This window comes from Megalobrama amblycephala, linkage group LG16, assembly GCF_018812025.1.
Source record: "Megalobrama amblycephala isolate DHTTF-2021 linkage group LG16, ASM1881202v1, whole genome shotgun sequence".
Classification (NCBI taxonomy): Eukaryota; Metazoa; Chordata; class Actinopteri; order Cypriniformes; family Xenocyprididae; genus Megalobrama; species Megalobrama amblycephala.
The window spans coordinates 5,067,769-5,139,857 of record NC_063059.1 but is presented as its reverse complement, the minus strand read 5'-3'; the positions used below and the strand labels follow the sequence as shown (position 1 = coordinate 5,139,857).

At 40.4% G+C, this 72,089-nt stretch overlaps 3 protein-coding genes across 3 annotated transcripts in view; 2 read left to right on the top strand and 1 right to left on the bottom strand.

Moving 5' to 3' along the window:
• The window catches only part of LOC125249539 (interferon-induced GTP-binding protein Mx-like), a 31,585-nt gene extending 16,506 nt beyond the window's left edge, over positions 1 to 15,079 (bottom strand). Inside the window, exons 1-6 of the mRNA XM_048161848.1 lie at positions 14,972 to 15,079; positions 13,196 to 13,343; positions 10,779 to 10,913; positions 9,059 to 9,213; positions 8,483 to 8,621; positions 8,166 to 8,364 (exon numbers count right to left, since the gene is read on the bottom strand). Of these exons, the coding sequence (XP_048017805.1) occupies positions 8,166 to 8,364; positions 8,483 to 8,621; positions 9,059 to 9,213; positions 10,779 to 10,913; positions 13,196 to 13,343; positions 14,972 to 15,079 (884 nt within the window). The remainder of the gene's footprint in view (positions 1 to 8,165; positions 8,365 to 8,482; positions 8,622 to 9,058; positions 9,214 to 10,778; positions 10,914 to 13,195; positions 13,344 to 14,971) is intronic.
• A 19,670-nt stretch (positions 15,080 to 34,749) lies between these two features.
• On the top strand, positions 34,750 to 51,344 carry LOC125249449 (interferon-induced GTP-binding protein Mx-like). The gene is made up of 13 exons (XM_048161747.1): positions 34,750 to 34,912; positions 35,274 to 35,482; positions 36,635 to 36,769; positions 38,581 to 38,735; positions 42,818 to 42,956; positions 43,050 to 43,248; positions 43,326 to 43,404; positions 45,993 to 46,115; positions 46,222 to 46,354; positions 46,471 to 46,629; positions 46,749 to 46,825; positions 49,616 to 49,873; positions 50,512 to 51,344. Exons 1-13 carry the CDS (start codon positions 34,863 to 34,865, stop codon positions 50,734 to 50,736), a joined length of 1,941 nt encoding a protein of 646 aa, XP_048017704.1. The 5' UTR covers positions 34,750 to 34,862; the 3' UTR covers positions 50,737 to 51,344.
• Positions 51,345 to 71,930: 20,586 nt separating this feature from the next.
• pgm2l1 (phosphoglucomutase 2-like 1) overlaps positions 71,931 to 72,089 on the top strand; it is a 26,099-nt gene continuing 25,940 nt past the window's right edge. Inside the window, exon 1 of the mRNA XM_048160986.1 lies at positions 71,931 to 72,089. This exon is cut by the window's right edge and continues 517 nt beyond it. The gene's annotated coding sequence lies outside the window, so the exon portion shown is untranslated.

The window sequence follows — 72,089 nt, the reverse complement described above, 5'->3', positions numbered from 1 at the left end:
CAAGCTATTTTAAGGCATGAAGAATTTTTTTTTTTAAATATGTAATTTTAGTGGTCAAAGATGAGTTATAAGGGATAAAATAATTGACAACAGGGGGACTTTAAGAAACATTTAGCAGAAGTTTACATGCTGCCAGATTCTCTGCCAAAGGAAACAGCCTCTTGAGGCTGACCTCTGGTGCATTTTGAATAGTATGTCCGATACCCTGACTGGCATACGGATGACTGGCAGGGAACAGCCGAATACACTATTCCAATACCCTCCTTGCAGGGGGCAAGCCTCCCAGTGCTGCAACATTCCCAGGTGGACACTGATCAATGAGCTCGATGGAAACAGCTGTGCCCCAAGGCACCAAAGGTGGCGGGGAAAGCAGAATGATTTCCTGAGGGCACCAAGAAGAAGTGGGCACACTTAAAGCCTGAGCCTTCTGGCACCAGGACCTCTTTCCCAAAGCCTTCTTTAAGAGGATAACGGTCCTCAGATCTGGCCTCCCCTGAGAAGACTTCAGTTGAAATTGGCACAGCTCCCGGCATGGCTGCCCTCCCGAGAAGACTTTAGTTGACATCGGCACGGCTCCTCGGCGCGGAAGAATACTTCTGATATTGCCTATTCAGTGAGCTCATACTGGGCTGGGGCTACTCCTTAGATTTACTCCTTACAGTCAGGAGAGGGATAAACTTTTGAAAAGGTGGCAGGCCTATTTCTTTGCCTCCTGAAACCTCTCAACGACAGTGTTTACCTGTCTACCCCTGGCAAAAATACAAATAAAAAATACAAATTTGCTTTCTCCAGACTGTTTTCATCCAATTGGCCTTTCACTGATAAAATGGTGTGTGTGATGACGTCATCCCTAAAAAACACACTGTCACATAAGTTTTGTTGTATCACTAAAAAAATCTGCCCTCTAGTCATTTTACATACATCATTTCATCTATATCACAAATTATATAGTATCTTTCGTATCCTAAATATTTCTAGAATGCAGAGAGTAATGAGACAATTGGAATTTGCCAGTTTACTGCTTACTATTTTCACAAATAATGAGCCTTTTACTAAATTAGGAAATATTAGGAATTCAAAAATCATGGGGAAGAGGGACAGCTTGTCTGACTGGACTGCATGTAACTGCCACAAGACAGCTCATTTGTTCTGTATGCAAAATTTTAGTGTCCATAAAAAGATTAGTATACAGTGAAATATTTAGTCATATAGCAACAATATTTAACATAAGTCTTGAACATTCAGTCAAGCCAGTCGCAGTTTTACGTGGCCTAGAACTGTTACGGATCCCTTGTTTCCCTGGACTCCATATCCCAAGATCCTCCTGTTCTCCTCACCTGCACTCACTTCCCTTGTCAGTTCCTCTTCATCACGGATCACCTGCACCTGGACTCTATTGTCAGCACTCCTATATATTGCACTCACTCCCTGCACTCCTTGTCCGTTCTCTGTTGTGTTAACGTGTATGTTTGGTGTTCCTGCCTTGGTTTATTCTAGTAAAAGTATATGTATTGTGGAAATCCGTATCTGCCTCGTCTCTCTACACCAGTACCGTAACAGAAGAACGGACCAAAGAACGACCGGATTTTCCACAGAAAAAAAAAAAAAAAAAAAAAGAAAAAAAAATGGAGACTTTCACCGGCTCCCTGGATTCAGCTCCTCCAACGCCTCTCACCCTGACAGCCAGCGAACGCCTTATCGGGCTCCTGCAGGTAGGTCGTTCGCTGGAGAGGTATGTGGAGGAGTTCGTAGAGCTCGCTTATGTGTCTGACTGGCCTGTAGCAGTTTTGATCTCCCTGTTTCTGGATGGACTAGATGATGACACCATCCGTTTTTAGTGAACCCGATTATCGTTTCTCCTTAAGCGAAACCATAAATTCCATTTTATGGTTAAATGATTCCAAATTTATCGTGGATTGGGTTCAGGATGGGTGTCTGTCTCTAGTCCATCCAGAGACACGGTTGGCCGGGCCAGTCAGTCAACCTCCGGCTTCCTCCGCATACCTTTCCAGCGAACTCCCTGCCTGCCCCATGCTGGACCCACATGCCTCTACTGGGCCCAGTAAGCGGAGGAGGAGGAAGAAAGCGGCTCCAGTCTCTCCAGAGCCCGCTCCAGTCTCTCCAGAGCCCGCTCCAGTATCTCCAGAGCCCGCTCCAGTCTCTCCAGAGCCCGCTCCAGTCTCTCCAGAGCCCGCTCCAGTCTCTCCAGAGCCCGCTCCAGTCTCTCCAGAGCCCGCTCCAGTGTTTCCAGAGCCCGCTCCAGTGTCTCCAGAGCCCGCTCCAGTATCTCCAGAGCCCGCTCCAGTATCTCCAGAGCCCGCTCCAGTATCTCCAGAGCCCGTTCCAGTGTTTCCAGAGCCCGCTCCAGTGTCTCCAGAGCCCGCTCCAGTGTCTCCAGAGCCCGCTCCAGTATCTCCAGAGCCCGCTCCAGTATCTCCAGAGCCCGCTCCAGTATCTCCAGAGCCCGCTCCAGTATCTCCAGAGCCTGCTCCAACCCTGTGCGAGCCACCAAGTGAGGTGGCCTGGCTTATAGACTTTTGGACAGAGCCAAGTTCTCCAGTCTCCGCCGAGCCAAGTTCTCCAGTCTCCGCCGAGCCAAGTTCTCCAGTCTCCGCCGAGCCAAGTTCTCCAGTCTCCGCCGAGCCAAGTTCTCCAGTCTCCGCAGAGCCAAGTTCTCCAGTCTCCGCAGAGCCAAGTTCTCCAGTCTCCGCAGAGCCAAGTTCTCCAGTCTCCGCAGAGCCAAGTTCTCCAGTCTCCGCAGAGCCAAGTTCTCCAGTCTCCGCAGAGCCAAGTTCTCCAGTCTCCGCAGAGCCAAGTTCTCCAGTCTCCGCAGAGCCAAGTTCTCCAGTCTCCGCAGAGCCAAGTTCTCCAGTCTCCGCAGAGCCAAGTTCTCCAGTCTCCGCAGAGCCAAGTTCTCCAGTCTCCGCCGCCGAGCAAGCAGCGCCAGTCTCCGCCGCCGAGCAAGCAGCGCCAGTCTCCGCCTCCGAGCAAGCAGCGCCAGTCTCCGCCTCCGAGCAAGCAGCGCCAGTCTCCGCCTCCGAGCAAGCAGCGCCAGTCTCCGCCGCCGAGCAAGCAGCGCCAGTCTCCGCCGCCGAGCAAGCAGCGCCAGTCTCCGCCGCCGAGCCCTCTGCTCCAATTATGAACTTTGCAAAGACTATTTTCCCTCCCTGCCTCCCTCTCCCGCCTCCTCCCACTAATGTACTCACTGCACCTCCACCTCAAGCCCCTTCGCCCAGATCTCCACCTCAGACCTCTGGGCGATTACCTTCACCCTGGCTCCAACCTCCCTCGTCTCCACCGTTGTCCATCAGTCCTCCAGCCTCACAAAGTCTCCATCCTGCCCCCGTTCACACCTTGGTCCCTCGTCAGCCTGCCCTCCCCTCTGGACTGCACTCCTCCGTCTCCGCTCCGTCCCTCCGTCCCTCGTTTCCAGTTGGCTTCCTCACTCCCCCTGGTGTTCACTCTGTTGTCTGTCGTCTGTGTTCAACTGCGGCCTTCTGGAGCCCCGGTTGCGCTTCGGTCGGCGGAGCCGCTGGTTCCGCCATCTCCCGCCGGTCCTTCAGCGCCGCCTGGGCTCGGCGACAATTCGGCTTCGGCTCCTGACCCGCCATGGCTGCCCGCTGCACCTGACCCGCCATGTCTGCCCGCTGCACCTGACCCGCCATGTCTGCCCGCTACATGTCTGCCCGCTGCACCTGACCCGCCATGGCTGCCCGCTGCACCTGACCTGCCATGGCTGCCCACGGTTCCTGACCCGCCATGGCTGCCCACGGCTCCTGACCCGCCATGGTGTTTGAGCCTGCCCTGGAGACCTCCACTCCAGTCTACTCCTCCCCTTGCTCCGGTTTGAGGTCTCCAGGGCGCCCGCCCCCCTCCCGGTTGTTACATCTACGGCGCGAGGACGCGCCTACCGGGAGGGGGAGGTACTGTTACGGATCCCTTGTTTCCCTGGACTCCATATCCCAAGATCCTCCTGTTCTCCTCACCTGCACTCACTTCCCTTGTCAGTTCCTCTTCATCACGGATCACCTGCACCTGGACTCTATTGTCAGCACTCCTATATATTGCACTCACTCCCTGCACTCCTTGTCCGTTCTCTGTTGTGTTAACGTGTATGTTTGGTGTTCCTGCCTTGGTTTATTCTAGTAAAAGTATATGTATTGTGGAAATCCGTATCTGCCTCGTCTCTCTACACCAGTACCGTAACAAGAACACCTATTTTCAGATCATTCAAACCAAAAAAGCTATTTATTCTGGTTTCAGAGTTCAATAACATCAAATCACTCTTCAGAGACAGATGCTGCTTTCATTTTTATAGGCCTATATATATAACTTTTTTTAAATGGTCTATAGCAATGGTTTTCAACCTGTGGACCGTGGCCCACTAGGGGGCCTCAGTGATCTTCCAGAGGGGTCACAAGATAACTTAAAATTAAAGCTGTAGTCTGTAAGTTTTACCTCTTTGTCACCATCTCTGTTCGAAACCTGCAATTGCAGTTATTTGGGTAATTATCATCTTTATGTGGGTTGTGCATCAGCACGGCTCCTCAGCGTGGATGAATCTAATGTTTTGAGGAGAATGTGTGGCTGTCACTCATCACACTGGTGGATACTGTACAGGTACTTCGGAATCAATTGTAGTCTTGGAAGTATGACCAAAATAAGAATTTTGACCAGAGAATGTCTTCTGAACAAGTAAGTAACAAATCTGCCACATTTGTTCTGACCAACCGAGAAAATAAAAGCATTACAATAAATCACGCTAGCAATGGTGATTAAATCTAACGATCGCTTAGCTCTTATTACATCAAAAATGACGCAAAGATGAACGGCGGCATGCTCCAATTTCCCGCGGAAACCCACCAGCACCACCCGAATTAGAAAACATTATTACGAGCTTAACATTGTGAATGGGGTTAAGGTAGGGAGATAGTTTTGAACACTGGCTGGTTATGTACTTGTTTAAAAATTGAATTTGGATAATTTTTAACCAAAAAAAGTTACGGACGGCAGCTTTAATTTAAATATACAGTGCACAGCATAAATGAGTACACCCCCTCTGAACAAATACAAAAGATGTATTTTCTTTATGATCACTAATACAATTCATGGAAAGATGGCAAAACTAAAATGTATTAAACATATACATCATAAAAACTGAGAAATGAGCAACACCATAACATTTTGGATGCTGTTAGATTCAAAATGATTGATTTGGTCTCATGAGACCAGAGTATTGATTCCCAGAATCTATATTTTGTAAATATGGGCTTTGGAAATGGCTAACTGACTTTATTGTGCTTTGGCTACAGTAGGTAGTTCCAGTGAGAACAACAACCATGCAAGTCATTTCTGCAGGCTGCATCTTACTCTGTGAGATGAACAGTGACTCTTTTCATAGCTGTTGCTGGCTCTGAGACACTCGCTTGATATTTCTCATGCTCTTTGTCTAGCAAAAAAAGAAAAAAAAAAAAAAAAATCCCTCATCACTAAATGAAAGCTTAAAATGAAGGCCTGATTATTTCAGGGGGCTTGTCACAAGTCCATTGTTTTTGAATTGCTGTGTTACTTTTGCTATATTTTCACACTTAAAACAATGATTTGGTAATCCTCTTGTACCACTGTCCTCTTTTGTGCTAAGAAATGAGTCTCCTGACAATTCTCTCCCAAGTGGTCCCATTGTTGTCAGCATTAAGTCTGAGAATGATTCAGTGGGCTGTATAACACATTTAATTTTCAAGAAATTACTTCTCTTTAAATGTTTCGGTTCAACATACTTACCTGTTGATCAAACATTGCCTTAAACTTACACCAGAACATTTTTATTTTGTTTTATTTAGTGACTTTTAGGAGGGTGTACTCATTTTTGCTACACAACATTTTATTACCTTGATAAGAGAATCTTATTTTCCTGAATAATTTTGACATGCTTCTTTGGTAATTGATTAAGCAGACTTGCTGGAACATTATATCTCTAAAGAACCCTAACACGTCTTCTAAGTAATTGAGTAATTGCTGACTTTCAGAAGTTTCAGACGGGGTGTACTCATTTATGCTGTGCACTGTATGAATATAATTCATAAATATTATTATTAATATGTTGAATTAAAAAAAAAAAAAGATAAATTAATTAAAATAAATATTAAAACAAAGCACCACCTCTTTCGTACATATCAACCCAAACTGTTTATCATCGCGCTGTGAAATACAGACTGAATGGTGGCTCAAAACAACCGCTTCATGAACATAGAGTATGCAAACTACATCTCTCAGACTATATTATCCAAACATAGACATGATTGCTTGTTCTGACAGAGGAACTGTTCACTAATGGCATCCACCGGCCATCCACACATTCAGAATGCGCTGACTCTTATGTAGATTAGTGTTTAAACATGAGGTATAATCAGTGGCGTAGTGTAACAAAGTAATAATACTTCATTACAGTACTTAAGTATTTTTTGGGAGAATCTGTACTTGAGTTTTTATATTTCTGTCAACTTTTACTCCACTACATTTCCTAAATAAAATGTATACTTTTACTCCGATACATTTCCCCAAAGCATCTTCGTTACTTACTACAAAATAAAGTCGGAAGAACACAGACTGCAAGCAAGCTTGTGCAAACAAGTGCTCGCACAACCGCGGTTGATTTCATTTTCCGGGTTGCGTCCATTGCTGGAGTGGCTGAGAGGAGTGCGCTGTCATTATATGGTACGAGAGCACAGTGCGGGGGACACTTCAAAAAAGGATTTAAAACACAGACAACAAAGCGGTATGTTATACAGTAGCCTACATGAATCAAGTAAAGTAATTAGTTTGTTGACTAGATGCTGCATTAGTGTATAACAGCAGTAGCCTATGTTTGCCGTCAAGGCTGAGAGGATGCTAAACCTCAAGCCATTAAAACAATGTGACAAAAAACACGCAAATCTGACCCAACTGTTTAATTTCGTGATCATATCCATTCGTTCGATTTTATGCATTCGTTATCCAGCGAATTTGATATTTAAACTGTATCCTCATCATGGAGCCGACAGAAACATAAATCACAAATGCATTCGATTTCAGTTCTTTTTTAAAAGGCACTTTAACACATATTTCGATTACATAATCATCAAGTGTTCTAAAATAGAGGCAAATAATGTGTGAAAGTATACTATGCTGTGCCTTTGTGGGTAAAATTGGCAATTTTAAGCATGATAGTTTGGATTTATATGAAATAGCTACACTTTACAATAAGAGTCGATTTGTAACATTAAATAAGGTTAATAAAAGCATATTGTCTCTTAAATTAGTTAATGCACTATGAATTGACATGATCAAGGTATAATTAATAGTATTTTTATATATTTAAAACTTACAATAAACATTTTGCCATTTTTTTTTAATTCAAAGAAAACAAAATGTACATTTACTTGTACTTTTACTTCCAATACTGAAGTACATTTAATATCAAAAAAATACTTTTCATACTTAAGTACAAAAAATATCACATACTTTAAAACTTTTACTCAAGTAATATTCTTAACAGTGACTTTGACTGTTTAACTTTAAGTTTTCATGGAATGGCTATCCACCACTGGGTATAATTCATTTTGGGTATATCAAACAGGCATTCTTTGGTCTTATTAATCTACTACTTGTTCCAAAGCAAATTGATTTGGCTAAGGGAAAATTTTATAATTTCTTCTTTTGTACTTTTGACTGAACTGTTTGCTTGTGTTTATTTCCTATTTTACAAACTTCTAATACTTTTATAAAGGCTAATACTTTTTATTTAAATTATTTTTCAATAAACAATATTTTATATAAATAAAATGCCGTATTTGATGACACATTAGTGACTGTGATTTCGACTTTAGTGAAAGTTACATTATTGCACCATTAGTTGGCGGCAAAGACAGTCTTTATGAGTGAATCAGTAGCAAAGACTTTGGACATTATTTTTACTTTTAACACCACCTTATAAGACGCAACCGACAACCCAGCCAGCACACCAATGTGGGGCCAAATGGGTTTGACCTGGGCTAACTGGGGCCCAGCCAGTTTTGTCCTCAGTTTCCATGTACATGGGTTAGCCCAGATAAAATGAAAACTAACTGTGCACACTATAGGTTGCAGCAATCGCAGATTTACAGTTATATTATGGATTCAATAATTACCTGAAATAACGGTGGTTCCTAAAAAACTTCTTTTCCATCTCCATGGCTTCACCAAGAGAGATTTTGTTATTGATGTCACTCTGACCACGGCATCGCACAATAATGTAGCCCTTGCTGAGAGGAATGACTTTGCCCTGGACAATGTTCAAAACATCAATCTCAGCTCCTCTGTCAATAAGGTCTGGTTTTGTGAGAATTGCTAACCCATGCATTCAAAAAAAAAAAAAAAAAGAGAGATAAAAGTTAGGATAAGTATGAATCATGATGCTACAGGTAGGCCTAAAAAGATATATTATAGAAAAAAAAAGTTGGCAAACCAAGAGTTCTGTATCCCTCGGGGTCTACATCTCGTGCCATTCTTAGTGCTTCTGTTGTTGCTATGTCAACATTGCAGGGAACAACAGCTAAAATGATGGTTTCACTTTTGGCAATATATTTCAGTATCAAGTTTTTGATCTAAAAAATAAAAGATAAAATGTGAGAATCCATGAAACACCATAGAACCCCATTATATTAAAAAAAAAAAAAAAAAAAAAAAAATATATATATATATATATATATATATATATATATATATATAAATCCAACAATTTGGAATGACATGCATAGATGAATTGTATATTAATGTTTATGATGAATTATGAATATGTATTATGATTTTTTTTATATCTCTTTTAGCTCATGTTGACTTTAAATTCCATCTGTCAGCTACAAATAGACTACACAGGGCATGAAAACAAGTGTTGATTGGATTCACTGACTTCAAACTGAATGCAACGTATATGTTTGCATGTGCACATTCCAGCTTAAATGCCTGGTAACAAAAATGTTTAAGTATTAACATGCTTTCAAACAGCCATTTAGATTTTTGTGTAAACAAGATATTTGCTCACCTGATCACCAATATCCTCAGGTTGATCATGTACAGGTACACGGGTTATACCAGGTAGATCAATCAGAGTGAGGTCACACACATCGGGAGATGAAATTTCCAAAGTAATGAGTTCATCACAGATTCCAACTGTATTTCCAGCAAGCTCATTTTGAGCTGTTGAATACACATGCAAGGTTTTCAACAGACACACAAAAGCCTAAACCTTATCAATTCCACCTCTGTACTGTAGGGATATGTGCCATTCACAAATGAATAGAGAATACCATTTAAATAATTAATAGTTTTAATGCATTTTAAATATTATTACAATTTAAACTAATATATTTTAAAATTTAATTTATTTCTGTGATATTAAAACAGAATTTACAGCAGTGTCAATTTAAAATAGTTATTTTAATTTGTAATAATATTTCACAATTTTTATTGTTTTTACTGTATTTTTGATCAAACAAATGCAGTCTTGGTAAGTTCTTGGGGACTTCTTTCAGAAACATTAATAAATAAATAAATAATATAAATACATTTGAAACCTTTGACCATTGTTACATTTCTTTGAATTTATACCTCTTCAACATAGTTACTGTTGAGTGGCTAATTTAATTCATGTTCATCAATACAAAAGGGAACCAGAAAATCTGGAATTCTTAATTTTTCACAGCCCTGTTGGACACAAGCAGAATATTATATCACATTGTACAAATTTATATAAAAACACCTCATTATACAATAGTTCGGTTTCTCATGAATTTAGGATGGGTTATCTTTAAAGTGGAAATGAAGCTGTCCATCACGTTAACATTAGTAAATGGATTTCCACTGTAAACAAAAATCATATAACAAACATAATAAACGTAACCATTTAAAAGAAAAACAGGTGTTTGTTATAGTTTTTGTAGCAAGAGCGCTACCATCTTGCAATAATACAACCTGTGATGTCACGAGGTTGGTTGTCTTTTCTGAGTTTAACAGATACAATGGTAGAGAGACAGTTAAAGACAGACAGTGGAGGACAGACAGTGAAAGATGGAAACTGAACAGCCACATGGCATCAGAAGAAAAAAGGGAGGCCGATATTGCATTGCTCCTGGGTGTAAAAATTAATTTTACAATGCTAATGCAAAGGAAACGTGCAACTGCAGTTGAAATGGAGAACAGTACTGCTTCACTTCCTGATACACATTCAGACACAAATGCCCACTGCCTCGAGATTTCCATAGTTATAGTTGGATATAAAATATGTTGGCAAAATGTCATTCTACAACATACATCAAATATTAAATATTTTTTACCATGACCCCACGTTTACCAATCAGGACTCCATACTTTGGATAATCTCCAAAATTATCCCTAATCCCATCATCTTCATTGCCATCAATCATTTTTCATTTTTTCCCATCTTTTTACTTTTTTTAATTGATTGATTTTTAACCAACTTTTCCTTCACTGCTGGAGTCCTGAGTTGTTTTTTTTATTTTTATATATATATAATTTTTATCAGCCCAGAAATGCCTTGCAAATAGCACTGGAGCCTTCTGTTGGTCATCTGCTCGGTTACAGATATTATGAGTTTATCAATTGCTAGTAACGATTACAACAACTAAGTAGAAAAATCAAAGACCAGAATTGGAAATATAATAATCTTAGAAATCCATTTACTAATTAATGTTAACTTGACTGACTGCTTCATTTCCACGTTAAGGGTTTTTGTCCATACTCACCTTTTCTAACAAGGTTATCCACTTTTAATGGGTCATAAAAGGTCTCTTTGTGACCACTGTAAGAAATGGTCGCTGACCACGGTCCAGTTGTGGTCTTCCTCAATTTCAACTCAAGAGGACAACGAGTGACAATACCTTAAAAAAAATAAATAAATAAAAGCGCAAAGTTTTTCTCTGTACAAATATGCATAAGTGGGGCTGGGTAATATGACGATGTCAATTGATATAGGTTTTTCTATATAGTTTCTCTGCATGTAAATATATTTGTGCAGCACAGAACTGCTTAAACACGACAGAGCAGCAACAAACATGGATAAATGAAAAGAAAGAATGGGACGTGCTTGAAATTATCATTATACTGGATCTATGGGGATTGGGGTATCGTGTATGTTGTGTTGGAAGGCCATAAATAGACACCGGAAAAGCTGGTCAGGTTCTGAAGGAAGACACTTCAGGCATGAAAGAAGTTTGGCAAGATGATGCAGCACTCTGATACCTAGACCACCAAACTGTGTGCCTCATAGGCCAAAGAGATTGCATCCACAATCCAGTAAGATAAATACTGTTTAGAAATGGCAGAACCCATGTCTTTGCCTTCAAAACAGACCAATAATTGTTCAGATTTATGCCATGAACTTGAGAAGGCCTTAAGGATGACCAGATAAAACTTTAACAAGTCCAGGACCAGTCTAAAGCCTTGGGTATACTTTTTTATGTACGCGCACAGTCAAATGCACAATAACTTTTTTTTTTTTTTTGACTACCTTGTGTATTGACGTCCCCAGGGCACGGTTGCCACCTTGTGGATAAACTAATTACTGCACAAAAAAATAAAAAATTAAATGTGCATGTGCGACCTGTACATACAAGTAGGCACGGTTACAAAAATCTGAAGGTGTGCTTACAGTTCACACATACTCTTCTGATGACGAAATTCACGTCACGCGTACGACCAACGTTACGCATAAATTTGAACTATGCTTTGGGCTTAAGTCTACTCCAGACAAAAAGGACAGCTGATAAAGGCTGCAAGTCTCCTACTCTTTTAAGTGAAGTTAGAGCTAGTAAAAGAGCCATTTTAAGCCATTCAAAAGGAGCCCCATACCTTCCAGCATTATAGAAAGATCCCAGGAAGGAACTCGTGGTCTGCAGATAGGCTTCAGCCATCTGACACCACAAGGGGATGTCTCACTACTGAAGCACCACTGACCTGGGTAGCGTTTCCCAAAAGCATAGTAAGCCTAAGTTGATCGTAGAACCATTGCCACCAATGGATCTACAATCAACTTAGGCTTATGATGCTTTTGGGAAACGCTACTCTGAACATGACAGGCAGAAATATCTTTCACATAAACCTTAAGAGTAGCTGGGGATAAGCCTGCTGAAAGGCACTCCTGCAGAAATTCCAGAACAGAACCAATCAGACAGTGAACTGGATCAGCACATTTTTGTAAACACCAGGATACAATGAGAGACCATTTCAGTGCATAAAGTTCCCTCATGGAGGAAGCTCTAGCATTCAAAATCGGTTGAGAGACCAGAATATACAAGCTGGTCCCCTTCAGTTGCCAGACCCACAACTTCAATAACTCGGGCCTGGAGTGAAGTATTGTGCCCACAGAAGGTCCCTCCTGGATGGAATCTCTCAAGGAAAGCCTTCCAGGAGAGATTTTTATCAGAGAACCACACTTGGCCAGTCAAAAAGTAGTAACTAGCAATAGACAGACTCCCTCCTGCCGGACTCTGGCTAGAACCCCCGGGAACTGAGGGATCAGTGGAAAGGCGTACAAATGCAGCCTTGACCACATTTGTACCATGGCATCCAGTCCTAGTGTAGCTGAAGGTCTGAGAGAAAACCAAAGGGGACAGTGGGTTGACTCCTCAAAGGCGAAATCCACTTACGCTCCGCCGAATTTCTGCCAAATCAAAACTATCACCTGGTGCACTCTCAGCCTCTGCATCAACAGAGTATCACGTCCAATGTTCAAATGCCCTGGAATATAAATCTCTCTCAGGGAGAGCAGTCTGCTGTGAGCCCAGAATAACATAACACAATCAAAGACCTCCCTGGTCATTTATGTAAGAAACTACTGACATGTTGTCTACTGATACAGTACCCCCTTAGATCTGGGAATAAGTATTTGAGAGACAGAAATACAGCCTCCATCTCTAGGCAGTTTTTGTGACAGAGATGTCAGCCTTCCCAGACCCATTGGAAAGGATGGCCAAAATCATCTGATAAATAAACAAATGTTAATCATATAAATGGGTTTCATTTTTCAACATTACTGAGTGTCAGCTTTTGGCAAAAATAATAATAGATGGGGACGTGGCAATAACATTTTGCACCACTGCAATAAATAATTCTGATAATTCTCATTTAGTTACAATGTGCTGAAATAATTTCAGAATCTTACCACTTCCTCGAGGTAAAGCCACCCCAGAGAGAGCCTCCAAAACAGAACTCTTTCCAGAACTCTGATCTCCCACCACTGCAATGGATGGTAGATCTATATCCTTATCAATGCCGATGAACCTCAGAGAGTCAATCAACTCAATCAAAGGCTGAACAGACTCAATGAAATGACTTTGGAATGCTCCATGAGTTTGTGATTCTGCAAATGAGCTTTATAATAAAAAAAAAAAAAACATTAAAACAGAGACATTATGTTTTGATCATTAATTAGATTATTTAGATTTATTTTTATTTACTAAGAGTCCAACGCTGGACATACAAGCATCACATGAGAATTCTCATTTTTTTCTTTTTCTTTTTCTTTTCTTTTCTTTTCAAATATACTATTTTGTGGTCAAAATGATGTGATATAAATGAAATTTTCATCTCGCTAAGAGTAATTTAAAAGTTGGCATTTTATATATCTGATATACACACAATATTTTCATACTTAATTTGTAAACAATATCAGTAAAATCTATGCAAAAAAATGAAGCTGAATACCTCCCTTCGTCTTGGGAATCAGAGTCTATAATTTTGTCCAGGCCATCCATCGTTTGCCTGAAAACAAATTAAGAATTCTAAACAGAGATTACTCTCTATTTACTTTGTTAAATTAAATAATTACGAGGAATATGGTACCTGCAATAAGCCTATCATGTTTAGTCTAATCATGTTCGGTGCAGTAATGAAAAGACTGTTGTCACCTTACCTTATGCTTGCGTTATGTGAAAAACAGTTCAACATCTGAAAGGCATATATACTGTAGACTGTGTTTCACACTATGTTCATTATTCATTAACAGACTGTACACCAATAGAACTAAATTTCCTTGTTTGTAAGTAACTAAATATGAGATAACTCATATGAATTGATTGAATTATCATATATCTGGAGACAGGTTCAATCAGAACTAATTCATAGATAAATTGTTGACTTTGTCCTTATCAAGTTTATCAAGGCAGTTACTATGCTTGTCAATAAACCAGTAAAAATCATTTTCAGTTTTGTTTTGCTTCCTTTCATAATTTTCAGGATATGGTGCCTATCCTTCAGATATTCTTGCACAGTGTGTTCCTTGCTTATTTTGAATTTTTAAATTAATACATTAAAGGGTAGGTAACACACACAGATTCTATCAATATCATGTTAATCTTGAGTACCTGTAGAGTAGTATTGCATTCTTCATATTGTGACACTGTCACATAAAATACATGTTTTACTGCTCTATTTATTACAGTGATTTTATGTATAATAGAGTTTTAATTGGTTTACATGTTTTTTATAGTCCATTTTATTCCTCTTAACTATTTAATGTGTGTATGTCTTTAAATGTGTATGGGTCTGCCTGTCATGTGACTGATCACATGACAGGAACCAGGAAGTAAATGAGTGTAAAGGAGGCAGCATGGAAAACAATCAGCTCCTCATTGCAAACACACTAGCTGGACTGTGGAGTTATTTTTATGGACTTGCCTTTCCAGCCAATCACATCACTTTCTGTGGATTTTGTATATACACCGGTGGACACTTTCACATTGGGACTTTCAGCATGTTACTAGGACTCTTAAGGATGGTTTTATGGTATGGTGCAAATGGACTCCTTACTTTTAAATGGCCTAAGTTTTTCTAGTTTTATTGTGTTTTAAGTTCCTTGTGAATATTGTAAATACACTTTATTTTCATTTCTGTTGCCTGTATCGTCTTTTTAAACACTCATAAGGTAGATATGCTGTACCAAGTCTTTCCGAAAAAAGCCAAGCTCCTGGAGGCATGCTGTGGGCAGAGCTAAAGATTCACGAGCATGCGCAGCTTTTGCATAGAGATCATCTGCAAGCTGCGACATCATTATAAATAAAAAGGGAACAAAAACATTTGTGTTGCTGACGTTTTATGCACTTGCGCACTCATTGCCAACAAAACAGACTTTTGATGCAGTTTTACTCACCACCCGCAATCTGCAAATCCAGCATCAAACTGGGACTTGTTTACAAAGCATTCATCACCGAAATTCAGGGAACAAACAAACATACGTGTACAACTCCGTTGCTTCCCCAGAAAAACAAATCCACTGTTCCTTTAATGCTGGGTTCTTTGGGAAGCTGAAAAAGGTAATCTTTCCCTCACAACCAAAAACAGGAGCTGCGTCTCATTTCGGAGACTTCATCCTCCGGAGGTTGCATTGAAGGATGTCTTATTTAAGAAAAGTAACCACAATAAAATTGAATGATATTCATTGTGAGGTGTAAATTACTGTAATTTCTTTCCTACTTTGCAATCTAAAGGTTATTTTTCTTTAAATGAGGCTGCCTCTGATGTATGCGGCCTTCGAAGGGTGCAGCCCCTGAATTGGGACACAGGCATTGTTGAAAAATCTCTTGGCTTCCGTAACTGGAACAAAGCGCGTTGATGGGCGTGCTCTTGCTTTGGGTGGTGTGTGTGTGTGTGTGTGTGTGCGTGTGTGTGTGTGTGTGTGCGCGTGTGTGTGTGTGTGTGTGCGCGAGTGCACGCTTATCAGGGAGAAGTGCCCACACTAGGAATTCCACCCTTTATTATGTGATAAAGGGCCATACTCAAAAAAAATTCTCCGAAACCGGAAGCAGTGTATTTGGCACAGAAATACTCCATCATATGTCTAACTCGTGTTTTGAAACTTTGGCCTTGTTTAGCATGAGAATGCAACTCTTTAACAGTGTAAATAAGTCAGAATGCATGACATGGCATTAAGTGAGACAATTATTCATTTTTTTATTATTATTATTTATTTATTTTACTCTAATACTTCAGATAAAATTAATCAAATAAAATTGCCCCATTCATGCTATTTTAAAAGTTCCTACTTTTGTAGGTCTCCTACAATTGGTTTGCATGAATCCGAGCTCATTTTTGCTGTAAAGTATCTTTACTTTTACTTAAGAGACTCTTTACACCTCTGGTTTTGTGTGATGAATGCATTAAAATTTTGTAAAAAAAAAAACCCTGTGATACTACAGTTCATATAGACAAGTACAAAACATTTTATTATAATAAAGTTCCATTTGCATCACTGGGTGGTTAAAGAGGGAACTTTGGTCGACCTCCTTAACATGGGTTTGGTTAGTTCAGCTAATATAGGCAAGATAAGGTTGATAAAGTGTCAGTTATTTACCTTCAAAAAAAAAAAAAAAAAAAGCAATAAAATACCACAGCTATTCTGAACATCTAGTAATTGATTTGATTGGTATGACTTTGTAAAGGTGGGTGAGCAATTGCCAATTGCTTTTTTCAGAGGGTGGAGAAGAAAAGTATAAGACATAAATCTTGTAATGTGTTAGTTCTGTCAAGTCAAATCACCTTTATTTTTTATAGTGCTTTATACTATACAGATTTTTTCAAACCAGCTTTATAGTGATCAACAACAAAATAATGCTTTATGCAAGTAATGCAGAAAAATAATGGAAAATAATGATTCAATGATTTAATGAACATCTTTCATTTCGGCTGTAAAGCAGCTCTAAAAAGACATAATAATAATCATTTGTTACATTTATATAGCGCTTTTCTGGGTACTCAAAGCGCTTTATATATAGAAGTGGGAATCTCAACCACCACCAATGTGCAGCATCCACCTGGATGATGCGGCAGCCATATTGCGCCAGAACGCCCACCACACACCAGCTTATTGGTGGAGAGGAGACAGTGATGAAGCCAATCAGTATATGGGGATGATTAGGAGGCCATGATGGACAGAGGCCAGTGGGCAAATTTGGCTAGGATGCTGGGGTTACACCCCTACTCATTTTGAAGGACATTGTGGGATTTTTAACGACCACAGAGAGTCAGGACCTTGATTTAACGTCTCATCCGAAGGATGGTGCTTTTTGGCAGTATAGTGTCCCCATCACTATACGGGGCGTTAGGACCCACACAGACCACAGGGTGAGCACCCTCAGCTGGCCTGACTAACACCTTTTTCAGCAGCAACCTAGTTTTCCCAGGAGGTCTCCCATCCAGGTATTAACCAGGCTCAGCCCTGCTTCGCTTCAGTGGGTAACCAGTCTTGGGCTACAGAGTGATATGGCTGCTGGCTGTTAGACAAAAGTTAAGACCTGGTTTCAGAGACAGGGCTTAGATTAAGCCAGGATTAGCCCTTAGTTTAATTAGGGCATTTAAGTAGCTTTTATTAATGTGCCTTAGAAAAGAAAATGTCACTGGTGTGCATCTTGAGACAAACCAATGGCACTGACATATTTAAAGATGTCAGTGCAAGTTGTTTTCAGTTAAATCAGCTCAAACACACATTTTAGTCTGGGACTAGGCTTAAGCCTTGTCTGTGAAACCTGGGATAAGTGTTGACTAAGCAAGCCAGAGGCAAGTGGCAGTGGTAAGGAACCCAAACTCCATCAGGTGACAGAATGGAGGGGAAAAAAATCCTTGGGAGAAACCAGGCTCAGTCAGGGGACCAGTCCTTCTTTGGTCAAATGAAGCAACTTTGTGTGGTTTAATTCCAGGCTGCATCACAAGTCAGAAGTCAGATTGTGGATTGGTATCATTCAAAATATTTCATCCAGTTCCTTCAGCTTGAAGATCGCATTCATCACACCAGCATGGAGCTCTGTGATGGACTGGCCATGCATCCAGGGTGATTCCTTGCCTACAGCTTGAGATGCTGGGCTAGGCTTCAGCATCCCATGACTCTACATCAGGTATAGGCAACTTCGATCCTGGAGTGCCAATGTCTTGCAGAGTTTAGCTCCAACCCTAATCAAACACACCTGAACAAGACAATCAATGTCAAGAAAGTTACAGGTAGGTGAGTTTTTTCCAGGGTTTGAGCTAAACAGTGGCCCTCCAAGACCGAAGTTGCCCATCCCTACACAGATGTCTGAAGATAGATACATGATATTTTGATATCACATGATGATAAGCAAAGTGTAGTAAAATAAATAAATAAAAACAGAGTTAAAAAAAAAATGACAGTAACAGAAAATGGACCTGCTCTGACAGCCCTCTCATGGCTTTGTTTTATGTCTACCATGTGCTCCCTATTTATTGTGTTCCTTTCCTCTTGGCATTGCTGGATTGTTTTGTGCTGTATGTTTTGTGCTAACTGCCAGCAGCTCTTGCTCTATTCTCGCTCTATTCCTCTACGCAGCCTGAGGTTCTTCTACCCACTGGTTCCCTTTTGAAAGGGAACTCTCATTGCATTGAAACGCTATGGGGAATGCATCTGCGTGAACCGGTGTCTGAAATGCTTATCAAATCACGACAATCATATTGGCTTAGCGACAGTCTATGACGTCACTACTACTGCAACCTGAATGCACATAAGGGCCGCCTAGAGAGTGAGTCATCCTCTTTTCATCTTCAGAGACTGTTTTGTATGAAGCACTGTTCAAGGGAAGAATGACTTGTTTAAAGGGTTACTTCAGGATTTAGCATTAAGCTTTGTATTAGTAGAATACCACTAGTATTTTCGAATTACCGTGCTTTCCCCCTTCATATCAGCCCGAGATGAGAGATTTATGCATTTTTATTCTGTAAAAAAGCCTCCGATGACGCAAAAATCGTCATTTTGCGTCATCTGAGGCTTTTTTGGCCAGAGGCTTAAAACTACAGCCAGTAATAGCAGGTAGTTCCGCATTTTTTCACCACGCCCATACATATGCGCATTTGAGGTTACTCACGGACATAGATCAAAGATTTTATCAAAAGTGGGTGTCAATTATATTTTTAAGCTTACAGTAATTAACTTTATTTTGTCTGCACTACATCAGTGGTTCATCTCGCAAATTTATCGGTCTCTGCAGTCATCTCAACCAATACAGCAACAGGCTTTTGTGGTAACGTTAGCATAAATAGATAAATAGACTAACTCAGTTTTACAGAACAGTGGCTTTACTTTGATAACAGTCAACTTATATGCAACTTATATGTAATTGTCTATCTAACGTTACTTTGCTAAGTTTGCAGTTTTACTGCTACCTACAACACTACATATAGGCTACTGTGTTATCAGTCTAGTATCAGCGAGTCTTACCTCTAGGCGAATACGCTTAGTACCAGATGCCCAGGCTGTTCGTCCTCTGGGAAAGTGAATATCGATGGTATCGCGGTGTCCTTCAGAATGGTTCTCTTCATTGTAAGGATATTTGGTTCGTAGTCCTCGTGCTTGAAATGGAGACTACATATTCTGCGTTTTTTTAGGTTTTCTATAACGGTGTCATCTCCAAACTTCGGGTGTTTGATGGCCCGCAGCCACTGTTTACATCGCTCCAAATCTTTAATTTAATCGGAAAATGATGGAAACTTACTTGTCCTTTCCTGGTTTTGGGTGTACATCCAGGTACAAAGCAATTTAGCACCATTTCGCTGTAAATGTATGAACTAACTCACGATTTATGGAATTAATATGTAACAAAGCAAGCCTAGTTGTTTGAATTTTCCTGGTAATGCCGCCTGTAACCGATAGGCGTGGTTTGGGTGTGGCCTCGCAAGGGCAGCAAAACAAGTGCATTCTGGGAGTTGTTGTCTTTCATCCACATTAGTCAAAAATACATTTTCTGCCTTTTCTCAGTCTAGAAAGCTCTGTTGTGGAAATTTTAATTTTTCATATGCTTTTTACCTGTATTCTTATGAAATATGATGCTTGATGTTGGCTTCATTGGTAATGTTTAACATAGTGTTAACATAGATGTTAGAAATAGAAAGAGCAAGATATGTATGGGAAAATGCAAGATGTATGTTAAAAACATGTCTGTGCTAACAATGTGTGGAAAGTTACAGCCACTAAGAGATGTTCCAAATATGGTAAAAGGATAGAGGCTTTGGCCTTGGAGGTTAGAGATATAAAAGTGAGGGGAAGCTTTCGTTCTTGGTCTTACACTCTGCAGCTACTTGTGTTTCTGTATGACCTGTCTGACCTTTCTTGCAAGAAATAAAAGCTTTAAAGACAATTGGACGTGTTTGTCTCTTATGCAGTAGAGTCGGAGTTGATTTTGTTTGCCACAACAATTGGTGTCAGAAGTGGGATTCCTTGGATGTGCCTTTTGGACCCGAGAGCGGACGGTGACTGATCATCCTGGACTTAATAGTAGTCTCAGCCCTACCCCGAATAGATTAAGGGATGAGGGGCTGACCGCCAGGGTCCAGAGGGGACACCACTGGAATCAGAAAACGAACCCAGGTGGCTACACGACTCTCTGGTAAGAGATAAATTTAAATTTTATGGGGAATTAAGACTAAGTGTGATTTGGTAAAGTTTGGAAGATTAGGAAACAGGAAAAATTGAAAAATTTGTGATTTAAGTGATTTAAATATGAGTTAATGTGGGTAAAATAAGTTTTTGAATAGAAAAAGTGAAAAAAGGGAATTTATGATTTGAAAATTATAATTAGGAAACAGGACAAACCATTGTGGTGACTCTGACTGACTCTGTGGTCGTGGTCGGGGGGTTTTGGGAATTGAGGTCGGCTGCTGTAGAAAATTTCCAGGGAGAAATTTTGAGCTGTATCAGGTGAGCTGGAGCAATCTGTGGGAAAGGAAATCCCGGGAGGCAGATTGCGCCAGGCTTTATGACGTATCTTTTTTTAACATCATAAAAAAGAAGCAGTGCGATCAAGAGGTTCCTAAAACTGACCACGTTTGGGTAGTAAGAGCGCTTTCCAAGGTGGAAGATTTGCAATCGGCGATACCTGTTACCGATTTTGGGGTAAACAATCGGCGATACCCGTTACCGATTTTGGGGTAATAAATCTAGGCTGGGTCACACTGAAACAAATTTTGGGATTGAGCCCAACTACAGCCGGGGTTGCTGTAGTTTATAAATTTGTGAAGGTGTGACAGTCTGAGCGCTCGAGTCTATAGTGGTCTGAGCATTGAGGCTCAGCCCGTCCAATTTTGGGATAAAAATTGGATCTGGAGGAGACGTCCACCAGATTATTAGGTGCACGCCGAAAGGAAAGCCACGGGAGTCAGAAAAGGAGAACCAAAATTGGGAATCCCAGAGCAAGCTTGCAAAAAGTGTGTGTCTAGGGGACATTGATAAATTAATTAAGTATCACGATTTCCCAGCAGAAGGGACATTAAGTGTAACTCGGCTCACAATGATAAAAGCTGATGTAGAGGCAGGAAATCAGGTGAAAGCGGGCTGCTGGAAAAGAAAACGTGTGTGTAAACTGCGCTCAGACAGTGAACTGCTGGTTGCAGGAAGCAGAAAAGAGAGAGCGGAGAGCTCTGCAGAAACAGTTAGTGCAACCGGTAGAGGAGGAAGTGCAGGATAAAGAAAAAACCTGAAGAAAAACAGAAAAAATATAAAACACGATAAAAATGAAGGAAAAGTTAGTTAAGTATTGTGATTTCCCAGAAGAGGGAACGTTGAGTGGTCATAAGACTTAAGGTCATAAGGGAATGAATTGAAGAGAACTGTGATTTGGGGATGTTGTGTTTGTGTGAGCGCGGTGTGTGTGTGTGAAATGTAAGCAGACTATAGATTGTAGGCTAGAGGAAGCAGACAGAAGGGAAAGAAGGTTAATGCAGAAAGAATTGGCATGTAGGGAAGAAGTTCGATGTGAATGTAACTTACAAAAAAGTTTTGTTTATTCATCCATTAAATGGATGCATGACATTAGATGTCTAGAGAACTACAATTTATATAAGAATGGTTGAAGGAGAAAGCAGCTATAAGGCTGTCAGTCCAACCAAGTAGTAGAAAATAATATTGTGGTTCTGCAAAACAGTAGAAACCATATTGATAATGTGTTTTGCATCTGCAAACTAACTATTTGATAGTGAGATAAGTGGCTATGATGAATGGAAATATAGCAGGGGAAAAAAAAATAATTTTATGAAAGTGAAAATGAAAATTCTAAAAGAATGTTTCACTTTGGGGAAAAAGGTTGAACAGTCTCAAGTATGTTTTTTATGTGATGAGCGCATCGCTATCACAATGTAAAATGACTAAAATGATTTCAATGAATGAGTTTTTGATGGTCAAAAGTTAAATGGCAGGAAAAAATTAGGCTGCCAGTTGTATCAGAAACTCAACCTGACTGGAGATTTGTAACCTCTAATTTCCATGATGTGTGAGTAAAAGACAAATATAAACAGTTGTTTATTTGGAAATTAATGTCATTTCTGGCAAAGCCTTAAGCTGGGCCAGAGTCAAAAGACAGTAGATAAATTTTTTTGTCAAAAGTTATAAAAGGCAGAGTACCAGTCCTGAAAGTCTCTCTCTCATTCAAAGTCAGCTAAAAGCTGCTATCTGAGCTTGTGTCATAAGAGATAACAAGCTATTTATAGTGAAGCACAGTGTCTCAGTTGAAAATCATGGACACAGAGATGTGAAAAGAAATGATTGCCATGAAGAGGGAAATTAACTTTTAAATTTGTTAAAGGGAAACTCAATGAGTGTAAATTAGTAATATAGACCTTGAAGGTCAGAAGTGAATATTTTGATGAATTTCTTCTACGACCAGTAACTTTTTATCTGATCTTTGTCACCACCATGTGCAGGGATGATGGCTCCAGGTACAGATGTGGCAGAACATTACACTGAATGGACAGTTGTGAATTAAATTCACAGAGTATAGTCTCAGCACTGATATGCTGCTGCTGAGAGAATGCACAGTCTAATGATTTTAGTGATTAAATACTGCTGTTATTAACCTGTCTCCATGTTTTAACACTATCAGGCAGTCCAATGGCTCTGGTGGCTCTTGAATGCAACTTCCCTAAGCTCCAGGAAACACCTGATTCTGGTGAAGAAAACTGTCAAAGATCTGGAATGAGAAAGAGCGGTAACCAGTGTGCACGAGGTGATTTCTCAATGACGGGTAAGATCCTTTTTGGCCAGATGAGGACAACCTAAGGCAGGGGGTTGCCGCCGCCACTGGGCATCTACCCTGATGGGAGGTGTTCATGTGAGATGGGTATGAGAGTTGAGCAGGATGTCTGTGAGGCCAGCAGCATCATGAAGGGGGATGACCTGTGAGAAGGACAGCAGTCTGACCCAAAAATGCTCCTCTATACCACTCACCAGAAACCGCGTTCCTGAGAGGGCTTGTTTTTCATTGTGACAAGCAACTATGCCAGGGGACAAGACCCTGAGGGAAAAGAGTATTGATATAAAGCTGATGGGAATGAGCTTTCAAGAGCCGACTGAGAACATGAGGTGATTGTCCGTAAGTTCTGGGGAGACCAGAGTAAAATTTAGTAACATGATGTTGGTTGCCCTGTTGGCAAGAACTGTATAGAAGTTTAGGATTCAGCAGGATGATGAATCCCTGAATTCATGAGGCTGTATGATTTTGAACTATCATAGTTTTTTCTATCATATTTCTATCATATTTTCTATCACATTTCTATCATAGTTTTTACTCCTGCAGGTCATTAGACATGGCAGAGGATAATTCCAAGGCAATGGTGGTGTTAAAGATGAAGACTGATTTTGCAGATTCAAGAGAAAGTTAAGTGCATTCAGCATTTAAACTAAAGATACCCTCAAAAATGGCAACTGGCATAACATATTTTAGATGGTGGTAATGTGTTCTTTATTTGAAAGTTAAAACATTTACATTTGACCAAGGGTTATGTATAGTAATTTGATGTTAAATTCGGTCTAAGTTACAGTCTTGAGAGGCTGCTGAATTGATTATTTGTGCAGTAAGAGAGAGAGACAGCTGGGGTAGGGGCAAGGACACTCTGTCTGTCTGTTATCAGTCTGCTAAAGTTTAAACAAAACAAAGCAACGAGACTGGAACCAAATCAACCCGGCTGACTTTTGTGAAAAAGAATTAAAATGAACAGAGATGTTTTGAGACTGAATAAAAGATCATGTAAGAAACTAAGTAAAGATCTACAGAAAAAAATGGGAAGTTTAAAGATATGTTGTTAGAATTAACACCAAAAGCAACTTTGAAAGTGAGCAGTTTATAGTCATGTGTGTCTAGTGTGAGTGAGTGTGAGAGTGACTGGACTTTATGTGCTGTATGTGTTAATTTGGGGAAATATTTTGTCCCCATAGAGAGTGTATATGTCATTAACTAGTGTGAATGAGTGTTTTATCGTTACAGATGGGGTTAAGTGAAACGAGAAATTTGGAGAAGCAGATATTTTGATTGAATCTGATGAAAAGACAATACAGAACATGGGACGAGCTTTAAGTGGATTGTTTATCCAGCTCTGTCTACTAATGGTAATTATGACTACTTTTGTCATTTATGATATTGATTTGAATTACTCTCTGGATCAGTAAGTTTAAGTATTTATGGAAAATTGGAATTGTGAAATTGAAGATTGCCGTCCATGAGTTAAAACCCCTTGTCTAAATTCAACTTGGGGTCTGAATTTAAACACGGTCAGCTATGTGTGATCACAATGCTAAATGTAAAAATGTAGACCTGACGGCAGAGAAACAGTGACACACTGGCAGTAAACAAGATTATCCAGAGAGCCCAGTAACCTTCATAGAACAAAGGATGATGAGAATGATCATTGTTGTTTGACAATCCTTGATCAAGTCTGTACACCATGACTTGACCTGCTAGATAAACCATTTGATAACTGTGAGGACGTGTTGTTTGTAGGTGGCTCTGTCTTCAGAGACAAAACAACAGACTGGAATAGCGAAGGATAAGTTATGACCATGGAATGTGAAGTGTTGGTTTCAGGGCTACTGTCCTCTAACTATCTAGTATAAGCAGATGAGTTTGTGACCCTCACTGGGGGGGGGGGGTAGACTGACTGAAAGAATTGTAATACCAATTGAAAAACAGAGTAAAGAAAAATCATTGCACAATTAACAATTGCGCTTCAGAAGTACACCCAGCATTGGCTGAGGTACCTGCTAAATTTTGAGCTAGACATAAGAATAAAGTGGTCCTGTTTGTCAGAAAGTGTGTTGAGATTACAGACTGGGTTGAAAAGAGTGACAATGTGAGTTACAGTGAGAAGTTAGGAGCTTTTATGACAGAATACAAGGGAGAAGTCAATGTGGAAAGAATTGTGACTATCTACACAGGTGCCCATTGTTAGGTTGGGGTGGTAGACGATCTTTGGGGTGCTGTGGTTTGAATTTTTGTTTGTGCCCAAACTAATGAAAAAAGTTTCTGTTTCTTTAGGAAGTGCTGGAGCAGACACAGGAGATTGTGTGTAATCTGTCATCTGAAAATAACCATGATTTTTCTAACTCCTTACAGATCATGTTCAGAGACAGAGAAAGCTGGAGGAAATCTGTTTGAAGAATTAAAGATGGATTTTAGTTTAGTGTTGATGGCAAATGTTGTTTAGAGAAACTTGTTTCCAACCACTATGATCAATTAATGATGAACAATGCATCAAAAGGGGGGATGGTAACTAACGAATGTATGGCTGACAATATGCCTGAAAATTAGGTTGGAAGAACCCATTTGTGGGAATAGAAGGGGCTAAACAACGAGTGGCATCAACAGAATTGTGTGAACATGACATGTTGAACTATTGCAAAGAAATGTTTTCTATCCTGTCTAAAGCTTGTGTACAGGTGAAATCAGCTCAAGGAATTCCAAATCACCACTGAGGCTGGACAATGACACATCGTGGGCTACAAAATGGATCTGTTGTGATAAGATGTTATAGAACCTAAATTTGCATGCTATATGTCTGTAAAATGAAGGATTTCTATGATTGGCTGATGTATCTGAATTTGTTGTTTGTATGAAGATCAGAAATGAAGAGCATAAATGTGACGTAAGAACTTCAGTTTACTGTATAAGATACTTTAAGATGAATATGGATGATTAGTGGTTAATCCTCAAAGAATGTGATAGTAGAATGTGACCGAGGTATTTGACTTCATGGTAAAGCCCATTCTTTATCTATCCTATTTAGCTTGCTAAAACACAGGGTCCATTTTCTAACTTTCTTCGCAAATTTAAGAGTGTGATGTGAAATGAAGTAGAAGTAATCATTAGTTATCAATGAATGATAAGAAGAGGGAATTGTTGTGGAAATTTTAATTTTTCATATGCTTTTTACCTGTATTCTTATGAAATATGATGCTTATGGAACATGATATGATGTTGGCTTCATTGGTAATGTTTAACATAGTGTTAACATAGATGTTAGAAATAGAAAGAGCAAGATATGTATGGGAAAATGCAAGATGTATGTTAAAAACATGTCTGTGCTAACAATGTGTGGAAAGTTACAGCCACTAAGAGATGTTCCAAATATGGTAAAAGGATAGAGGCTTTGGCCTTGGAGGTTAGAGATATAAAAGTGAGGGGAAGCTTTCGTTCTTGGTCTTACACTCTGCAGCTACTTGTGTTTCTGTATGACCTGTCTGACCTTTCTTGCAAGAAATAAAAGCTTTAAAGACAATGGGACGTGTTTGTCTCTTATGCAGTAGAGTCGGAGTTGATTTTAGTTTAAAATTTTTAGTTCAAAAATAATTTCACATTTCTACTACATAAATGACCAATTTTAAATACACATTCATCTTTCCAGGGGTGAAGTACCCCTTTAAGCAAACATTTCAAGCTGTGTGCACATCCGTGTCATAGATATTTGATACTTGATAACACACATATCTTGTGCATCCTTTGTTAGAGCATACATGCTCAGTGCTAGAGAGTTCTGTGGCATGCGCTGTGAGTGTTTCCTGTTTAAAGTGAAGAGAACAAAGACGCGGGTCTTTAGCAAGTTTTATTCGTTTACATTCATCACAACGTCCCATTCTTTTCTCCTCTTCTTATCGCTAGTAAAGCAGTGAAGACTTACATCACTTTTCTTTTTGCCCTTCGATTGAAAATTACAACCAAAAGTCGCACAATGTGGCATCGTATATTATATTCCAAGTTGTGTTGTGGTAAAAATAGCAGCAGGGTAGTGTCAGTAGCTCACAGAGAGCAACCATCTGACGTCATCAACACAGAACCCACTGTGCACCTAAACAAAATGGCGCCGCCCATTGTCCAAATATGTCATGGATTTTTTAAATAACGTAAATCTTTCATGGGTTTTCTACTATAGTACATATTTCAGTAAGAGACATAATTTATGTTATATTAAGCCATACAAGTCTTAATACCAGGGGTTCCCTTTAAGAACGAAATATCACCTGTAGTGAACGGCATAGCCTCCTCTTGATTTGAGAGTCGGTTTTTTTTAAGGCCACCGCTCATCTGAGCTCCAGATAGTTGATATGTCAGGTAGTGTTGTAGTCAAGACCACCTAAACCGAGACCAAGTCAAGACCAAGACCAGTGTGTGTCGAGACCAAGATAAGAACAAGACTTTGAGGGGTTGAGTCCAAGAAAAGACCAAGACCAAGGCAAGTCAAGACCAACACCAGTCTAGCACTCCTCAAATTCATCTGAAAGATCCACATTTACTGCCTTATTTTTAATCAATAATTACAATTATAATAATAAGACACTATATAGAGCTGTTACCAATCAATTGAAACAACAGTTGAAACAACAAAATTAATCTTTACACTGCAGGTGTAACAGAAGTTGCATCTTAATTGATACACTTACAAATACATAAATAATGTTGAGATTAATGTTTTAATAATCTAAAATAAAATAAAATTTTGTGGACATTTGTTAAAAAATCAATATCACGTTTGCCTCTTTCTTGTGATATTGCTTAATTATATCATGTGTTATAATATAAATATCAAGATCATATAATGTTTGTGACATTTTTGACATAATCCCTTGATGATTTCTGACCCAAAACAACAGTAACAAAATAAATGAAATTAGAAATAAGTTATTGATTGCATTTGAAGCAGGGAGTTTTACATCCAATCAAATTAATGATGTTAACAAAGAAATCAAACAATGCAATGGAAATTTAGCTATATCCCTGCAGTTGTGGTTTTGACCAGTCTTAAAATAAAATCCAGAGTCCTTTTAGTCTGAGACCAAGACAAGACCGAGTACAAATGCAGTCGAGACCAAGAAAAGACAAAGACCTTCAAAAAAATGGTCTTAAGACCGGTCTTGAGTACTACAACATTAATGTCATGTGTTCTGCCTTTCGGGGGCCGCCCTGATAATCCTTCTGGGTTGAGTGAGTTGGCTTCCTCTCGTTAAGAGAGCTGCTTTGCTGAAGCCACCACTCTGCTGTGCTCCAGTTAATATCACGATTTGAGGTGATATCCCCTTAAAGGGATAGTTCACCCAAAAATGAAAATTTGATGTTTATCTGCTTTTTTATCTGAGGTGTGTACACGGCTGGTGTAGTTTACGCTGGAAGTGATCTCTCGCGCGTATACGTCACACATTGTTTACACAGTGCACAAACATTGTAGGTACGACGGCTAAGTCGGCCAACTTAAAACTAAAAGATTACATTCTCTCATGCAGACTCATTTGGGAGTGGTGACTTTCCAAGTATTCCCAACTTCTGAGCCTGCTCGCCTGAAGTTGGTTGATTGCTCTTCGGCTGGATATCAACACACCCTTTAACGTACTAAAGTTGTTGAGTGTCTGCAGTGATCATTTTTCCCCTGATGATTTTACATACCCAGGAGAGGATCACAGATGACTTAAACCATCAGCTGTGCCTATGGTTTTTCCACATCCAACTGAGGTATGTGAACAAGATCTTTGTATGTGTCCTTTTTATTTGTAAAGCTGCCCTTACGAAAAGTAACAAAATAAAATTAAGTTTTGATGTAATAAAACCATGTTTTTTAGTGGTTTACCATTTTGTATAACAACTGCTGTACTACAGGCTCCATGTTTAAACTACGCCAGTCACTTACACACCTCACACACCAGATGCCGTGCGCGCGCTCAAGGCAGTTGGACATAGTGGTGTATAAGAGGCAGTGTTGTCAAAAGTACTGACTTCGGTACCTAGTCGGTACTGAAATTTAAAAAAATGTGACGCTTTGAGCGCTGTTGAGTGGATTCGTAAACATCTCTGATTGGCCGTTGTTTTCACGGCTCATCGGATATGTCTGTGATAGGCTTTAATGATCAACGCTGTAAAAACATTGTAAATAGTCATCAATTAATCTCTTCACTAAGCGCTTACACAGATACACACGGGAGCATTTGAAAGCAGGTCAAGTGGATCGGTCCACTGTTAGACACCTGCTTTCAATTGCTCGCACTCCGACTTTCAAAACGCTTTCAAATTCAAACACTTCCGTGTGCTTTCAAATGCTCCCATGGGTTGATCATTGTAGCCAATCACAGGCATAACCAATGAGCGCGTCAACACAATGGGCAATCAGAGATGTTTACGAATCCGCTCAACAGCGCTCAAAGCGTCACATTTTAAAAATTTCAGTACCGATAGGTATCGAAGTCTGTACTTTTGACAACACTAATTAGAGGTAAAAAATGATATAAATACTGTTCGGTTTCTCCCACAAACTGATTGTTTCGTGTCTTAGGACATCAATGTGTCGTCACGAGCCACAAGGTCTAATTTGGATTTGTCTGTGCATGTTTTTTTTTTTTTACTCTCATAGATTATGTTACCATAGACATGCTGTTACAGTCATGCCTGTCCCGGACTCTGTTTCCCATCATCCTCCCTGTTCCACACCTGAACTCGCTTCCCTCATCATCTCTTATAACTTATAACTTGGGTTGTGACCTTAGGGAATGCTGTCACTGACAGTCTATTTTTGACCTGTAGGAGGAGAGATTTTGGCATTTCAGTTGAAATTGTTTTTCAAAAAACATTTGTCACAGCCATTCTTTGGCATGCACACCCCTCAGCATGGCGGCATGGGTATTTTGTTCCCCATAGCGTTTTGTTGCAGTGCGAGTTCCCTTTCGAAAGAGAATGCCTCAGGTTACGCATGTAACCATGATTCCCGGGAACAGGGAACAAGACACTGTGTCCCCCTGTCATGCCTCGGGGCCACCTGCTGAACAGTCCTTTCAGATGATAAGTGGATGACTCTGTTCTCTAGATGCCCCTTATGTGTGTTTAGGTCGCACTAATAGTGACATCATAGGCTGTCGTCGGCCAATACGATCGCTGAGATTTGATCAGCGTTTCAGACACCGGTTCACATGGAGCTGTTCCCCATAGCATTTCGACGCAGTGTCTCATTCCCTTTTCTTAGAGAACCATGGTTATATGTGTAACCTGAGACATTCTCTGTGGCGACCAGGGCGGGCGAGAGCCGTGAGGGAACGGCGCGAGGCCGGTGGCGCGAGAGTTAACGAGCTACACCTGGGAGGCGCACCGGCCTTGAGTCTCTCACGGAGGAGCTCCGGGAGCATAAAAGGAGGAGCGACGACCGTGGAGGACGAGAGAGGACCAGGCCTGGACTTTATGTTATGTTTTATTATGTTTGTGTGGCCGGCAGACGTCTGCGAGGGTCTGTCGGCATTACTTTCGTTTTGTTCTTTGCTTATTTTGAATTAAACTTTTGTTGAACGTTCGCCGGTTCCCGCCTCCTTCTTCCCACATCTACTGACCTCGTTACATTGGTGCCGAAACCCGGGAGGAAGGAGGGACATGCTGTCGAAGAGCCCTCGCTGCTGAGGGGGATCGCGGTGCTGCGGAGTTCGGGCAGCGCGGGAGTGTGTGTAGACCGCGAGAGGCTGCCCGAGGCAGTGGTGCTGGAGCCTTGTGAAAGGTGGGACGGAGACCCGGATGCCGTGCTCCTGGGACGAGGTGGGGTGGCTGCCGTCCTGGACCTGGAGGGAGCGGAGGAGTCGCCGCCGTCCGCCGTGGGCTGGAGCCTGCTGCCGTCCGCCATGAAGGGGAGGAGCAGGGGACGGGGGACTCGCTGCCGGCTGCCCTCAGCCGGAGGAGCCATCGCCGGCCGCCAGGAGGTGGTCGAGGATCGGGCCGTCCACCGAGCGTCCAGTGCCACCGCATGGCACCGCGAGAAAGAGCCTCTTGGCAGGCTGAGGACCGAGCGGCAGTGTGTCGGGGAACCGGACCAAGAATTTTTTTTTTTCTCTTTTTCCTCTCTCCCCTCTCTCGTCCTGCCGCTCCCTTGCTTCCGTCTCCTTTCTCTCGTCTCGTCTGTCCTTACCTCCAGGTGCTGCGGCCGCCGAGACAGGCCCCGGGGGGGAGTAGAGCGCAGTCTCGGAGGTACCCCCAGGCCTGCGAGGGGCGATGGGGGTATGTGGCGACCAGGGCGGGCGAGAGCCGTGAGGGAACGGCGCGAGGCCGGTGGCGCGAGAGTTAACAAGCTACACCTGGGAGACGCACCGGCCTTGAGTCTCTCACGGAGGAGCTCCGGGAGCATAAAAGGAGGAGCGACGACCGTGGAGGACGAGAGAGGACCAGGCCTGGACTTTATGTTATGTTTTATTATGTTTGTGTGGCCGGCAGACGTCCGCGAGGGTCTGTCGGCATTACTTTCGTTTTGTTCTTTGCTTATTTTGAATTAAACTTTTGTTGAACGTTCGCCGGTTCCCGCCTCCTTCTTCCCACATCTACTGACCTCGTTACATTCTCCCTCCCACCTTGATAAACGTGGGTGGAAAAGTGTTTTTCAGTATGTTTCATGACATTTAGGACAATAATAATAATTTGTTATAATGCAGATAAGAAATCCATTCACCATTCACACAATAGTCTGGCTGCATTTTTTTTACCACTGTGCTATAGTTTATGAAACAGATAACGTGTTATACTTTGCTGAGGCAAATAATATGCATTTGACAGATGATTTTATGCAAAACAGCATCACTCCCAAACACAAACCAAACACATGACCTTGATATTCAATGCTCTATTGAGCTACATGAAAAGGCAAGGCAAGGCAAGGCAAGGCAATTTTATAATTATTGGATGTTTACAAATGCTCTCCAAGCATGCGGGTATTCCATAAAGCAAGGTTATCGTACTGTCAAACATACCCTGAACTCTCGGTTGATTAACCCAAACCTTGCTTACTCCAATGCTGGTTCCAAAAATGTGTCCGGGAGTAAGTTCAGCCAACCCAGAATATGTCTTGTGTGTTAACCGTGAACATTCTCAACAGAGCGATGAATCAGTGAGTAAGAACTATATTGTTTGTTTGATGCTAATTATATAACTGCTAATTATAATTATATAAAAAGACTGACTAAAATGATTAATCTGTGCTTGCAAAGATAACATGGCTGTAAAATTATTTTTTTTAGTCATTCTGCTTCCACATTGCTTCAAAGGTAAGATATATCATACGTGTTTTTGTTATTATTATTATTATTATGGAAATACATTATAGCATAGAAAACATCCTGTTGCAAAAAAAAAAAGCCTGAATGCAGATCAATGATGTGTGAGATGAAAATATATATTAGAATAAAAATTACCTTGATTTAATAGTGTGTTATATATCGATATAACTATATATAACAACATGTTCTGCAACCAATACGACAATATAGGTTGTTTGTCAGTTCCCTGAAATACGACCCATAGGAGCGTTTACTAAAGTTGCGCCCCTCTCGACAACAGGACACTTTCATTTAAACGCATTGTTTCCTTTTATCTGCGTCATATTTTGGGTTTCATGTAGCTCAATTGGCAGAGCATTGCAATAACAATATGCAATCATGTGATCATGCAATCGTGGGTTCGATCCCAGGGAACACATATGCTCATAAAGTATATATGCACTATAAATCACTAAGGGTAGGTTTAGGGGTGGGGTGGGTGAAGTCGTTAATAAAAAATTGATTTTTGCTAAATGGAAATAGGACAAATGGTGTAAAAAAGTCCACACATTGCATTTAAATGAACACACATTTGGATTGATAACGACAGTCATACGTCATTTCATGATGACAGACGTAACACAACACTGTCATTATTTTTACGCCAGCTAGAGTGCGTATGACTTTAAAGCGTAAATATAGGTCATAATAAGGTGCTTGAAAAATGACCTATAGGGTCGTTTTTTATTTGGAGGACAGTCTCATATATAGGGTACAACGGGGCTAAAGGCGCCTTTAATTTTACTTTCCTCTAAACCACTAGATGGCACAAAAACTTGTGTCACGTGCAAATTTGTCTGATCTTTGATGCGATCGCGGGCAGCAACGCAAAGTTGATTCTGAGGTCGTTTGATCTAATATTTGATGTTTTTTTAAAATGTTGTTGATTTAAGTAGCAAATAAGAATCCATTAAATTAATGTTTGTATTTTCAGACAAAAGTCTTCTTAATGATTTTTTTAGTTTTGTTCAAGGTAATTCAGGCAACAGTTTTTCAACAACGGGTGAATATGTAAAAGTTTGGTATTTGGGAGGGGGCTGTTGGGGCAAAAGGCACAATAATTAACATGTTAATGAATAGCTGGCTAACTTTTCCATTTCTTCACATGACATGGTTAGATTCACATAGCAAATATCATAGAGATCTTAGAGATAATCACCATATTTATGAAACAATCATATTTTAAAATATATTAATCATATCATTAATTATTGTCACTACTGTAACAATATATTAAATAGGCTATTATGGGATCTCCTTCAATGCTTTCAGAATCTTTACTTTTTAAAATAATTTTGTTTCTGTATTTCTGTATTTTAAAATATATAAAAATATATTACATAGGCCTATTTTAATGACAGTATATTTATTGAACAAAAATGAAATATTTTATTTATCAAAAGAAACAGAAAATAGTGCAAACTTTGCTATAGTGATTCTTTTGAACAAGTATTAACCGAGTCATTATTAAAAACATATTATTTTAGCTAAAGTATTTGTATGAATACACCTCATACACCTCTTACCACCTCATACATTTATAAGATTTTTTTAAAGAAAATTAACCACTTTATGATTTTTTTTTTTTCACACAAAATCTGTTGCTCCATCAATGTTCAGTACAAACATATATATTTTTCCTGCAATCATATACTTTGAGTAGTGAAAAGCACATTTTTTCTTAAGGTGTGCCTTTAGCCCCATTGTACCCTAATATTGTGTGGAATGTATTATAATTTATTACCTTTTTGATCCCTAATCCTAGCTAAAACATTCCCCAGGGTTACATCTCATTATCATATGAAATTAATGTCCAAGGAGTATTATAGTTATCTGAAGTATTAGAGAATGAATGAATAAATAAATAAATAAAGATTACAAATGACTCACACCATTTAAAAGTCTTCATTAAAAAAAATTCAAATAGAAGGATATAGGCACAGTAACCTGAAAATTACAAAAGGAAGCAAAACAAAACTGAAAATGATTTTTACTGTTTTATTGACAGCCATAGTAACTGCCTTGATAAACTTGATAAGGACAAAGTCAACAATTTATCTATGAATTAGTTCTGATTGAACCTGTCTCCAGATATATGATAATTCAATCAATTTATATGAGTTATCTCATATTTAGTTACTTACAAACAAGGAAATATAGTTTTATTGGTGCACATTCTGTTAATAAATAATGAACATAGTGTGAAACACAGTCTACAGTATATATGCCTTTCAGATGTTGAACTGTTCCTCACATAACGCAAGCATAAGGTAAGGAGACAAGAGTTTCTTTCTTTTCATCACATATCACTATTTGAGTTAAGCGAAAGTACTGCACTGAACATGCTGTTTGTTTAGACTAAACATGTTGGGCTTTTTGCAGGTACCATATTCCTCCTAATTATTTCATTTAACAAAGTAAATAGAGAGTAATCTCTGTTTAGAATTCTTAATTCGTTTTCAGACAAACGATGGATGGCCTGGACAAAATAATAGACTCTGATTCCCAAGACGAAGGGAGGTATTCAGCTTCATTTTTATATAGATTTTACTGATATTTTTTTGCAAATTAAGCATGAAAATGTTATGTAATTGTGTGTATATCGGATATATAATATGGAAATTTTGAAATAAGTAAGATAAAAAAATGTCATTTTCATCATGTCATTTCTACAACAGACTGCTGTTAAACACAATACATCATTTGAGATGGGGTGGTGACATTTTGTTGGTTTGAAAAATGAAAGCTCAGAAAAAAATGAGAATTCTCATGTGATGCTTGTATGTCCAGCGTTGGACTCTTAGTAAATAAAAATAAATCTAAATAATCTAATTAATGATCAAAATATAATGTCTCTGTTTTAATGTTTTTTATTATAAAGCTCATTTTCAGAATCACAAACTCATGGAGCATTCCACAATCATTTCATTGAGTCTGTTCAGCCTTTGATTGAGTTGATTGACTCTCTGAGGTTCATCGGCATTGATAAGGATATAGATCTACCATCCATTGCAGTGGTGGGAGATCAGAGTTCTGGAAAGAGTTCTGTTTTGGAGGCTCTCTCTGGGGTGGCTTTACCTCGAGGAAGTGGTAAGATTCTGAAGTTACTTTTATTTCAGAACCTTGTGACTAAATGAGAATTACCAACAGTATTATTTATTGCCATTTATTATCTTATTGCCATGCCCCCATCTATTAAAATTGTTGGAAAAAGCTGACACTCAGTAATGTTGAAAAATGAAAATGAAACCCATTTAAAAATTTACATATTTCTTTATTTAGCATATGTTTTTGTCCAAAGAGCTTGACACCATTTTATATACTCGCCAATGGCATTTTTTATTCGCATTTGGTTCTGGTCGAGTGTTAACTTTAGGGCCTACTTTCTATTAATGCAATACAGTGAATGACAACCGTTTCTGTTCTCCTAGTGGTTTACATTACGGACAGAATTACTTAATGAAATTGGATAAGCTGAGTAGCAATTCATTTTCCACTAATTCTTTTCTGTGAAGAGGATTGTGGGTAATTAGAGGACATGAAAGATAAACTTGATGTATTCTTCAAAATTAGTTGAAAGTCACAAAATGAAGGTTGCCAACCAAGGATCCTTCTAAAAATTGAGATGGCTTTTGATCGAGCTTAATAATGTGGCAGCCGAGATATGCAGTCTTACTAGGATACTAGGACTTACTAGGATCTAATTTCAAACCCAGAAGTAAAAGTAAAGTCTATAGTTGTGTCCCAAATGACATACTAGACACTATGCTCTTAAAGTATGCATTATGTACAGTATACTCTTATTAATAAAAGGTTCCAAAAGTTTTTTTATTTATTTATTTATTTTTATTTTTTTGATAATCTAAAGAATATACTATAAATAACCTTTATGGATGGTTTTATGGATGCTTAAGGTTCTTCATGGAAGTGTAACTCTTCCGTCTAGTGTATGAATGTTATAAAATTATTTTGTCTGATGATTATTTGTCTGATGAAGGGTCTAACATTCTACACTTTTTTTCGGGATAATTATCATCTAGGTATTTCAAGTGCACACTATAACACTATACCACAAAGACACTATTCGCACTATACTAAAAACTGACATAGAAAAGAGCATAAGTACACAAATTGGGAAGCGTCTTGTGTCAGCTGTGTTTTTGAGTGTCACTCTACTACAACATTATGTGATGCTGCACGTTTGTACTGAGAGATTTTTATTTTTATTTTTTCATCTTTAAGGTATTGTTACTCGTTGTCCTCTTGAGTTGAAATTGCGGAAGCTCAAAAAAGGACCGTGGTCAGGGGCCATTTCTTACCGAGGTCACAGAGAGACCTTTTATGACCCATCAAAGGTGGATAACCTTGTTAGAAAAGGTGAGTATGAACAAAAACCCTTAAAGATAATCCATCATGATCTCAGATGTGAATCCTGATGAAAAATAAAAAAATAAAATATATATATATATATATATTGTCAGGTGGTAATTTCGTATAAATTTGTACAATGTGATAAAATATTGTAATTGTGTCCAACAGGGTTGTACAAAATTCAGAATTCAAGATTTGGTTTCTTTTCTATCAACGAATATGAATTAAATTAGCCATGCTCCATAGTACAACTATGTTGAAGTGGAATTTGTATTGGATGGAACGTTTTATTGATAATCAATTCAAATAAATTAAACAATTTACACTAGTGGCCAAAAGTTTAAAATAATTTATGATTTTGAAGGAAGTCACCAACTCACCAAGGCTGCATTTGTTTGATCAAAAGTGCAGTAAAAATAGAAAAAATGTGAAATATTATTACAAATTAATGCCTCGTTTCCACTGAGCGGTACGGTTCAGTACAGTACAGTTCGGTACGGTTCAGAACAGTACACCCTGATCAGGCTTGCGTTTCCACCGCCAACAGTACCCTTACTTGATAGGCGTGGTGTAGACGGACAGTAGTGATCATCGTCATTCTCGCACAAAGAAAAAAAAAAATAATGTAGTTGTTTAAAGCTCAAATCTGTGGTTTATTTATAAAGATAGTGCCTATTTGAAAATTTGATCTGACGTTGTCGGAGTTGTGAGATCTAGACGCTCACCGGGTGCTCGGTGCTCATGTACCCAGCCGAGAGCAGCTGGACCTCGGCTAGTCCTTCTGACATTTGCCGCTGGCTCTGATGTCTCTGTAGTGGTTAAAAACGAGACACCATTCATCTTGTGTATAACAATCTTTGGTCTCATGAATGGTCTCTTGTGCACAATCTTTGGTCTCATGAATTTATAATTTGTTCCTGGGCAAATCGTTTTGGCTGAGGGCAAAGTGAAGTTTCATAACTTTATTTTTTTTATTTAACTTTACCATTGTACTTAGTGCACTGTACGTTTGACTGAATTGTTTGCTTGTCTTTATTTCTTATTGTATACCTTCTCATACTTTATACTCTTATAATGGTTATTATTGATAATTAAAACTGACTTTTAACAAAAAGAGAGGGTTGTTTTGTTTTGTCTAACTTTATTATAGGCTACATACAGTGAGGATAATCAGAGTACATATGCACATATTGCCTGAACCACACATTAATAGGTTTCATATTTTTTTAAATAAAAACGAAAAGAGGCAGAGTTGTGTTTTATATTTTGTTTTGTTATATAGCCTACATGAAGATAATCAATGTACGCATTGCCTGGACCACACTTGTGTGGCGTCTCTTGTGTTGTCATTCCCCTTGTAGCAAGCGCAAGTGACGATTCTCTGTCAACCAATCAACGTTCTGCAGAGTGTAGCTTCACCCTTTTGGTACGGTACTATTGTGCTTGGTACCCCCAATGATAGGGTCCCAAAAAAGTGGTACGGTACGGTTCGGAATTAGGGTACCATTCACAAATTTTGACAATGGAAACGGCAAAAATTGAGTACCGTACTGAACTGAACCATACCGCTCAGTGGAAACAAGCCATAAAAGGACTATTTTAAATGATATATTAAAATAGAAAATGTTCATTTTAAATTGTAATATTTCAAAAACATTAAAAATGTGAATTATTCCAAAGTATTTAAAAGGTATACTCTATTCAGTTGTGAATGGTACACAGCCCTGCAGTACAGAGGTAGATTTCATAAGATTCAGACTCGCCAGATCTATACTCTTGTGTATGTCCATTGAAAACCTTACATGTGTATTCAACAGCTCAAAACGAGCTTGCTGGAAATACAGTTGGAATCAGTGATGAGTTTATCACTTTGGAAATTTCATCTCCTGATGTATGTGACCTCACTCTGATCGATCTACCTGGTATAACCCGTGTACCTGTACATGATCAACCTGATGATATCAGCGATCAGGTGAGTGTATGTAGTGTTCCTTTTTGAAGTAGAATTCAACACTGTGATTTGGATTGATGCCATGGTGACCGCCATCAGCGTGACCAGTGTCTGAAGCACGTGTAAACACACTCCAATTTCATTGGGTGGCGACAGCCTGTGACATCATAAGCAGACCACCCTTAAGTATAAGAGGGCACCCGTAGTACATGACATCTAAGAATCGTGATAAGACATGATAAGAATCGAGCAGCGAATGGAGCATGTTCGGCTCTCAGGGGAGTTAAATGCATGCTTTGTGACGCGGTTGCTGTGAGAAGCTCCACTTATGCTTGACTCTTACTTTAAGGGTTAGTTCACCCAAAAATGAAAATTCATTCTTTAATTACTCACTCTCATGTCGTTCCAAACCCCTAAGATTTTCGTTCTTCTTTGAAAAAACAAATCAAGAACTTTTTGAAATCTAACAGCATTCTGTCCCTCCATAGACAGCCTTTGCAACTGGAACTTTGACGCTTTAAAAAATTCATAAAGAGATCATAAATCTAATCCATATGAATTGAGTGATTTAGTCCAAATTTTCTGAAGAGATGCGATTGCTTTATATGATGAATAGATTTAATTTAGGCTTTTACTCAAATATAATCATTGATTAACTAACATGCACAGAAGCTCAACCGAACCTGAATGACGAGCGAGAACAAACCTCTTCTGGAAGATCAAACATGCTGCGTAACCAGTGAGGTTCATTCTCATGTGTTACGCAGCACATTTGAGCTTCCGGTTTATTCTTTGAAGCAGGGTGAATAAAGTATATAAATCACTTCCCCCTACTTCATTTACCTCCCTCCCCAACCACTGTTGGAAGTGTGGATATATGCTCCCCTTTGGGTTGGTGTTGTATAGACCTCCCTAGTTTGACCCATGTTAAAGCACTAGCTACAGTGGAGCTACATCTGGAGAAGTGTCATTATTTAAGTCAGGGTTAAGCCGCTCAGTGTACTGTGATTTTTAAGTAGGGCTTAACTCTCCTACAGCCTCCTTGGGGTTGGAATATGTGGATGATAGTTATTGGCAACCTGTAGCTTAGTTGTCTCTTGTATGCCTCCCCTGTCTAAGTAATGTCAAGGGACATATCTCCTCTTTGGATAGCTCCAAGGGTTGATGCTAGGTCAACAATCTAGATGGGCACTATTTTCCCTCTACTTCATTCACTTCCCTCCCCAACTATGTTTGGGTCTTGAAGTAGGGATAGCACTCCCCTTGGAATGGCCCTGGTTTGACAATGCTAATAAGTAGGGATAAGTTCATTACAAGAATCTGTGCAATTAAGTTTTTAATATTCTTGTATTACAGCCTTTTCTGTAAGAATCGAGGCTGCATTTATCCAGAATAGTGGTATGCCAAGGTCAATAGTCAAAAACTCCCCATGGCAGGCATTCCTTAAGAGTTGTGTTTCAAGTGAGAAAGGTGCTGTTGCAGCTTACCCATGTTTGCTTACCCATGTTGCAGCTTACCCATGTCTGTAAAAGCTCTGCCTTTATGGCTGCAGTAGCCCTCAGGTGAGGGAGGAAGGTTCTAGAGGACGGGACTTCCCTTGCTACAAAGGCATACACGCTAGAATATCTTCCATTCTTGTGGGAGACATTGGTATAGGGATGTTACCACTACACATCCTGTGTACGTCTCTTAGGGACCCGCCCTGGGTTGACACTCCTACTCAGGCTAAGTTATTCATTGTCACGGTATGCTACGTCCACAATGTTTGTGCATATTCTCACCTAGTGAGGCAGGCATCCCCTCGGCATGCTGGAGTGGGTATTTGTTTCACCAAAGCGTTGATCCAAGATGCAGTGTTAAGTGCCACTTCAAAAGGGAATGTCTCAGGTTAAAACTGTAACTATGGTTCCCTGAGAAAGGGAACGAGACACTGTGTCTCGTTGTTATGCCAGTGGGTCTGCCTGCACATCTCCTTCAAAGAAGTTGATGTTGTGTACTACGGGCACCCTCTTATACTTCAGGACGTGCTGCTTATGACATTATGGGCTGTCACAAGCCAATGAAAATGGAATGTTTTTACATGTGCTTCAGACACCATTCACCATTTCCCAAAGCGTCGATCCAAGAAGCGGTGTCTTGTTCCCCTTCTCAGGGACAATGGTTAAAGTTGTAACCTGAGATATTTTCTCAACTTGTACACAAAAGGAGTCTTCTATGCCTGATCAGTAACTATTGCTTTACATTACATTATTAAACCTGCAGCTTTAAAAAAAAAAAAGTTTTTGACATATTGACTTTTTGACACATCACATTCAGTTCCAGATCAATGACAATCCCAGATGAAACTTGTTTGTCATGCCTTAGGTAGTCTACCTGTAGCTGACTGGTGCAATTCTTTTAACTCAAATGTTAAGAGTGTAATTGATGGTTTTGCTCCTGTGAAAGTCAGGAAGAAGAGTGGCAGACAAAAGAACCCTGTAGAAACTCAGCAGTGCAAAATGCAGAAAAGCTGAGCACATGTGGGGGAAGACAATTTTGAAATCCACTATAACATCTCTAAAGACAGCCTTCATGCTTTCAATGTGGAACTAGGCAAAGCTAGATGGACCTTCTTCTCAACTATTATAAACAGCAACTTAAACAACACATACACTCTTTTTGCTACAGTTGAGATACTAACAAAACCCCCAAGTCACATTCCCAGTGAAATGTTCTCAGACAGCAAATGCAGTGAGTTTTGCAATAATATCAGAAAGGCAATCAACACATCCTTGAGTTGTGCTGGGGTCAGACAGGTCAGACCACAACCTCAGAAAGTAGTATCTATGTATGATTTCGAAGAAATTGATGGTACAAAGATGTTGATCCAGGAACATGTTGTACTTGGTAAAATCGCATTCGCCGTCACATACACGTGAGCAGTGTGAGTGCACACCCATTACATACGTTAACACACAGGCTGGTGTAGCACCAGAAGCAATCAAAGGCAGACGGTGTGGTGGATACTCGACTCCATTAAGAGGTTGGAAAGACACTGGAAGCCATCAGAGGCAGAAGGTATGTGGATACTCCACCCCATAAAAGGGTAGGAAAGACACTAGTAAGCCAGGAAGTTAATACTAGTGTGTCTCATGAACTGAAGCTCTCTGACTCTTACATTCAGTCAGGGGTGCCCCGAACTTTATGATTGTTATTTTTATTTCCCATGCATGATATTTTTATTTCCTATGTATATGTTGCGATTAATTTATGACTATTTTAACTCCTTATATGTAAAGCTCTTTGAATTACCATTGTTTATGAATTGTGCTATATAAACAAACTTACCTTTCCTTGCCTTTGGGCCAGATTTAATTAACGGGGCAAATTAGCATGAGAGCGCAATTCCACAAATGCGCCGATGGGAGTGGCAAGTTTTGCGCATGATCTACTGCTGACGCACAAATTAAAGAGCACAGATGCAGTCAAATCATTTACATAATGACCAACGAAATCTAACAAGAGCAGCGCAAATTAGCGTTGGGACGCAAATAAGCAGAGCTGATGCTCATCAGGTGCGGTTGACACAGGCGTAACTTGAAACATGTAATATACAGATAACGTCTTCCTCTAGCATTCCAAAGAAATTAATACGAAAGGAAAATATTTTCTCCCTTCTACCACGTTCTCTGCAGTGTCTCCTTCTAGCTGCAACAATTGGTAGCCATGTTGCAAAATGGGTTAAGACATGCTTTTTTTTGGGCGTTAAATAATGACGCAAATACCAGTAAGTAAAATAAGTAATGAATGATTAGTTTAGATTTAAGTGGTGTATGTAAAGGATCTGGAAGCAAGCAGAGTAGTTTCTAAAGCATGTAGTGCCATCTGCTGTTAAAAACTAAGCTCAGAATCGAGAATTCGAGAGAGAATTGCAATACATTGGACAATCTCAGAATCACTCCAGATTCTTTGTATCACAAATCGAGAATTGATGTATTGTCCCCGATCTACATTTTATCATGTATATTTCCCATATTATGGAAGTATAATAGGTTCCATAGGCATTTCATGTAGACTTTAACATTCTCTTCTCCCTAATCAGAGAACATTTGATCTTTTTTTAGATCAAAAACTTGATACTGAAATATATTACCAAAAATGAAACCATCATTTTAGTTGTTGTACCCTGCAACGTTGACATAACAACAACAGAAGCACTAAGAATGGCACGAGATGTGGACTCAGAAGGACACAGAACTCTTGGTTTGCCAACTTATTTCCATAAAATATTTGTCACTTTATTAATCTTGTTTAAACTCATTTTTTTTTCCCTTTCTTTTTTTATGCATGGGTTAGCAATTCTCACAAAACCAGACCTCATTGACAAAGGAGCAGAGATTGATGTTTTGAACACTGTCCAGGGCAAAGTCGTACCTCTCAGCAAGGGCTACATTATTGTGCGATGCCGTGGTCAGAGTGACATCAATAACAAAATCCCTCTTAGTGAAGCCATGGAGATGGAAATGGAATTCTTTAGGAACCACCGTTATTTTAGGTAATTAATTACTTAAGTTACATTAACTGAAAATTTATGAATGTTTGTTTAAAAGAACTTTTCTTCTTTCTTGACAGCTCTCTATTGAATGATGATAAAGCATCTACTCAGTGCCTGGCAAAAAAACTGACCAAAGAACTTGTTGATCATATTAAGGTAAGTATTAAATGATAACAGTGATGCTTTAAACCCTTCAATTGACTTGATTGTTTTTTAATTTTTTTTTATAAAACGCTATAAATATCACATTTAACAATATTAAAGGTCCCGTTCTTCGTGATCCCATGTTTCAAACTTTAGTTAGTGTGTAATGTTGTTGTTAGAGTATAAATAAAATCTATAAAATTTTAAAGCTCAAAGTTTAATGCCAAGTGAGATATTTTATTTAACAGAAGTCGCCTACATCGAACGGCCAGTTTGGACTACATCCCTCTACTTCCTTCTTTAATGAAGTCACTAAAACAGTTTTTTGACTAACCTCCGCCCACAGGAATACACAAAAAAAGGGGGCGTGGTCTTGTTGCGCTCCCACGGAGAAGAGCAAGAGTTGCGTTTGTAGAGTGTGTTTGTCGCCATGTCGTCGAAACGCTGTTATTTTCATCCCGTAGTCCAATCACCTTTGTTTGGCCTTCCCAGGGACGCTGTACTTAGAGATCAATGGTTACAATTTATGTTTAACTCGGTTCCCGAAAATTATAATCCACATGTAAAACTATGTGCAGCACATTTTGCTGAGGACAGCTTCCTCAATCTCAATCAGTTTAATGCCGGATTCGCACAAAGATTATTCTTGAAAGATGGAGCAGTTCCCTCTTTGTCCTCTTTGTTGTTTATGGACCACAACCAGTAAGTGTATTTTATTATTTAAGTTGGTGCGTTTAACAGTTTCTGTAACTTATCACACAGAAACAACTACTAAACAAACAGCTTACCATTGTGAAACATCCTGCAAAAGTCGTGTTTGCACAGGTTCTACTCGATCCTCTTCATCTATGTTCTCCGGGTCTGATTCCGGCTCAAATTGATTTAAAATTAAAGACATGTTTACAATAACACTGAGCGCATGCATCTCCACATTATGGTAAGAGGCGTGACCTTTCCGGGCAAGGTTCGCTCAGAGCCATAGAGAATGGCCCATTCTCTCTCTATGGCTCTGGGTTCGCTAAGCTGCTGTCGAATAACAGCACAGGAACCGCTGGCACAATCAGAACTCGTTACGTATTTCTGAAGGAGGGACTTCATAGAACAAGGAAGTCATCAGCCCGTTTTTATGACAGTGGAAACAGCGGTATACAGATAAGTAAATTGTGAAAAATACTGTGTTTTTTTACACGCGAAACATGAACACATGTTATATTGCACACTATAAACACAATCAAAGCTTCAAAAAAACCACAAAAAACGGGACCTTTAAAACTTCGATCTAAGCCAGTCTTCAGCTTATGCCAAGTGAAAAGCCATTTTGTTACTCAGTGGAGTGTGGAATATATTATAAACAGGGCCGGAGCCCAGGGGCATATAAATACACAGGAGTAGTCAAAAATACTAGTTAAACTCACAGCACATGCAGTGATGGAGAGCGCAGCATTTACTGTGAACTGAGCCACTCTTGAGCTGCTTGCATGAACACAGTGTGCTTCACTCTGAAACCCATGGCAAATTAGATCACAGCCTTTGCAGTGTGATAAGTGCACTAAGCTATATCTTGATTTTTTTGATTGACAGATGCTTTGCCCAAGCAATGGCACAAAACATAGCATTAGTGATTTTTTAGGTTAATTGAAAAACTGTAGTGTGACAGATTAAACTATGGCGGGTCATCATTGTAATTAAATCAGATATTGACATTTGATATAGACTGCAATAAAGCATAATAAATTAATCAATTATTTAATAAAAAAGAAAGAAATTATTCACTTGTATGTGCTTGAAGTCTTTGATGTAAAATATCAACCCACTCCTGTACATTCTTTTGCCTACATAATCATCAGACTATCTCTTCTCAGTGAGCTGTAAAGCTGCAAGATGCATGATATAACAATAGATGGCAGTAATGTACAATTTTACTAATAAGTTCTAATATTGTTCTAATAAGAAGACACCCAACTGCTTCAGTGCATTACAGGCTCGTCAGCTCTTATGGAAATTAACCATAGTTTTATCATAGTAAAACCATGGTTTTTTTTTGGTGCATTGACTACCATTTGTATAACCACAAAAAACATAGTTAAACTATGGTTTTTGAAGCGAAACCACAGTTAATTTGTGGTTACTATGGTATAACTACAAGAACCATGGTTTTATGGTTATATGGTTTTATTCGAGGTAAAACCATAGGTTTTCTTTACATTAGTGCTGTTTTGGACTGATTATTTGAATTAATTCACTTACTGGATAATTGGACTGAAAACATTTCTGGAGTTTAGCATCTTAAAATAATCTGATCACAAACAGAGAAGAAGAATCGGGTTAAAGGGTTAGAATAGAAATTTCCACTTACCAGGGTAGATGCTTGTGTAGATGTAGATGCTCAGTGTTGTAAACTCCCAACTTCTGAAATCATCTAACTGTGTGACATAAATTACATTAATAACGCAATTTCACGTGCTTCATTAATTTATTTGCGTTATTTGTGTTAAATAATTTTAATGCATTAATGAATTAAGCGAATGTGTTAATGTTGACAGTCATAATATACACACACATTTAGCAAGTTGATTCATCCATATATGTTTTGGACACAGAAATCGCTACCACATTTGACTGACCAAATTGATACTAGACTGCTCAGTGTGCGAGAAGAACTTAAAAAGTACAATCTGGGTCCACCTCTGGAAGAAGAAAAGATGGGACCTTTTCTCAGTGAGGTAAGAACTCTGAGAATAAAGCACATTAAATATTGTCTGTACTTGAATAATATTATGACATTTTATTTATTCATTGAATAATGATTGATTGATATTTCATATATAGATAATAATAGAGTTCAGCGATCAAATAAATGAACTGAGTAGAACAGGACATTCAAAAGAGAAAAACATTCATGCACTTCTTCGTCCTGTGTTCAAGAAATGGGACGTCTACCTAAGAAGCACTGAAGCATCATGTGAGTCAAGATACAGTATATTAATATGCCTTTTGCAGAACCATGTGACTTTTGTAGGACTGTACCAAAATAAAAACCCTTAATCAGACCTTCTCTTTTTGTTATTGCAAATGTAGTCACAGCAAGAGTGAAAGAAATGGTAGATAAGTATAATGAAATTCATCGTGGAAGAGAATTGCTTACATTCAGTGAGTTCTGTGAGTTTGAATGTGTCATCAAAGACCATGTGGCAGCCCTTCAAGAGCCAGCGATGGAAACACTGAAGCACGTACGAGGTTAATATATTTTTTAAATGTATATTTAATCTTTTTTTTTTAATCAATAAACATTTCTAAATATTATTTATTTATGACAACTTAACAATTTTTTATTTTTTTTTTTAAATATTTTTCAGAGATTGTTCAAAACAAGTTCAGGGAAGTATGCATTTTATCTTTTGTTCAGTATCCTTCACTGAGAAACAATATCTCTGTAAGTATTTTTTTTTTTTTTTTTTTTTACATATATTCACACACACACACACACACACAGACACACACACGTAAATATATATATATATATATATATATATATATATATATATATATATATACACAAAATATATTCTGACTCCTTGAACATTTCAATTATTAATACAGATTATTTACTATGGTTTAAAATAAAATATGACAATATCTCAGAGTTAAACTGTATCAGAAAAATAACACTTAAAGGGATGGTTCTGCTTGAGTGCATAGCAACCGGCGAGCCTGAGTGCGTAGCAACCGGCGAACTTGCACGTGAAGCGGCCGGCTGGCTTGAGAGCGAAGTGGGCAGCGGGCTTGAGTGCGAAGAACAGGAAACAAACAGGAACAGCAAGGGACAGGCAGAGTCGAGGTCAGGATACAGGTAAAGATTAGGACAGGCAGATATCCCTCACAGATCACTATACAAAGCACAGGTCAGGGGTAGGCAGCAGAGGATCGTAAATGGGTAACAGGCAGGATCAGTAACAGACAGGCAGACAGGATATAAATGCTCAGAATTGCAACCGGGGTAAATAAGACTTCGCACTGAGTTGTTGACCTTGCATGCGCAACATCCTATAGGTTCTGTACAGGGAAAAGAAATGATTAGTTCACCTCCCGAGTCTTCGGGTCTGAGTCGTTTGTTCATCCCGTGATAGCCCCATAGGCTAAGGCTGTTCAGTGGGTACAGGAAACATAAATGATTAATTCACCTCTCGAGTCTTCGGGTTTGAGTCGTTCGTTCATCCCGTGATTGCCCCAAATGCTTTAGCTTTAGCTATGCAGTCGGCACCAAATGTGGTAATAACGAGATGTTTAATGCTTTAAACTTTATCCGTATGATGTGGAAAATCTCTTTGATAAAGCAAAAATACCTAAATATAATACAGCATACAGTCAGTACTAGCGTAATGTTGTATTTGTAGTAAGATTGAGCCGGGAAGTGGTCATGTGACAAAAGAACGAATGATTCAGACCCAAAGACTCGAGAGGTGAGCTAATCATTTCTGTTTCCTGTAAAGACTGCTCTGTCACCGGATGAACAAACGCCTCAGACCCGAAGACTCGAGAGGTGAACTAATCATTTCTGTTTCCGGTACAGACTGCATAGCATAGCTTCAGACTTGGGATTTGACGGGACAAAACAAAAGAACAAACGACTCGGATCAGGAGGTTAGGTGAATTAACAGACTGCATAGCCTGAAGACCCAGCTAAGCTTTTTGTTAAATCATTTGTTCATGATCCGAACTTCCCATCCCTAATAAATGCAGCTTTGGTGAGCATAAGAGACACTATTAAAACATTACTTACCGATCACAAACTTTGTTGTACTCCTCAGACAGAGATGTATAGTAACGAAGTAGAACTACTTCACTACTGTACTTAAGTACTAAAAGGCGGTATCTGTACTTTACTAGAGTATTATTTTTTTCTCCTACTTCCACTTTTACTTCAGTACATATTTTCAATGAGTTTAATACTTTTACTCCGATATTTTTTTATGTGCTGCATCGTTACTCGTTACAATTATAAAAATGTTACGAATCATTCCATTCCAAACCCACATTACCAACGGTGGATGGCAGGTTTGATGAAGCTGGCACATCATTGAGCGAATGAAGCGATTAAGAAGACTGCGCGTGCTCCCGTTCTGCCTTTTGATCAGCGAAAAAGATGGACGAACCAAAAACACCACCTTCCATCCCATCAGTAAGTTAAGCCCTTTTGCTAACTAGCGACATGCTGCGGTGCTCACTTAACGTTAACTAGCTACTAGCCCCGGCCGCGCGCGCGCATTCACCGTCTTAAAACAACACGAGCGCTGTCTTGCTCTCAAATTGCTCTCTATTTGTTTACATAGTTAATGTGCACTGTGAAGTAACATATACAAACAATGAACAGCTGTATATTTATTAACTAAGATTAACAAAGATTAATAAATACTGTAACAAATGTATTGACCATGGTTAGTTCATGTTGGTTATTAGTCTAATACATTAACTAATGTAATGTTAACAAATCAAACCATATTATAAAGTGTTACAAACAAATCATTTACTCAGAACACCTCTTGAAATGAGAATATAAGTGTGCTTACCCCATTTTTTTAGTAAGAGTGGTTAGTAAGATTTAATCTTAATGAACTACAGTATTTTCAGGTTATTTATATGACAATGTGTAGAAAAATTACCTTAAAAAAATGATTTAGCCTAGTTTAGACTGAAGTGAGGTGAAAACAGAAAAAAGTGCAAAGCAAGTTGTTGTTAGCTAGCTGTTAATTTTATTCAATTGTATATGGTAGAAAATTAGACTATTAGTCAAAATAAACTTTTTGGTAATGAAATCAAAGTGCTGACAACAAACAAAGCATCTCAACTTGTCTGCATCTCAAGTGGTACTTAATCACACTTAATCTGTTTGTTTACAAAAAGTTACAGCCAAAGGAATTGTGATTGTCCTTTAGGTTTATCATATGAAATAATAAAAACAATATGATGTTCAAACATTTGACTACTTTCTTTAATAACTACATAACACAATACTTGTACTTTTACTTTCAGTACTTGAGTAGTAAATTTTAAAATAAACTACTTGCAATACTTAAGTACAAAAAATGTTGAATACTTTAGTACTTCTACTTAAGTGTGGTGCTTAAAGAGCACTTCAACTTCTACTCAAGTCACTTTTTTGATAGAGCACTTGTACTTTTACTCAAGTCTCGGTCTCTAGTACTTTATACATCTCTGTCCTCAGAAAATGATTGATGACATTCAGTCAAAACAAGAGGCCAAAGTGGAGAAAAGAATCAAGGAGTTCATTAATATGGAGCAACTGGTCTTCACTCAGGATAAGGTTTTACAAAACAAACTCGATGACTCTGACATCTCTCAGACGACTGGAATAGAACGTTATGAGAACCTCCGAGATGATGACATGATTTTAAATTCCAAAGGCTGTGCACTGTTGGATGCAAGAAATCTAGTTCCAGACAAACTGGCTCTTTATTATGAGGTGGGTGAGAACTATTGAATGTGTCAGTAAATTCATAGTCACTATTTTCACATTGGTAAACAACTAATTCATTATAAGAAAGTTTATGCAAAAAATAAAAATAAAGGGGCTTTTGTGCCACTAGTGTCAACAAGCATAAATGCCATTAGCCAACCCATCTGACATTGGTTGACCACAAGATAGTCCTGCCCCAAAATAATGTCAAGTGTCTGTATTGGCCTGGGTGAGACACTCAAACAAACTTGTTCACAGAGTGTTTACACATTTCAAGGGAATCAATCTATGAATGGCTTACTTATAGTTAAATAAAGGTTCTGAATAAAGGTTCTTTGTTGCCATTATGTTCCATGATGAACCTTTCAACCATGAAACATTTTTGTTTTACTAAGTTTTTATTATTATTATAATTATTAAAGTGTTTTTTTCCACACACAAAAAAAGAGTGGGGTTGGTGAAAATTAACAATTAATAACAATTTTAAATTTAATCTGCAAGTTTGTGCAACCAGATCATTGGGATATAGCGCATTGGCACTAGAGGTTCTAAATGGGCAGTCGCCCTCAAACTCCAAAAGGTGGCTCAAATACCGTTGTTTTCCAAGTGAATATTATAGTGATTCATGTCCTGTCTCCATATAGATTGTCTATCAGCGCCTCACAGACTATGTGCCCATGCTGATAACTCTGTTCATGCTGAAGGAAGCAGCTAAGACATTGCGGCATCAAATGCTGGAACTGAGGAACGGGGCAGATGTGGTCAAACTGCTGAGTGAAGACTCAGAGCGAGGACACAGGAGAGCTGAACTAAAGCAGCGTCTGGAACGCCTCACACAGGCTCAAGAAATGATAAACAACAGACTCTGAGACATCTTAATATCCATATACTTAGCATCAGGAATATACATAAATTAAGCATCAGGGCTGCAGAAATTGACCTCTATATATACTGTAATTTAATCATTTATCTGAATTCAGTTGAGAAATTCTACCAGTGAGTTAGTTCAGTAAAGCAGACAATGCAACATGTAATGAATATACATGTATCAGCAACCGTAGAGTTGCTGAATGGAAATTGTACAGTACGGTAATGTTGGCTCAAGTCGTCACATTACTCTTGCATTACCAAAATAACATAAAACCCATAATTTCTGTAATATCTATACATCTAAGTAATTAACATTTGTATCACCAGTGTTCCTGTTCATCATTATTACTATCCTTGGTTCAATTCTCAGGGACTAACTGATAAAATGCGTACATTGAGTACAGCATAGGTCTGTCAAATCTGCCAAATGCATATAATTATTTGTTTTTAATGAAATGTAATTAAATATTTACTCATTTGTTTCATGTATTACTTGAATTATGAAGGCTTATACATGTAATTCAAATTGATAAAGAATTGTAATGTTTTAGCATTGAAAATTTGGGTGTGGGGCAAGGGCTAAACAATAAAATAATAAAAAGCAAAAGTTTTAGAGCCAGAGTCTCAAGAGCATCAGCACCTTGGGTGACCATTGTTCTCTAGGTCCTTTCCCAATCTTGTTCCCTTCTCTCCTCTCTCAAAAATCTGATAAGAAATAAATAAGTAAATAAATTAATACAAATTTTATTGCAAATGTATGACTATGATATACATAAAATGTATGTCAACTTAGTTGCAATGCAAATACATGTTTGAAAATCAAAAATCTGCATAGTGGGTTGCGGAGTGTGTAGTCAAAGAAACAACAACAAAAACAATTCTAAATGTTTTTCTAATGCAAAACTTTTATTTCGACAGACGTGGATGAATGCTGTTGACTCTCCTGTTAGGCTACGTTCACACTGTGAGCATTAATGCTCAATTCTGATTTTTGCTCAGATCTGATTATTATTATTATTATTTTGTATAGCTGTTCACGTTGTTGTTTTAAATGTGGCCAATATCAGTTTATTACATCTTATGTGGCCAATATCAAGCGTTTATTATATATCAATAATAAACGCTTGATGGAGGGCGTGTCTGAAGCTTGTTCTGATGCGACCGTCACAGTGACAACAGCCAGTCACGTTAGTTTCCGGTGTTGCATGAACGCAATTGGCTATCGTCTGTGATCTGATTGGCTGACGCCTGACTTGGCGCTTGAAAAGTTGAGAAATCTTCAACTTCTGCTGTGAGCGACGCGAGTGAAGCGACGCGAGTGAAGCGACGCGACGGAACCCACAATTCAATTTGGCAACACATGATGTCACCCATTCAAAGTAAATGAGAAGCATTAACTCAGACGCCCCATGTGAATGCAGTAACTACATCATCACTGCTACAGTCCACGCGTGAGTATTCACACTGGAAGTGTTTGTACAGCGTCACAGCAGCAGCTCCAAGCTACATATAAAGTGACCTTTCTTTACAAAGACAACTAAAAATGTGTTTTTATATGTTGGTCATTTATAAACTTGATAGTTTTGAAAGCTTGTTAACATTGGGAGGTTCATGTAAACGTAAATAACAAACAAAATAACATAAAGCCTAGTGTCATATTTCTGCATATGAATGAGGTAAGATTTGTGTTTACATCATCTGCCGTGTGTACGTTTACAAGACAGCAAACTTTTCAAGCGCCAATGAAGGTGTCAGCCAATCAGATCACAGACGCTAGCCAATTGCGTTCATGCAACACCGGAAAGTAATGTGATTGGCTGTTGTCACTATGACGGTCGTGTCAACACAAGCTTCAGACACGCCCTCCGTCAAGCGTTGCTGCCGACGCCCTGTGTGAAACTCTGCTCTCTTTTGTCACATCATTATCTTTATTTTTCAAGTTACTTCCCCCGTATCCCTGGCTGTGATAGGAACCAGCGAGGAGTGAGTGAGGAGTCAGGGTGGTGAAGTGATGCTGAAAACATAGATGCTTGAGGAACATAGGCGAGTCAGCTGCATGTGTATATATGCCTCCTCACATGCTGATTGGATAAATCATTTGAATGTGCTCCTCCTGAAATCTGTTGATAAATCATTTCATGAGTTCACACTTACAAATAATTAGTAAAAATATGCATATTTGGTGTGCTGTCTGAGGAGAGGGCTCCAAGCTTGGTATTTTGGCCCAAACCCAAACTACTCCCCGTCCCAAAAAATATGCAAAACCAATGTGGGACAAAAGCCAGGAAACAATACTGATACTGAGCTCCTGCAAGGGTGGAAGGGAAAAATTACTCCTGCTGCAGTAAAAGCAAGTTGGACAGAGAAATGAAGCTCCTGTGGGAGCAGAGAAGATAACACCCTGCTGAAAAATCCAGCTACAACCAGCCTAAGCTGGTCAGGCTGGTTTTAGCTGGTCTCCTAGCCTGGTCATAGCTGGTTTTAGAGGGGTTTTGGTTAGCTAGGAGACTGGTAGGCTGGGAGACCAGCTTAAACCACCTAAGCCAGGCTGGAAGACCAGCTAAAACCAGCTACTTCCAGCTTAAGACAGCTAAGACCAGCCAACTAGCTTAGGCTTTGTATATTATTACATGTATATTAGGATTTTTCAGCAGGGCACTGCTGCTTCATTGAAGCAAGTTGGACAGAGAAAAGGAGCTCCTGCAAGAGCTGAGGGGATAGCACTGCTGCGGCAGTGAAAACAAGTTGAATGGAGAAACAGAGCTCCTGAAGGAGTGCCGGAGATAACACTGCTGTGGCAGTGAAAGCAAGTTACACTGCGAAACGGCGCTTCCGTGGGAGCAGAAAAGATAACACTGCTGCGGCAGTGAGGTAACGTTAGACAGAGAAACGGAGCTCCTGCAGGAGCGGAGGTGGTGACACTGCTGTGGCAGTGAGAGGAAGAAGTGGGCTCCTGCGGGAGCGGGTGGGAAGACTGCTGCGGCAGTGAAGTACAATTATTATCACTATTTTAGTGGATTGATGGTGTTAATTGAAGTGAATATAGTGAGCCTGTATGTTTGAGTGTGTAAGAACGAGCTGGAGCGAAAGAATTTAGCTGATAAGGGTTTGTTGGGCTTCTTTGATGTGGAAGCGATCAAATATAGCCTCTAACGACCAGTGACAAGAGTGTCTGAATTTGGTTCTGGGAGAGGCCTTTTTGAGCAGCTGTGGGTTGCTACACCTATGCGAAATGAATGACTGCAAAAGTGATCTTCTGGGATGGCGGATTAAATCAAAATGGATTTGAGGTGTTTTTAGAACCAAAAGCATGTGATGAGGCGATTGAAGTCGTCTACGAAGAATGGGCCAGATGGGAATTTAGCCTGTGAGCTTGTAAGATGTATGTAGGCTGAAGTTATTTGGCTCACTTGGTGATGGGCGATTGAAAATGTAAATGAAATAGCCTGAAATGGTCTGTCTTACTTTGTTTGATGAAGTAAGAGAAGGTTTTGCTGTCTAGCACTGATCGAATGTATCTTAATAACCACAAACAAATGCCTTTCAATTTGAGTCTATGGAATTTGGGATTAAATGATTGTGCAGCGATTTGTACAAATACAGACATGTTTGTGAATAAAAATGTTTTGTTCTGCATTGATATATCATAAATTGCTCATGCAGAAAGGAATCTGTGCATTTGTGGATCAGGTGACGTGTGCATTTATTGATGCCTTGTTCAAGTCGATCGTGTTCGGTTCATTTGGATTTTGAGGCTTCATTTTCACAGTTTACAGCATTTCACGACCCACACACACTCAACTACCAATGAACAAGCCAGTGCAATTCATTAAAGTGTACACGATTTGAAAAATTTGCAAATATGCATTACTACACTGAAACAGATGCTTTTCAACCAGTTTCAGCAGAATTAAGAATTTTATTAATGTGTAGCATTTAAATCATTTTATGAGTATAAATGTTCTATTTTCTATTCAAGTGTCATAATTTGCAAAAAGGAATCTGTGCATTTGTGGATCAGGTGGCATTGTGTACATTTATTCATGATTGCTCATTCGAGTCGATCCTGTTCGGTTAATTTGGATTCTGAGACTTTCTTTCTGTGGTTTGATGATCCACAAGCAAGGCAAGGCAGGAAGCTACCACTAGATGGCAGCTGCAGAATTACTTTATCTAGTTGAAAAAAAAAATATATAAAAAATTAACAGTTTTAATTTGTATCAGGCTCGTTATGTACTTTTGTATAAATTAGTTACTTTAGTTACTTTTGTTACGGTATACAGGAGACAGACACAGATATCACAGGTAATGGATGTTTATTTGACCACAGTAGAGCAGGTGAACACACACAGGTGAGTGAACTGGTAATATTGGAGTTTAAGCAGGTGGTATGAGGAATAGTTACTGTCCTTTCTTTTTGCAGGTTGATGTAAGTCGGAGCTTGGTGATCGCTGGAGCACAGAGGAGATCGCTGGAGAACTGAGGAGCTGACGGAAACACACCCACACAGCAGACGAGGCACACAGAGGGAAGGAGACACGCTGGAGACAGGTGAGTATTCGAAGAGGAGTCCTTGAGGTAAGCATAACATGGGTATATGCGAACGAGACCGGACGTGGAGTGCTGTGTGCGTGTGGGTTAAATAGTGCTGGTGATGAGTGCGATGATGAGGTGCAGGTGGCGGTGATCAGTATTCTGGTGATGGCGTGCGTTGTGTCTGTGACAGTACCCCCCCCTCCACGGCCTGCTCCAGAGGGCCGAGGACCCCGACGCCGTGGTGGTCGTCCTCTTCCCGCGGTGCCGGTCTTTCAGGGTGACTGTCGTGGAATGTTTGGAGTAAGTTGGGGTCTAAGATGTCGTTCCTTGGGACCCAGGAGCGTTCCTCGGGGCCGTATCCTTCCCAATCCACAAGGTATTCTAGCTGACCACCACGACGTCGGGAGTCCAAGATCTCCCGAACCTCATATGCAGCTCCGTCCTCCAGGATGAGTGGAAGGGGGGGTTCGGCGGGAGCCACGTCAGGTCCTGTGGGAAGAACAGAAGGGTGGTGAGCTTTCAGGAGTGACACGTGGAAAGTGGGGTGTATACGATACCCTTGTGGAAGACGGAGTTGATAGGTGACCGGGCCAATGAACCTGGGACTCTGATGTCCCGGGTGGATAGCCAAACCAACTGACCAGGCTGGAAGACAGGGGTGTTGGAACGTCGGAGGTCGGCTACCATCCTGCGTCTGCGCAGGGCTCGTTGCAGTTGATGGTGTGCTGAGTCCCAGACCCTCTCGCTCTCTCGGAACCAGTAATCCACTGCCGGAACGTTGGAAGGTTCCCCATCCCAGGGGAACAGTGGGGGTTGGTAGCCGAGTACGCACTGGAAGGGTGTGAGTCCTGTTGTAGACTGTCGGAGGGAGTTTTGGGCGTACTCGGCCCAACCCAGGAACTGGTTCCAAGAGTCCTGGTGGTCATGACAGAAGGTACGGAGGAAGCGGCCGATCTCCTGCACCTTCCTTTCCGTCTGCCCGTTCGATTGCGGGTGGTATCCAGATGTCAGGCTAACGGCCACACCTAGGAGGGAGTTGAACAATTTCCATACCCTGGATATGAATTGGGGCCCTCGGTCGGAGACAATGTCCTCGGGTATTCCAAAGTATCTGAAGACTTGGTTGAAGAGGATCTCGGCTGTTTCCATGGCAGTGGGTAATCCAGGAAGTGGGATTAGGCGGCATGATTTGGAGAAGCGGTCCACAACAACTAGGATGGTGGTATTTCCGTCAGAGACAGGGAGATCCGTAATGAAATCCACTCCTAGGTGTGACCATGGGCGATCTGGAACGGGCAGCGGAAGGAGTTTCCCAGCTGGCAGATGACGAGGAGATTTGGAGATGGCACACTCCCTACAGCCCTGCACGTACCTTCTGACATCCGATGCCATCCCTGGCCACCAGAAGCGTTCTTTTAGCAACGAGAGGGTTTCATTGACCCCCGGGTGACCAGTGCCAAGTGACGTGTGAGCTGAGTGGATGGTGGGAGTGCGTCGTGCCCGTGGAATGTAGAGCAAGCCGGGTGGACAGCCCGGCGGAGGGTTCGTGGAGGCATTGGAGGAGGGTATGGTCTCTTCTGACCAGGTAATAGGACTTACGATGAGAGAGCTCGGGATGATGGGTTCTGGTTCCTCAGTTTGTTCGTCAGGAGCATGAAGACGGGAGAGAGCGTCGGCTTTTACATTCTTGGTGCCTGGGCGGTATGAGATGGTATAATTGAAGCGGGAGAAAAACATCGCCCAACGGGCTTGCCTGGGGTTCAGTCTCTTAACTGATCGAAGGTATTCAAGGTTTTTATGGTCAGTCAGCACCAGGAACGCGTGTTTGGCTCCCTCCAGCCAATGCCTCCACTCTTCCAAGGCAAGCTTAACAGCAAGAAGTTCCCTGTCACCGATGGAGTAGTTGACTTCCGCCGGGCTGAGCTTGCGGGAGAAGAAGGCGCATGGGTGGAGTCTACTTGGCGTCCCCTGCTGCTGCGAAAACACCGCTCCCACTCCAGTTGTCGAGGCGTCCACTTCTACGACGAACTGTTTCTCTGGGTCTGGATGCACGAGTACGGGAGCGGTGGTGAAGGCTTCTTTGAGCTGGTTGAAGGCGTTGGTGGCTGCCGGGGTCCAGGACAGAGACTTGGGCTGATGACGGAGCAGGCTGGTGAGTGGATGGGCTATGGTACTGTAATCTTTGATGAAACGTCTGTAGAAATTGGAGAATCCGAGGAAGCGCTGCAGTTCTTTTATGGTGGTGGGTTCTGGCCAGTTGGTAATGGATTCCACCTTCCTCTCGTCCATCCGGATGCCACTGTGGTCGATGTTGTAGCCCAGAAATGAGACGGAAGGTTGGTGAAATGAACATTTCTCTGCCTTGAGGAACAGGTTGTACTGGCGAAGCTTGGTGAGGACCTCCGCAACGTGTCGGCGATGTTCGGCCTGGCTCTGGGAGTATATGAGTATGTCGTTGATGTAGACTAGGACAAAGCGGTGGAGAAACTCCCGGAGCACCTCATGAATGAAATCCTGGGATACGGAGGGGGCGTTGACCAGTCCATACGGCATTACAAGGTACTCGTAGTGGCCAGTAGGGGTGATGAAGGCGGTCTTCCACTCGTCCCCCTCACGTATCTGGATGAGGTTGTACGCGCTGCGGAGGTCCAGCTTTGTAAACACAGTGGCACCACGGAGATGTTCCAGGGCCGCTGGGATGAGAGGAAGGGGATACCGGAATTTGACAGTTATTTTGTTGAGGGAGCGATAATCAATGCAGGGCCGCAAGCCTCCGTCCTTTTTAGCCACAAAGAAGAAACTGGAAGCAGCAGGGGAAGTAGACGGCCTGATGTAACCTTGGGCGAGGGCCTCCTTGATGTAATCCTCCATGGCCTTCTCCTCCGGGATGGAAAGTGGGTATATCTTACCCTTTGGCACTGGTTCACCCGGAAGCAGGTCGATGGCACAGTCCCATGGCCGGTGTGGAGGCAGCTTGGAAGCCCGCTGCGGGCAGAAGACATCGCTGAAGGGGGCGTAACACTTGGGGATGTCGACGGAGCGTTGTTCGACTGGACTTTCGATGGACGTGGCGCAGAGAGCGAGGTCAGGCGAGGAAGATGGTGGAACAGGAAGTTCAGTCAGGCAGTGAGAGAAGCAAGTGTCGCCCCACTTCAGGATTTCGCCTGTTTTCCAGGAGATAATAGGATTATGCTGCTCCAACCATGGGCGCCCCAGAACCACGTCAGCAGTTGAGTCCTCCAGAACCAGCATGTGAGCCTCTTCCCGGTGTAGTAAACCAACTTGAATGGTCACTGGTCCAGCCACGGTGCAGACGCGCTTATGACTCAGGGGTCTGCCGGTTAGTGAGTTGAGCGTGAAGATGGTAGGAGACGGAGTGGTCTTGATACGAAGGAGGCGGCAGATGGCTCCGGAGATGAAGTTGCCGGCTGACCCCGAGTCGATGAGCGCGACCACTGTAAGGGAGACATTGGCGGCAGTAAGATTGACGAAAGTAGTGAGTGGTTTCAACTTATGAGTAGCAGGAATAATGGCACTCACCAGGGGTCGCGGCGGTCGTGTGGGGCATGCAGCAATAGCGTGCCCGGGTTCACCACAATAGAGGCAGAGACGGAGGGTCAGCCGGCGGCGGCGTTCTTCAGAAGACAGACGTGAGTGTTCAACTTCCATGGGTGTTTGGGCTGGTTCTGGGGTGCTGACGGGTTCGGACCGGCAGAGGAGCACGTTGGAGAGGGACTGGTCCTGGTGCTCTTGGATGCACGCTTGCATGCGAGTGGCGCAGCGAATGGAGAGCTGGATGAACTTTTCAAGGCCGATGGAGTCCTCGCATGCAGCGAGATGCAGCCGCACCCGAGGTTCCAAACCTTGGCGATACGTTGTTATTAGAGCTCGTTCATTCCATCCGCTGAGTGCTGCAAGCGTTCTGAATTGCAAAGCATAGTCGTAAACAGACAGAGATCCTTGTTTCAAATTATAAAGTTTCTCACCAGCTGAAGAGTCTGTGATCGGTTTCCCGAACACTTCCCGGAAGTGGGAAATAAACGCCGAGTAGGATTGGGTTACAGCGCCCCGCTGGGACCAGATGGAGTCAGCCCACTTTAATGCTTTGCCACTGAGCTGAGATATGATGAACGCTATTTTGGAGGTGTCACTCGGGTACAGGTGTGGCTGCATCTCCAGGACCAGTGTGCATTGCAGCAGGAAGCCGCTGCAATCCTCCGCCGATCCTGAGTAGGGCGCCGGTTTGGCCATGGGACTGGCGTACGGCGGCAGTGAAGGAGGAGTGTTGACATGGCTGGTGGTGTTCGCTGGTGCAGGTGAAGGGACAGTAACTGGAGATGGCGGCGGATGATGAGTGGATAACGTGCGCCGAAGCGCATCCACGAGCTCCTGGAACGGATCTGGCTGGCTCATACTGGGTCTGCAGTGTTGGTCCGGTCTTCTGTTACGGTATACAGGAGACAGACACAGATATCACAGGTAATGGATGTTTATTTGACCACAGTAGAGCAGGTGAACACACACAGGTGAGTGAACTGGTAATATTGGAGTTTAAGCAGGTGGTATGAGGAATAGTTACTGTCCTTTCTTTTTGCAGGTTGATGTAAGTCGGAGCTTGGTGATCGCTGGAGCACAGAGGAGATCGCTGGAGAACTGAGGAGCTGGCGGAAACACACCCACACAGCAGACGAGGCACACAGAGGGAAGGAGACACGCTGGAGACAGGTGAGTATTCGAAGAGGAGTCCTTGAGGTAAGCATAACATGGGTATATGCGAACGAGACCGGACGTGGAGTGCTGTGTGCGTGTGGGTTAAATAGTGCTGGTGATGAGTGCGATGATGAGGTGCAGGTGGCGGTGATCAGTATTCTGGTGATGGCGTGCGTTGTGATTGGAGGTTGGAACCTGACGTGTCTGTGACAACTTTATTTATACAGTACATTTTACAGAGTAGTCACGTGGCTCACGCCCCCGATCTGAATCTAATCTAGTTTTGGAGGAGCCGATTGTGTAGATACACAACGTTAATGTCATGGCAGGACAACCAGTTCCAATGACTTCTACTGCTGTAAGTACAAGATGGTGCCGCATTTTATTAATGCTCAGGGTTGTTTTTGTCATTGATTGTAGCAGTACTATTATAATAGGGAATGCAGCCTAATTTAAATTGATGAAGAATTTTTTATAGCAAATTTTCCACACATTCGATGAAAGAAAATAAGCCTATAGGTGTAATAAGGTGTAATAACAATTTTTGACCTTAACATGTTTTTAAACTTGGCTCAGGGTAAAAGTTTACTGAAATGCATTGTGTCATATATATCTGTGTTAAATTGTTAATTACATGTATAATTCATATACATTTTGTTTTTATAGAACACTGTAGAGAGCATGGCTCAGGCTCTAGTAACAGCCATCTCTAGGGAGTTGTCAGAAGGTTACAACACCCGTTTCTACATCTGTCAGGTCTCCACGTGCCTCTCTCAGCACCTTTACTCCCTCTAGCAAAAGCACAGTCCAGCCTTTTAATACCATCACTGATACATCTGCCAGATTGAGCCAGGCTTTAAAGAGGTAGAATTATAACAAATTATTTAAAGTTTTGTTCATGTTTGTACAATTTGGACAATATAACCTTAGAATTATAGTGTAATAACACTCATTCTCTGTACTCAATGCCACTTGTTCTCTGTACTCAATGCCACTTGTGAATGCCACTTCATACTTTTGAGTGCTGTAATTTACTTTCTTTGTTTCTAAATATGTTTAGTTCAAAACCTGAGTCGAAGAGAGGCAAAGGTAGGTTTACCTGGGCAGTGCCTGTCAAACGCACAGACCTCACAGTTTGTGTTCTACCTTCACCCACAACCCTAACCCGAAGCCTACTGTAGAGCTTGAACTGGCTCAGACAGGGCTAGGGAAAAAAGTGGTGACAGTAGCAGAGGAGATTGTAACTGTTGCTCGGGTCTCTTTTTCTTGGGCACTCTTCTTTTCCTCAGGGTCCTTTTCTTGGGGCACACTTTCTTTGCCTCCTCTTTTCTTTGTCTCATTCTCTTTACACTTTCTCTCTCTTGATCTCTCTTTCTATCCCTCCGGTAACATTTTACATATATGCTTGAAACAATTAATGATATATGATTTGTAAGGCATGAATTCAGTTGTTTCAAGAAGGCTGCTATGACCCATATTACTAAATGCTTGAGAGATGCACAACAACAAGGGTGTCATGAATCAGGCTTCTGTGATCCCTCCCGCTCAACACCAGAGGGCTCCCTCACCTGAATATTGTCTTTCTCCCTTAAATGGTTAGTTCACCCAAAAATGAAAATGATGTCATTAACCCTCTGGAGTCTGAGGCTGATTTGGGGCTTGGAGAAGTTTTGACATGCCCTGACATTTGTGCTTTTTTCAGTTGTTCATAAACATATAAATGTCAAAAGTGTCATTACACTGTATTCAGCACAAACTAGGCTACAATAATATGTGAGGAACATGTATGTACATGTTTGTGTTTTTGAAGGAATAATGTTTATGCGTGGTTATTGAAAAAACAAAAAACTTAAGTCACTGAAATAAGGCCAAAAAAAGTATATTAAATCTGTGTTCACAAGACTTTTGGGTATTGGAGGTTGTAGACTAGAGTTTTTGCTTCAGAATTATGTAAAAATGATGCTGCCTACTCCTTCATATAAAACAATATATTGATTTAGTTTTTGTAAGACACTTTTTGTCAAGAAACACAGTATGCGTGGAGGCGTGAATCTGCATGAATAATGGGTCATTTACACCTGAGAAGACAAAAGAATCACATAATAATGACCTGAAATGACTTGCATATTAATGAGGCCTTTCAGTCAGGTAGGCTGTGAAAAAAACCCTCTGTAATCATGTCTCAGCTCATCATAAACAGCAATACTGTGAAATATTATTACAATTTAAAATAATGGTATTCTATTATATTCTTTAAAATATAATGTATTTAATATATTGTCTGAACAATTATGTTACCTCTATGGCATTTCATATAGGCTTTTAGCTTAAAAGCATGCACATTTGGAGAAATATTGATGGATTCTTATATATTTATGTCAATTTTCTATACTGAGAAGTCATATTTATTGTCATCACTATGAGTGCTGGATACTGTGTTTTCAATTCATACTTGCAGCCAGAGGGCGCGCTCTGTACACCTTTAGTCCACAAATTATTCTAAAGAAGAAGAGGACATTTCAGGAATGGTGTTTTCATTTCATACTTGCAGCCGGAGGACGCTCTCTGTACACCTTTAGGCCACAAATTCATATAAAGAAGAAAAGGAACTAGGAACTAACGGCATGTCTTCTAGAGATCGCTAACCATTGCTTTAACATCCAAATAAACACTTTTCAAGACAATAAATACACGATTGAGACGATGAATGCATGTATTGCCTCTGAATTTGCGTCTGAATAGCGCTGGCTCCGTGGGCGTGGCCACATTAGCGGATAATGAGCTGAATCACAGACTTCTGACATGGCTCTCTTTTCATACAGATTACATAAACATAGAATGTTTATTTTCGATTTGACTTGCACGATTTAAAACATGACATTTCAACGTTTCTTTAGACGTAAGTGTCATTTTTTTGTCATTAGTATTCATAAGTTACAGTTCATTTTCTGAGAACTATCAGATTGGACTTCGTTCAGAGGGAGAGGAGAGATCACGCATCCTGTTAGTTTTCTTTATTTTACAAAAAGCACAACATTGTGTTTTTACTCTGAGTGTACACAAATAAAAGAAGACATTCTATAGTTTCAATTGATATATTACTTATGTCTCTATGACAAGAAATGACAGAGTATTTTAAGTCTGTTTTGCTGCAATGTGAAAAAAATCCTGCAAAACGCGCCGGCGCGTTTTCAGACCTCAGGGAGTTAATGACTCACCCTCATGTCGTTCCAAACCCATAAGACCTCCGTTCATCTTCAGAACACAGTTTAATATATTTTAGATTTAGTCCGACAGCTTTCTGTCCCTCCAATTAAAATGTATGTACGGTGCACTGTCCATGTTCAGAAAGGTAATAAAAACATCATCAAAGTATGTGACATCAGTGGGTTAGTTAGAAGTTTTTGAAGCATCTAAAATACACTTTAAACTCCATTTCCAATAATCCCGTACCTGGTACTGATTGCCTGCACACCTGATTCTCATTCCCTGGACTATTTATTCAGCCCTGGTTCACCCACCCTTTGTGATGTCTTGTTTTGCCTTGCTGACAATTCTGAGTGTTTTTCTGTTATCAGTGGCCTGTTGCATGAAGCTAGGTGAACAAACTCTGAGGTTCAGAGTAGGTTTGGAGTTGACAAATCCAGATAAATCCAAACTGGTTTAGATCAGGCACAACGGGCTCACAAAGCTCAGTATAAATGTTCTCTGTCAACTCAGATTTAATCCAGAGTTTTGCGATTAAATCTGAACCGTGCACACCTGAAAGTGTGACACGTGTGGCAAACAGCCAATCACACGGAAAATGGAGAACGTCTTCAGCAGCACCCACAAGCTCATCATCAAACATTCTGGTGCTGGTGAGGTTTCTGGAGTTGGTTGAGCCTGTGGTGCAGGTATTTGTGGTTGCTTCTCAGGTTTAGAGGCCTTGATGATTGCTGCACATTGTGAAATTCGATTTTTCACTGCTGGGCACAGGTGTCATTACTAAAAACAACCATCTTAAAACGTGGGTCTAAAAGTGTTGCCAGAGCAAGAGCTCTTTTGCTCATGAGTGACAAACCTCTCATTCAGTTGTCTGAGCAGGTTTGCAGCCAAACGTGAGCCCATATCTGATGTCATTTTGGTACTCATCTTTCGAATGGATGTTTTAAACATTCTGATCATTGGAATCACCTTGGATCCTGACACCCTTTTCTCCTCTGACATTTCCCCTGTGGATTGGTGGAAAGGCCCAAGAATCAAAAGGCACTGAATATATAGATTAATCAGCTGTGAATGGTGACAGCTCCGATCTTAGAGTGGGGAGGACTGCTCCTAGAGGCTCTCGCTGCTCATACAGCTGCTGAAACATTGCGAAGATGCTGTTCCATCTTGTTTCCACTTCCTGAATCAGCTTATGTTGAGGCCTGCCCATCTGGTGCTGGAATTGTGACAGCCTGTCCTTTGCTGTGGTGCTGGATCTGAACTGACCCATGATCTTGCACCCTCGAGTATGGAGGTCTTCTAACTCAGGGTTTGAATCAATGGCCTTCTTCACCACCAAGTTGACACCATGGGTGAAGCAGTGTGCATAGCGGATTTTTAAAGTTTCAACACAAGCCACCATGTTTGCTGCACCATCAGTGACCACGCAGCTCACTTTTACAGATATACCCCATTTCCCCACCAGAGTGGCTTTAGCCTCTGCGATGTGAGCTGCTGTGTAGGTCTTGGGGAACTTGGCCATGCTCAGAAGGATGGATGAGAGCTTCCACTCTGAGGTCATATAGTGGCATGTTACCGTAATGTACGCATCAGTGTTAATTGATGTCCACATGTCAGATGTCAGTCTCACTGCAGATGTCAGTCTCACCTTCCACACCTCAGCCTGGGTCTTTTCCTTCAGCTCTATGTGCTTCTTGGCTACCATAGCCTTCAGAGCTTTCCTACTTGGAAAGATGTAGGTAGGGTCCAGCAGGCTAACCAAAGCACTGAAACCTTCATCCTCAACCACAGAAAATGGCTGAGTGTCCTTCACAACCATCTGGACAAGGGCCTCATCCAGCTTGTGTTGTCTGGACCCTATTTAAATATTAATAATAATTTTAGCATAAAGTAAATATATATATATATATATATATATATATAGTTGCATAAAAAGTTTGGGAACCACTTGCAGAATCTGTGAAAATGTGAACAAAATAATAGAGATCGTACAAAATGCATGTTATTTTTTATTTAGTACTGTCCTGAGTAAGATATTTTACATAAAATATGTTTATATATAGTCCACAAGACAAAAAAAAAAAAAAAATGCTAAATTGATTAAAATAACCCTGTTCAAATGTTTAGGAACCACTGTTTCTTAATACTGTGTGTGGTTACCTGGATGATCTATGAATGTTTTTTTTTTTTTGTTTTTTTTTTTTTTTTGTAATGGTTGTTCACGAGTCTCTTGTTTGTCCTGAGCAGTTAAACTGCCTGATGTTCTTCAGAAAAAATCCTGCAGGTCCTGCAGATTTTTCAGTTTTCAAGGATTTTTTTGCATATTTTAACCCTTTCCAGCAGTGGCTGTATGATTTAACTGCTCAGAACAAACAAGAGACTCATTAACAACCATAACAAAAAAATACCTCATATATATATATATATATATATATATATATATATATATATATATATATATATATGATAAATTGATATGAGGACTTGATGTTCACTTTGATATGGTCAATAAAAATCTTATCCATTAACTCAATGTCATTTATTTGATTAAATGACAATGATTAAATGAAAGCTTGGATGCATCAGGATATTTATTAATATAACTCTGATTGTGTTCATCAGAAAGAAGAAAGTCATATACATCTAGGATGGCTTGAGGGTGAATAAAGCTTGGGGTCATTTTCATTTGAAAGTGAACTAATCCTTTAAGCACCTATATCCAGTATGTACTGCACTTTTAGATTGAAATGTGTGATTGAAATAGCTTTGGCTGTGTATGTGTTCTCACCTTACATGAAAAACCATAATTCCTGCAAAGATCACTATATTGTACCTGTAGAAAAACATAATGCTTTTGAACTGTAAACTCTTGAATAATGTTAGAAATCTCATTAAAACAGACATTCAAGTCATTTGAGAATATTACATTTATTGTTATGGGAAATACTCAGGTTACCTGATGAGCTTATGGTTTGTGTCTATATAAGTACTTCAGTCATGGCACTGAGTATGTTTGTCTGATGACACATCCTAACTGAGTCATTCTTAAGAGAATCCCAAGACTATCCACCCAGTGCATTGCTGCTTTTACTCTGTTCCACTGCAGTCGATGACTTGCGCCTCCAGTGTTCCTTTAATCAATCTGTAGCCAGCATGTGGCATTCTGGTTGTGTAGTAATTCCTAAAGTGAAATTCAATAAAGAGAAATGGATACAAATTATCAATGACATTTGTACTGACTATAAATTAGACCATAGTCACTCAAAATAGTGTTGTACCAAGCAATAATTAAGAGCTCACACGTTTGTGTCCGACTTCAGTCTTTACTGGATGAACACTGCTCGGACATACAGGTATGCAGACTTAAAGGGTTAGTTCACCCAAAAATAAAAATTCTGTCATTAATCACCTCTCACTCACTTGTCCATAGACAGCAATATAAACAACATTTTCAAGGTCCAGAAGACATAGGCAATGTTCACACAGCAGCAGAATACGGTTGTCAGTCCTGTATTTGATTAATACGGTTAATACGGTTATGTTCACACACAGTAGGGTTATTCACGGGAGTGACAACCGCATTCCGAACTCACTGTCACTAGTTGTCTGTCACATCGGTCACGTCACAGAGTGCGAGAGATCCAGTGTTTTGTGTGGTTTCACTTTCTCCGGCTAGCGTGTTTACATGCTGCTATTGGTTAATGAAGTTATGATGGATGAACTCGTGGTTCAATTAGTCTCTTTTCATGTCAAAAGTGATGAGACTTTTCAGTTTTATGGACGTTGCCATCTTTAATATTATGTTGGTCACTGTCGTTATGGTTACTAGTAAGAGAATACGGGCTTGACTCTCATTGCACGTTCATACAGGTAGTGCTGTGTGAACGGGACATTTCAAGACTGTAAGTAAATGCAGTTGTCAATCCCAAAAACTGACAGTGTGAACGTGGCCATAGTTAAAACAGTCGATGTAACTGCAGTGGTTCAACCTTAATTTTATGAAGCGGCGAGAATACTTTTTGTGTGCAAAAACAAAACAAAAATAACTTCATTCAATAATATTTTCTCTTCCCTATCATTATCCTTATGCAGATGACAGTAAGCACAGTGAAGGCTTCCATGTTTACGTCCGAATGCTGGCTCAGTATTGGCTAAAGCTGATCATGTGAGCAGCACGACACTTGCGTGTGATGCTGACACAGGAGCCGGCCAATAGAGTACCTCAGGGATGACGTGTTTTTGTAGGCCAACCCTACGAAACAGGTTCCCTCGATGGAAAGCCTATGCATTTTTCCATTAGACTTTTGGAAAATCGCAAAAAAAATAAGCTCTGTGTTTAACAAAGGGTTATGACACTTACACATTTTGTCTATCAAAATAATCTTTACAAGTTAACACAACTTCTATACAATTGAAGCCTAAATAAAGTCGTCAGACATAAAAAGCTAACAGTAGGCTATAAACGGACTACAGCACACCATGGTCGCAGATCAACGTTGTCACCACCAAGCGTCCTCAAACTGCATTTAAAAAACAACTCTATTTAAAAACATGCTCGCTGATTATGATCTGCGCTGTGTATGAATACTTATCCACTTTTTCATGAGAAATGCAGTCCAAATGTCCTGTTTATCATGATGATGTCTAAAGTCCCCGCCAAAGTAGTCCCTTTTAGCAACTTGTTAGCAACCGCCATTTATAAGACGCAATAAAGGTTTAAAAAAAAATCAAAAGTGGGTTATAACTGGTGTGTTTTATGTCATAGATCAAAACGTGAAAATATTTAGAGGCTTTGTTAACCACAGACCTTATTTCAGGTGATTTAGCAAGAACCCATTCAAAAAACCCATAGACTTTAGGGCGATGGAACCGTAAGTCCTAAAATGCTAACTCACTTCCGGGTTTTGCTTACAAAAACACGTCATCCCTGAGGCACTCTAATCTGAGTCGGCTTTCTGAGGTAGAACCTGGAAGTACTGGATGTAATTAACATATGAGAATAACACAGAAGAGAAGATATTGTTGAATAAAGTCGTTATTTTTGTGCACAAAAAGTATTTTCATCACTTCATAAAAGTAAGGTTGAATCACTGCAGTCACATCGACTGTTCTAATAACTTTCTGGACCTTGAAAGTGTTGATTATATTGCTGTCTATGGATGAGTCATATACCTCTTGGATTTCATCATAGAATATATTTGTGGCGACCAGGACGGGCGAGAGCCGTGAGGGAACGGCGCGAGGCCGGTGTCGCGAGAGTTAATGAGCTCCACCTGGGAGGCACACCGGCCTTGAGTCTCTCACGGAGGAGCTCCGGAAGCATAAAAGGAGGAGCGACGACAGTGAAGGACGAGAGAGGACCAGGCCTGGACTTTACGTTATGTTTTATTATGTTTGTGTGGCCGGCAGACGTCCGTGAGGGTCTGCCGGCATACTTTCCTTTGGTTTTTGGTTTATTTATATATTAAAGTTTGTTAAATGTTCGCCTGTTCCCGCCTCCTTCTTCCCACATCTATGAACCATGTTACATTGGTGCCGAAACCCGGGAGGAAGGAGGGACATGCTGTCGGAGAGCCCTTGCTGCTGAGGGGGATCGCGGTGCTGCGGAATTCAGGCAGCGCGGGAGTGAAGAACGCGAGAGGCTGCCCGAGGCGGTGGTAATGGAGCCTTGTGAAAGGTGGGATGGAGACCCGGATGCCGTGCTCCTGGGACGAGGTGGGGTGGCTGCCGTCCTGGCGGGAGCGGAGAAGTGCCGTCGTCTGCCGTGGGCCGGAGCCTGCTACCGTCCACCATAAAGGGGAGGAGCAGGGGATGACAGACTCGCTGCCGGCTGCCCTCAACTGGAGGAGCCATCGCCGGCCGCCAGGAGGCGGTTGAGGATCGGGCCATCCACCGAGCGTTCAGTGCCATCGCATGGCACCGCTGAGGACCGAGCGGCAGTGTCTGGGAACCGGACCCATAATTTTTTTTTTCTTTCTTTTTCCTCTCTCCCCTCTCTTGTCCTGTCGCTCCCCTTGCTTCTGTCTCCTTTCTCTCATCTCGTCTGTCCTTACCCCCAGGTGCTGCGGCCTCCCGGGGGGGAGTAAACGCAGTCGCGGGAGTACCCCCCCGGCCTGCGAGCAGCGATGAGGGTATGTGGCGACCAGGGCGGGCGAGAGCTGCGAGGGAACGGCGCGAGAGTTAATGAGCTCCACCTGGGAGGCGCACCGGCCCTGAGTCTCTCACGGAGGAGCTCTGGGAGCATAAAAGGAGGAGCGACGACAGTGAAGGACGAGAGAGGACCAGGCCCGAACTTTACGTTATGTTTTATTATGTTGGTGTGGCCGGCAGACGTCCGCGAGGGTCTGCCGGCATTACTTTCATTTTGTTCTTTGTTTATTTTATTAAAGATTATTGTTTTAACGTTCGCCGGTTCCTGCCTCCTTCTTCCCGTACATACGAACTGTGTTACAATCTTAATTTGTGTTCTGAAGATGAACGAAGGTCTTGGAACGACATGGTGGTGTGTAATTAAAAACAGAAATTTTTGATTTTTGGGTGAACTAACCCTTTAACAACCACTCAGCATTCAGTATGCAAATCACCACACATGGGCTGATAATATCAATCACCTTCATTAGACCTCTATGCAGTCTAAAAATTTAATTTTTGAAACCTTTTGTCATCATTAGTTAAAACCACAAAATTCAGTATTTGAATTCATTGGGGTCTTTATAGGGGAGAGTGGGGTAAGATGAGCCAGTGGGTAAGTTGACCCACCCCCTGTATCTTGGCGAACATAAACTTTTACTGTCATGTGACCATATATTTTAGAACCACCCATAATTTGTGCCAGACTGTGAAAAGGAGAAGCACATGGGAGGAGTGGAAGTCGTTATTTACTTTAAAAACTGCTTTTGGCTTGTCAAAGTAAAATTTTAACATAACGGATGTAATGGCTGCTTCATCAAAGCAAATTTATGATGCATATTGGTGATTTAACAACGTATAAAACCATGCAAGTCATTTAGCTAAATATTAGCATGAATTGGTAAGCTAGCTAGCTTTACTAAAATGGCAGCTATGGGGCAAATTGAGCCAAATGCTGTGGGGTAAATTGAGCCAGCGTTTTAACTTACCCCACTATAAGGCACTGAAGTTAAGTTAAATCTCTGAAGTATAAACTGGTATAATTTAATTGTAATATTACGCAACTGGTTTATTTTGTCTTTTTCTCTCTCTCTCTCTCTCTCTCTCGAGTTTATTTGATAGGAACAGTGTACAAGTACACCAAATCCTTCTCTGATACGAACCAGAGGATTGTTTAATATATCTTTCCACCTGTAGTCTCTAATGGCCTAACATGGCCGACACTGCAGAAAAACTACCATGTCAAGAACCTTTTGACTAAAATGTTTATTAGTTTCAGTGACATATATTCATTCTAATTTGGTTAAACCTCTCTGTTTAGTCTGTTTTTGGGAAGGTTACAACTTTGGTGTTCAACATATTGTTTTAGAAATGCAAACAATTAAAGAAATTGGAATTTCAACTTCATTTTGTTAGTTTTATGTTGTTTAAGTTAACTTTAAAGGGTTAGTTCACCCCAAAATTAAAATTCTGTCATTAATTACTCACCCTCATGCTGTTCCACACCCGTAAGACCTTCATTAATCTTCGGAACACAAATTAAGATATTTTAGTTGAAATCTGATGGCTCCGTGAGGCCTCCATAGGGAGCAATGACACTTCCTCTCTCAAGATCCATAAATGTACTAAAAACATATTTAAATCGGTTCATGTGAGTACAGTGGTTCAATATTAATATTATAAAGCGACAAGAATATTTTTGGTGCACCAAAAAAACAAACTAACGACTTATTTAGTGATGGCCGATTTCAAAACACTGCTTCATGAAGCATCGGAGCATAAATGAATCAGTGTGTCGAATCATGATTCAGATCGCGTGTCAAACTGCCAACGGCTGAAATCACATGACTTTGGTGGTCCGAACAGCGGATTCGATACACTGATTCATTTGTGCTCCGAAGCTTCCTGAAGTAGTGTTTTGAAATCGGCCATCATCGTTATTTTGTTTTTTTGGTGCACCAAAAATATTCTTGTCGCTTTATAATATTAATATTGAACCACTGTACTCACATGAACCGATTTAAATATGTTTTTAGTACCTTTATGGATCTTGAGAGAGGAAGTGTCCATTGCTCCCTATGGAGGCCTCACGGAGCCATCGGATTTCAACTAAAATATCTTAATTTGTGTTCCGAAGATTAACGAAGGTCTTACAGGTGTGGAACGGCATGAGGGTAAGTAATAAATGACAGAATTTTCATTTTTGGGTGAACTAACCCTTTAAGAAAAGAAATATGAATATTGTAAACAGAAATTTGATTATTAAATTATCTTTACAATTTCACATGGGTTTGATTCAGATTCAGATGGTTAGTTTACACCGACCTACTGACTCGGCTCAACTTACCCCTAACCTGGGGTAAATTGAGCCACAGGATCACTTTTTTATAAGAAGCCATATTTTTAGATCCCTTTGTCATAGACATATTCTGATCATTTAAAATGATTGTAAACATCCTGAAATTACTTAAGATACTTTCATTATACTTCTGCTTCATTTTCCACATAAGTAAAAATGGCTCATCTTACCCCACTCTCCCCTACTCTGCCTTGTTGAAAACACTGGGGGGGGACTCAATTTCCCAGCATTCCCCATAAAGCCCAACCCACCCATGAGTTTGTCTCTACATCTCAGCTAGTAGTTTGATGCACACAGTAGTTTTTGTGATATAAAGCCCTAGCAACACTCTTCAAGATAGCCTATAGAGAAACATTTGTAAAAGTGTTTTGTGATGTGACATGCGTTCATAACGGAACCGCCTCCGATCAT

Coding starts and splice junctions, on each gene's coding strand:
- LOC125249449 (XM_048161747.1), top strand. CDS start 34,863: ATGGATGGCCTGGACAAAATAATAGACTCTGATTCCCAAGACGAAGGG. Junction 38,736..42,817: donor CTGATGATATCAGCGATCAG/GTGAGTGTATGT, acceptor ATCTTTTTTTAG/ATCAAAAACTTGATACTGAA. Junction 46,826..49,615: donor CACTGAGAAACAATATCTCT/GTAAGTATTTTT, acceptor CTCTGTCCTCAG/AAAATGATTGATGACATTCA.